The sequence below is a fragment of the Nicotiana sylvestris genome, chromosome 11 (assembly GCF_000393655.2).
Source record: "Nicotiana sylvestris chromosome 11, ASM39365v2, whole genome shotgun sequence".
Classification (NCBI taxonomy): Eukaryota; Viridiplantae; Streptophyta; class Magnoliopsida; order Solanales; family Solanaceae; genus Nicotiana; species Nicotiana sylvestris.
In genome coordinates, this window is record NC_091067.1 from 20,909,128 (window position 1) to 20,981,216 (window position 72,089).

The 72,089-nt window shown below is 39.5% G+C and overlaps 2 protein-coding genes and 1 long non-coding RNA gene across 3 annotated transcripts; 2 read left to right on the plus strand and 1 right to left on the minus strand.

The window, feature by feature from the left end:
* Positions 1-24,587: 24,587 nt before the first annotated feature.
* LOC138880800 (uncharacterized) lies at positions 24,588-30,217 on the minus strand. Its single transcript, XM_070160978.1, has 8 exons — positions 29,991-30,217; positions 29,328-29,808; positions 28,719-28,928; positions 28,396-28,637; positions 27,376-27,754; positions 27,098-27,255; positions 24,667-24,769; positions 24,588-24,602 (listed from the first exon to the last, which is right to left on the minus strand). The coding sequence occupies exons 1-8, from the start codon at positions 30,215-30,217 to the stop codon at positions 24,588-24,590; spliced, it is 1,815 nt and encodes a 604-aa protein (XP_070017079.1).
* An 11,258-nt stretch (positions 30,218-41,475) lies between these two features.
* LOC104233871 (36.4 kDa proline-rich protein-like) lies at positions 41,476-41,901 on the plus strand. Its single transcript, XM_009787332.2, has one exon. The coding sequence runs from the start codon at positions 41,476-41,478 to the stop codon at positions 41,899-41,901; it is 426 nt and encodes a 141-aa protein (XP_009785634.1).
* Positions 41,902-41,912: 11 nt separating this feature from the next.
* LOC138882231 (uncharacterized) lies at positions 41,913-42,881 on the plus strand. The gene is made up of 2 exons (XR_011403701.1): positions 41,913-42,425; positions 42,556-42,881. It is a non-coding gene; the product is annotated as an uncharacterized lncRNA (long non-coding RNA).
* Positions 42,882-72,089: the final 29,208 nt, after the last annotated feature.

Consider the following 72,089-nt stretch of genomic DNA (forward strand, 5'->3'; position numbering starts at 1 on the left):
GTGGATGAAAACCCTTACACGAACCGGCGATAATAACCCGCCAAACCTAGGAAACTCCAATTTTTTGTAGCTGAAGTAGGTTTAGGCTAGTTCTGAACTGTCTTAATCTTCTTAGGATCCATACTTATGCCCTCTGCCAATACAACATTCCCCAAAAGGCGACTAAGTCCAACCAAAACTCACACTTTGAGAACTTGACATATAACTACCTATCTCAGAGTCTGAAGTACAATCTGAAGATGCTGTTTGTGCTCATCTCGGCTGTGGGAGTAGATCAATATATCATCAATGAACACAATCACAAAGAAATCCAAATAGGGCTTAAACACCCGGTTCATCAAATTCATAAATTCTACTGGGGCATTTGTCAACCCAAATGACATCACTAGGAACTTATAATGCCCATACCAAGTTCGAAAAGCCGTCTTAGGGACATCAGATGCCCTAATCTTCAACTAATGGTAGCCAGACCTCAAATCAATCTTCGAAAACACCTTGCTAATCTGAAACTGATCAAATAAGTCATCAATCCTCGCAATGGATACTTGTTCTTGATAGTGACCTTGTTCAACTGTCGATAGTCTATACACATCCTCATCGAACCATCTTTCTTCTTCACAAACAACACAGGCGCACCCCAGGGCGAGACACTAGGTCTAATGAACCCCTTATCAAGAAAATCTTGCAACTGATCCTTCAATTCCTTCAACTCTGGCGGGTCCATACGGTATGGTGGAATAGATATGGGCTGAGTGCCCGGAGCCAAATCAATGCATAAGTTAATATCTCTATCGCATGGCATCCCCGGTAGATTTGCAGGAAATACCTATGAAAACTCACGCACAACTGGTACTAAATCAATGGAAGGAACATCCACACTTAAATCCACCAAATAATCTAGACATCCCTTCTCGGCTATATGTCGAGCCTTCACGTAAGAAATAACTCTGCTAGTAGAATGGCCAGAAGTCCCTCTCCACTCTAATCGAGGCAACCCCGACATGGCTAAGGTCACCGTCTTGGTGTGACAATCCAATATAGCATGATAAGGTAACAAACAATTTATACCCAAGATAATATCAAAATCTACCATATCAAGAAGCAAGAGATTTACACTAGTCTCAATACTCCTAATAGTAATCATACATGAGCGATAGACACGATCTAAAACAATAAAATCTCCCACAAGCGTGGACACATACATAGAAGCACTCAAAGAATCACAAGGCACAACCATATATGAAGCAAAATAGGATGACACGTAGGAATAAGTAGAGTCCTGATCAAATAGAACTGAAGCATCTCTATGACGACTGGAAGCAATTAGATTTGATTTGGCTGGATTTTCATATTAAAATTCGAAGAAGAAGCAGAAGAATATACCACATACAAAATATTTACAAATCATATACAAAATATATACAAAAGGTATATTGTATAAAAATTTTATGAAAATTGTATTTAAATTGTATGATGTTGTGGTTGTATTTAACTGGGTAAGAATGATGTATGAAAGTTATGATAAATATTAAATAAGTTGTATACTTTATAATTAGATGTATGAAATTTATTTTTAGTATATATATTGCTGTAGATGAATCAAATTTTGTATTAAATTTATATAAAATTTATTTTTAATATTTATGTTGCTGTACCATAAATTATTCTTTTCTTTAAATCGGTAGTTATGGCAAAAGGAGAGAAGAGTTGCACTAATTATGACTTAAAATAGGTAACACACAACTGGAAGGAGTCTTATTTAGATGGAAGGACAATTTGGACTTCGTTTCCTTCCGTTACACCCTTTTCAAGCAAAGAATCCCTTAATTTAAGCCACTAATAATGGATTGCATATAAATCATAAGAGAAACTTATTTAGGGCAGGTAATGTATAAAATTGAATAATTTTGATAAATAAATTTTAAATATTGTATAGGAAGGAAAAAATCCCTACTATTTTCCATAAGGGATTTTTTCATTCCTATACACTATTGGAAACTTTATTATCCTAAATGTCCATGTTTACTAAATTACCCTACCTACACAAGTTTTGTTTACAAAATATATACATTCCACCTTAAAAGGCTCCCAATCCATTATTAGTGCCTTCAATTAAGAGATTTAGTTACACTCTTTACCTTTTTTTTTTTTTTTCTCTTCTTCTCTTTTAGTATCTTTATTAGTAATAGAAATTATATTGTCACTCGTTCATCTTATGACTAGCTATTCACACTAGCTGTGAATTTGCACTAACTCATACAATTTGATATCACTTGATTAGCCAATGTTAGTTTTAGTTGAAATCTCTATACTATTTTAGACCTATATTATTCTTATTTCTTAGTTTTATTTTCAACGTTTTTTCTTCTTATAGTTTACACCAAAATTATTCCTTAGTTTTACTTTTTTTTCTTACTTTCTTTCCTTCTTATTTACGGGGGAACGTGTAAGTTTATTTTTCGCACACAAAATAACTATAACAACCATGATTATAAGAAAGGTAATTTCTATATATCTTAAAATATGATACCAATAAAAATATTTCTTTTATTACAATTTTGTTTGTTATACTTAGGGTCTATCTATTGTTAATAATAAAGAAATTAATTAGTTCCTAAATAAAATGTGAGATTATTTTATTTAGTGTATGGTTGGATTTTATGGTTTCATGATATCACAACGTATATATATTCAGTGATGAAAATTTCAAATAACAATTTGAAAACTTTATCCTAAAGTTACATCACACAAGAGAAAATATATAGAGGAAGAACATAATCTATTTTCATTTTTTTACAGCACAACTACAATACCAAAGGACTTGGGAATTTCCTAAACTTAAACAAAAATCAATCCCATCACTGTTAACAAAATTTTGACATGGGTCCATTATTTGGAAGACTTTCCTCCACGGGACAAAGTTTGAGCAAAACGATTGACATTGAATTTGGGATTAGAGGAAAAATTTGGATACACAAAATCTAAAATTAAAGAGTACGTACTATTCTGTTTGCTTACAAGCTGAGCATATTTTTAGGATTCAAACGAACTAATCTACAATTTATCTACAACTTTTACACATTATTTCTATACAGTTAAATACAACTACAATATCACACAACTTAAATACAATTGTTATACAAGTTTTATACAATATGTCTTTTGTATATTTTGTATCTGATTTATACATAACAAAAATAAATTTCATACAACTAATTATATATTATACAACTTATCTACAATTTTCATACATTATTTCTATTCAGTTATATATACCTATAATATCATACAACTTAAATATAATTTTTATACAATGTTGGTCAACTTTCATACAATAGTTAAATAAATAAAAGAAAAATATATAAACAACATAATACAATTTTTCTATAATTTTACTACAATTTTACTACAATTTCGTAAATATAATGTATATCACGTCTTCTTCTTCTTCTTCTTCTTCTTCTTCTTCTTCTTCTTCTTCTTCTTCTTCTTCTTCTTCTTCTTCTTCTTCTTCTTCTTCTTCTTCTTCTTCTTCTTCTTCGAGTTTCAATCTGAAATTCAGCCAAAACCAAGTCTAATCTTCACCAAAACCCCTCAAAATTGAGATATAAACTCCAAACCATATTCTTAATTATTTGCAACAATACCCAATTCAAACAAATAATGATTTTTGAAAACCCAAATTCGAATTCAAAGCATCAAAGCTTTTTAATGGCTGTCAATGGTGGAATTACTGTTCTCTTTTTCTTTGCTTTACATTACTGAAATTAGGGATTGAGAGATAGAGAGAGACGTAGAGAGAATTCCCAATTTTTTGCAACAACATCCAATTCAAACATTTTTTTTTTGAAAACCCAAATTCGAATTCAAAGCTTCAAAAGCTTTTTAATAGTTGTCAATGGTGGAATCGTGGGTGGGTGCAAGATACGTGGGGGAGGGGGTGGGATGTGGAGAGAGAAATGTGGGGGAGTGAAAGACATGTTAGAGTAATTTTAGGACACTAATTATTATCATTAATTCCCTTAAATGTACATAAATGATAATTGAGTATATAAAATGTAATTATAGTAAAACTTGAGTAGGGAGGGTAATATAGTTTCCTAAATGTAAAAATTCCTTTCCAATATTTTATTAAAAGGCCCAACTATAACGACCCAAAGTGGATCACTAAGATCCATTAATAGACGCTCTTCTCTTTATTTGTGGGGATAAAAAGAAGTGTTATTACCACCAAAGGATGTGGTGCAGCGGATGAGACTGCTTCTACCTTAACCAGAGGTCTCGAGATCGAGCCCTGTGTATGAAAAAATCCTTGGTAGGGAGCTCTTTCCCCCGAATGGGGTCCTACGCGGCGCGAATCTAGATATAGTCGGGTTCCAATGTGGGTACCGGGCACCGAATAGGAAAGAAAAAGTGTTATTTAGTGGTTTTCCCTTTTCTTTTTATTTTTGGATAAAGAGAGAGAAAATAGACACCGGTGTTTTCGTGCAATGGTTTTATATATATATATATATATATATATATATATATATATATATATATATATATATATATATATATATATATATGCTATTTGTTAATTAACCAATCTTCCAATAGAGGCCTTTAGAAAACTAAAATTTCATAACACATCGGGTTCTCAGACCAACTGAGCTTATAGACTATGCCGCTTAGGTAATTACAAGATAGATCTAGGGGCGGCTCGAGGAGAGACTAGTAAAGATTTTTCTTTAAACTCCCAAAATTTTGTCGTCCCAAATTATTTAATAGTGCATAGATAAGGGTAGAGTCTGCGTACACCTACCCTTCCAAGATCTCACATGTGGGATCATACTAGGTATGTTATTGTTATTGATATTATTTTTTATATAAGTTTGTAGAAAAAAGGAAAGAAAGAAATGATGTTTACTTTTAACATTAGAAATATTTTAGAACTTTGAATGGAACTACTCGAATCTTCATATTAGTAAATAAATTTTTTTACAACAACATCCAAGGTAATATATACAAGACATGATTACTATCTTATTAACTTAAATTAACCTTTATCAATATAAATATTAATATTATTATGTGAAATTAAAAATTTAATGTCCTTTAAGAATAAAACATTATACACAAAAAATACAAATAAAAGAAAAATTAATTGTTTGTGTGTGTGGGTGTGTGCGTGCGTGCATATATAAAAATTAATTATGACTAATCTTGTTTAATATCATTGCTTATAAAAATGGTAACGAAGTTGCGATTAAATTATATTAATATTGTCACTATATGTAACTTAAATCTGTTTTACTGCTTTATATAAGAATGTTTTAATGTATAACATTTATTTTTTTAGTTGTTACTAGTAGTGAGCTAAAGAGTGAAGTGTGTAAGTAATCCTCTAATAGGCCACCCCAGAAAGCAAAAGGACAAGGATTACCTTAAATTGCAGTGGTAATAAATAGTCAGAGTTGGCTTATAGGTTTGTTTCTTGTGTTTTTGGAATTTTTCATAATCACAACGTGGCATACCTTGAGCTGTTTATGTCACGATCCGGAATTCTCACCCTCGGGAGTCGTAATGATGCCTACTCATGGAAGTTAGGCAAGCCGCGCAACAAAGAAACACTAACTCTTTCAACTTTTAGTTCTTTTTAACAATTTAGATTAAAAGGTAATCAACATTGAATATTAACGATAAATAGATCAAGCGGAAGACTTAAACAGATAAAAATAACTAAAGCCAGTACTACAATGCCAATATACGCCTCTACCCGAAATCTGAAGTCACAGTATCACGGACTGTCTATGAGTACTACATACAAGAGTCTGAAAAGGAAATACAATCTGTCTTGAATACAAGTGAAAACAGAACACATAATGAAATAGAAGAGAACACCGGGCATGCGGACGCCTGCACGACTACCTCAGGATCTCTAGCTGGACTGAAGGCAGCCACCCATATGCTATGGTCCAAGAGCTGCTCCGGGATCTGCACATAGTGCAGAGTGTAGCATCAGCACAACCGACCCCATGTGCTGGTAAGTGCCTGGCCTAACCCGGGTAAAGTAGTGACGAGGCTAGGATCAGACCCCAGATAAACCTGTGCAGTTATGTAATATACAACGGAAAATAAACAGGAATAAACAATTAAATATGGGAGGGGATGCATGTTGCGGGGGAAATATCAAATCCAGTAGAAAATTTAGAGAAATATAAGAGAACAATTCAAGATCTACAACAAAACAATAATAACACTATTGCGGCGCGCAACCCGATCCCTATCATTTAAAACTGTTGCGGCGTGCAACCCGATCCAACTGTATCATTGTTGCGGCGTGCAACCCGATCCATTCATATCATTCTTGTGGCGTGCAACCCGATCCATTTATATCATTGTTGCGGCGTGCAACCCGATCCAATATAACATTGTTGCGGCGTGCAACCCAATCCATTTATATCATTGTTGCGGCATGCAACCCGATCCAATATAATATTGTTGCGGCGTGCAACCCGACCCATATCTATACATTTAACAACAACCATACCAAGAGTCCCGGCAAGGGATCAACAAAGAACTATACTATTCCGGCAAGGGATTCGACCGTAAAAATAAATACGTCCCGACAAGGGAGAAACAACTATAACCAATCTGATTCCAACATCTAACCATCTCAACTAACACCAATACTCAATCATGAGTAATTTCCACGAGAACAATTTTAATCCTTGCTCAATACCGAGAATCATCAATTAAAGCATCTGTAGTATTATTTAAAAACACATTAAATTGCAATTCAAGACTCACGGTCATGCTCGACACCAACATATAGATACTCGTCACCATGCCTATACGTCGTACTCAACAGGAAACAAGTAGCAAATAGGACACAACTCCTAATCCCTCAAGCTAAAGTTAGACCAAACACTTACCTCGAACTTCCACGGCCAACTCAAACCTCAAACACCGCTTTTCCTTTTGAATTTGGCTCCAAATCAATTGTATCTAGACATAATCGACGTAATAACATCAATAAACACTAAACAATCCAATTCCAATGCTTAATTATAGCTTTCTAATCATTCTTCCCAAAAAGTCAAAAATCGACGCCGGGCCTGCTTGGTCAAAGCACGAGGTTCGGACCAAAACACGATCACACATTCACCCACAAGCCCGGATATATAATTTATTTTGAAATCCGATCCCAAAACAAGGTCAAATTCCCAAATAATCAAAAAGCCCTAACTCAACCCAAATTCCTAATTTTCTACCCTTTATCTCATGTTTTAGGCCTAGAAATCTAGTGGGTGTTGATAAAAATGAAAGAAAACGAGCTTAGGAGGAAACCTTTTATACTTTCTGACCCAGGCTTTTCGCACCTGCGGTCCTTTTCCCGCTTCTGCTTCCCACTTTGTGGTCCCGCTTCTGCGGCCTAATCCACCACATCTGTGGTTTTCACTTAAATGGCCATTTCCGCATCTGCAATTAAATACTCGCACCTGCGCTACCGCAGGTACGCCCACTTCATCGCTTTTGTGGTTCCTGAAGAACTACTTCTTGGTCGCATCTGCGACTACCTTCCTTTTCTGCGATCATCGCACCTGCGGCCTCCCAACCGCAGGTGTGGTTATGATAGCAACAATATGCTTCAGCTGTCCCAACTCAACTTTAAACCTTCCGCCAACCATCCGAAATCACCCCAAGGCCCCCGAGACCTCAACCAAAAGCACAACCCAGTCATATACCACTACCCAAACTTATACCAACCTTCGAAATACCTCAAACAATATCGAATCCATCAAATCACATCAAATTCAAGCTTAAGATTCTAAAATCTTCCGAATCTCGCTTTTGATAAAAAAGTCTACCAAACCACGTCCGAATGACCTGAAATTTTGCACACACATCTTAAATGACACAACAGACCTACCTATGAAGCTATGGTGAAGTTCTTCTTCAAAAATCGTCCAAGAGGTTTGGAGAAGATGAAGTTTATGAAAAATGGTGAAATTCCCGTAATGCATTCTATTTTTGAACTTAAAAATAACTGCGCGAATTTGGCTATGCGTTTGCGATAGGCTCATCGCATTCGCGATGAGCTAGGCCTGAGAGACCTTCGCGTTCGCGGAAATGGGCTCGCGTTCGCGGAGCACTAACTCCTCGAGCCTTCGCGTTCGCGTCCAGGTGGTCACGTTCGCGTAGGTATAGTACCCCTCCCCCTGCCCAGGCTCATAAGCCTTCCCGTTCGCGATACCAGGCCTGCGTTCGCGAAGGGAAGACTCCCCAAAGCTTCGCGTTCGCGACCTTGGTCTCGCGTTCACGTAGAAGGAAATTTCCTTCGGCATGAATAACTCATCGCGTTCGTGAGGGTCTGATAAGTTAGGATTTTAACATATTTTATGCTCCTACTTGCCTATGCTTTGATCATATATTGTTACAAAATAGTCCTAAAAGGCTCATAAGTTGTGCTTGATTGCAGGTTTGATCGACAAAGTGACAAAATGTCAAGGATCGACTCAAGAAGGAGTGAAACCTTCTCAAGTATCAAAGACCAAGAAATCTAAGGAAAAAAGGCCCATTGCGGACCGCGCAAACAGGAGTGCGGACGCACTGGGTGGTTCAAAGAGTTGGCAAACCAGGCTAGAAGAAGCGCGGCCGTAGTACATATCTCACGGTCCGCGGTGGAGGCTCCGCGGCCGCGCTACTCTTTTGTGCGGTCCGCGGTCATGAGAGTCAGAGATATGAACGTTTACAAAGCTAATGCCATGTGGTCCACGGTCGTGATTGCGCGGACCGCGTCTGCTCCCTCCGCGGCCGCGGTCTATTCTACGCGGTCCACGAAGTCCAAGTTCTGAAAAGCAGAAGTGAGCCCAGTGCGGCCACGGTCCATTTAATGCGGCCCGCACTGACCCCGCAGGGGTATTTTTGTAAAGTTTTTTCAGCCTAGTATAAATAGAATATTTTACCATTTTTTAGGTAATCAGATATATCAAAGTTGAGTTGCGCTCGTGGGAACATCATTTGTAGCCATTTTTGGCATCTTAGCTTCAAATTAACAATAGATTCTCTGTATTTACATTAGCATTTAATTAATATGCCTTGTTCTTCATCTATTTCTTTATTTTCTTCTTCAAGTATGAGTAGCTAAACCTATCAGCTAGGGTTGTGGCCCAACCCTAGTATGGGTAATTGATGAGTGTTGCCATCTAATGTTAGATTGACTATGGGTGTTTGCTATTTGGGTTAATTTTATGTTTTAATCTAGAATTGGTGGTTGCAAACACTGATTCAAGCTTTGTGGGTTTAACTCTTCTTGAGAAAGAGAGTCTATGACCCCAAAATTGACCCAACAAGGAATTGGGATGGACTCATGAGAAATGATAGTTCCAATTAACGGGTTAAACCTCGAGAGAGTAATTACCCTACTTGAACCCTAGTTGCTTGGTCTAATTTACCTACCCATTTGGTCTCGAGAGAGGCAATTGGGCAAAATCACTTTCTCTACCGAGAGGTGTGAGAGTGGGTAAAATTGTGCAACGGTTATAGCATAAGCCCCAATTATGTCAATCGAACCTTAGTAACATCTACCCGTCAATTAGCCACCTAGGTAGTGTCACGACCCTAGTGCCCTTCTTCCCATTAGATACAACTTAGCAATATTCTCGTAGCATAATTTAGTGTTAATCAATAGTTTTATAAAAATAGTTATAATTCGAAAACCCAAAAATGTTTGAAGTGAAATTAGGAGTACAAACACATCTCTAGGCTAGACAAACAATCCAACTCCACTACTAGCTCCCTGAGGAAATCGACCCCGACCCTCATATCGGGTAAAAGCTATTGCGACTTGCTCTTCCTACCTTAGTGTAGAGTCGGAAGGACCATGATCCTCCCGCGAACGCGAAGAAGAAAATACCAGAACACCAGAACTGAAATACCTGCAACTTTTTATGAGTTCAAAACCTTCCGAAACACATCCGAAACTCACCCGAGCCCTCGGGGCTCCAAACCAAACATACGTACTAACTCAATAACACCATGTGAACTTATTCGGGCGATAAAATCGCCAAAATAACATCATGAACATCGAAATAAACCTCAAAATCAATGGAATTTCTCAAAACTTCTTTGAACATCAAATTTTGCATTTAAGGTCCGAATCACGTCAAATGGATCCCGTTTCTTATCAAACTTTACCAACAACACATATAAATCATATTGAACCTGTACTGGACTTCGGAACCATAATACGGGTATGATACCATAGATTTCATGTAGCATTTCACTTTTAAAAACCTTTATATTTTTCTGAAAATAATTTCTTTTGAAAATTCATTTCTCGGACTTGGGACTTCAGAATTCGATTCCAGGCATATGCCCAAGTTCTATATTTTTCCACGGACCCTCCGGGACCGTTTACCCAAAATATTGACCGAAGTCAACTTAAATGCATTTTAAGTCAAAATTTTAACATTTTTCACAGATTTTCACATGATAGTTTTTCCGGCTACATGCCCGGACTGTGCACACAAATCGAGGTGATGCTGAAAGAGGTTTTTAAGGCCTCGAAATGCAGAATTCATTTTGAAAACAAGTGATGACCTTTTGGGTCATCACATTCTCCACCTCTAAAACAACCGTTCGTCCTCGAACGGACATAAGAAGGTAGTACCTGAGTCGGTGAAAAGATGGGGATAACGGCTCCGCATATCGGAATCGGACTCCCTGGTCGATGCCTCAACAGGCTGACCTCTCCATTGAACACGAACAGAAGGAAAACTCTTCGATCTCAACTGAAGAACCTGCCGGTCTAGAATATCTACCGGCTCCTCCTCGTAAGACAAGTACTTGTCCAATTGGACAGTGCTGAAATCTAACACGTGGGATGGATCGCTATGATATTTCCAAAGCATGGACACATGAAACACTGGATGCACGACTGATAAAATCGGCGGCAATGCAAGTCTATAAGCCACCTCTCCCACTCGATCAAGAATCTCAAACGGGCCAATGAATCTAGGGCTAAGCTTGCCCTTCTTCCCAAATCTCGTCACGCCCTTCATAGGCGACACTCGAAGCAATACCCGCTCACCGACCATGGAAGCCAAATCTCAAACCTTGCGGTCGGCATAGCTCTTTTGCCTGGACTGAGCTGTACGAAGCCTATCCTGAATAATCCTGACCTTGTCCTAGGCATCCTGAACCAGATCCGTACCCAATAACCGAGCGCCTACCATATAAAGCCTGATAAGGAGCCATCTGAAAACTCGACTGGTAGCTGTTGTTGTAGGCAAACTCTGCTAAAGGCAAAAATTGATCCCATGAGCCTCCAAAGTCAATAACGCAAGCTCAGAGCATATTCTCCAAAATCTGAATAGTCTGCTCGGACTGCCCATCTGTCTGAGGATGAAACATTGTGCTTAACTCAACCCGTGTTCCCAACTCTCGCTGAACTGCTCTCCAGAAATGTGAGGTAAACTACATACCTCGGTCCGAAATAATAGACTTGGGCACACCATGAAGACGAACAATCTCCCGAATATAGATGTCAGCTAACCTCTCAGAAGAATAAGAGACTGCCATAGGGATGAAATGCGCTGACTTGGTCAGCCTATCAACAATGACCCACACTGCATCGAACTTTCTCTGAGTCCGTGGGAGTCCAACAACGAAGTCCATAGTGATCCGTTCCCACTTCCACTCAGGAATCTCAATCTTCTGGAACAAACCACCAGGCCTCTGATGCTCATACTTAACCTGCTAACAATTCAAACACTGAGCCACATATGCAACGATATCCTTCTTCATTCTCTGCCACCAATAATACTGCCGTAAATTCTGATACATCATCGCGGCGCCCGGATGAATAGAGTACCGGGAGCTATGGGCCTCCTCTAAAATCAACTCTCGGAGTCCATCCATATTAGGCACACAAACTCGACACTGCAATCTTAAAACTCTATCATCACTTAAGGTAACCTGCTTGGCACCTCCGTGCTACACCGTGTCTCTAAGGACACACAAATGGGGATCATCATACTACCAATCACGGATACGCTCCAATAAAGAAGAACGAGCGACTGTGCAAGATAATACCCGATTGGGCTCAGAAACATCCAACCTCACGAACTGATTGGCCAAAGCCTGAACATCCAAAGCAAGCAGCCTCTCACCGACCGGAATATAAGCAAGACTGCCCATACTGGCTGACTTCCTACTCAAGGCATCGACCACCACATTGGCCTTTCCCGGATGATATAAGATGGTGATATCATAGTCCTTTAATAGCTGCAACCACCTTCTCTGCCTCAAATTCAACTCCTTTTTCTTCAACAGATACTGTAGACTCTTGTGATCCGTAAACACCTCATATGCCACACCATATAGATAATGCCTCCAAATCTTCAACGCGTGAACAATGGTTGCCAACTCCAAATCATGAACTGGATAGTTCTTCTCATGAAAATCTTCAACTACCGTGAAACATAGGCAATGACCTTGCCATCCTACATCAACACAGCACTAAGTCCAATACGAGATGCATCACAATAAACTGTATATGGCCCTGAACCTGTGGGCAAAACCAACACCGGTGCCATTGTCAGAGCTGTCTTGAGCTTCTGAAAGCTCGCCTCACACTCGTCCGACCATCTGAACTGGGCACCCTTCTGGGTCAACCTGGTCATAGGGGTTGCGATAGATGAAAACCCCTCCACGAACCGACGATAGTAGCCTGCCAATCCTAAGAAACTCCGAATCTCTGTAGCTAATGCTAGTCTAGGCCAGTTCTTGACTGCCTTAATCTTTTTTAGATCAACCTGAATACCCTCTGCTGATACAACATGACCCAGGAATGCAACTAAACTCAACCAGAACTCACACTTCGAAAACTTTGCATACAATTCACTATCCCTCAGAGTCTAAAGAACCACACTAAGGTGCTGCTCGCGTTTCTCCCAGCTGCGGGAGTATATCAAGATATCATCAATGAAGACTATCATGAACGAATCCAAGTAAGGCCTGAACACTCAGTTCGTCAAATCCATAAAAGCTACTGGGGCATTTGTCAACCCGAATGACATCACCAAGAACTCATAATGCCTGTACCGAGTGCGGAAAGCTGTCTTAGGGACATCAGATGCCCTAATCCTCAACTGATGGTAGCCAGATCTCAAGTCAATCTTCGAAAATACCTTGGCACCCTGAAGCGGATCAAACAAATCATCAATCCTCGGCAACGGATACTTATTCTTGATTGTAACCTTGTTTAACTGCCGGTAATCAATACACATTCTCATCGATCCATCCTTTTTCTTAACAAACAACACCGGTGCACCCCAAGGCAAAACACTGGGCCTAATGAAACCCTTCTCAAGCAAGTCTTGCAAATGCTCCTTCAACTCTTTCAACTCAGGCGGGGCCATACGATACGTCGGGATAGAAATGGGCTGAGTGCCCGAAGTCAAATCAATGCAGAAGTCAATATCCCTGTCGGGTGGCATACCTAACAGTTTCAAAGGGAATACATCAGGAAACTCACGAGCAATGGGCACAGAATCAATAGATGGAACCTCAGCACTAGAATCACGAACATATGCCAAATAGGCTAGACACCCCTTCTTGACCATACACCGAGCCTTCATATAACAGATAACACTACGGGTAGAATGACCAGAATTCCTCCTCCACTCTAAACGAGGCAAATCCGGTAAGGCTAAAGTCACAATCTTGGCATGACAGTCCAAGATAGCATGGTAAGATAATAACCAGTCCATCCGTAATATAACATCGAAATCAACCATGTCCAGAAGCAACAAATCTATGCGGGTCTCAAGATCCCCAATCACAACTATACAAGAGCAATGGACTCGATTTATCATAATAGAATCACCCACCAATGTAGACATATATACGGGGGCACTCAAGGAATCACTAGGCATGACCACATACGGTGCAAAATAAGATGGCACATAGGAGTATGTAGACCCTGGATAAAATAAAACGGAAACATCTCTTCCACAAACCAGAACAATACCTGTGATGACTGCATCGGAAGCCTCAGCCTCAGGCCTAGCTGGAAGAGCATAACATCGGAGCTGGGTTTCACCACCCTAGACTACATCTCTGGGACGGCCTGCACCTGGCTGGCCTCCACCTCTAGCGGTCTGAGCTCTACCTCTAGCACCTCTACCTCCACCTCTAGCACCTCTATCCCCACCTCAGCGGGCTGGGCGGGCTGTGAAACACCTGGTGCCTGAACCATAGCACGGGAATCCAGCTGCTGTGACTAAGTACCCACAAATATCAGACAAGCCCTCCAGATATGACCATACTTACCACACTCAAAGCATCCACCTGAGTGCTGCGGCTGAGGAAACTGAGACTGATCCTGGCGACCTGAATGACCACCCCGAAAACTCTGGAGTGGCGGTGCACTGATAGGAGCTGGTGGTGCACTATAGGGCTGCTGATCAGAATACTGTATGTGAGAACCACAACCACCTGAAGCACCGTGAGAAACCTGAAATGCTGACTGAAAGGGCCTAGGAGGATGGCCTCTACCATACGAATCTCTGCCTTCAGATGAGGCACCACAAAACCTTCCTGAATGACGAGGCCTCTTGTCTGACCCATGACCACCTCCCTGCGATAAAACCATCTCCACTCTCCTGGCCACATTGACCGCCTCGTGGAAAGTAATCTCACTCACTGTCTCCCTAGCCATCTGAAGACGAATCGGTTGAATAAGTCCATCAATGAACCTCCTCACCCTCTCTCTCTCTCTCGGTGGGAAGTATGACAAGAGCATGACGATCCAAGTCGATAAATGTGGTTTCATACTGGGTAACAGCCATAGAACCCTACTGGAGATGCTCAAACTGCCTCCGATAGGCCTCTCTCTGAATGATAGGGAGAAACTTCTCCAGAAATAACTGAGTAAACTGCTCCCAAGTCAAAGCTGGCAATCCAGCTGGTCTAGCCAAGCAATAATCTCTCCACTAAGTCTTGGCGGATCCAGACAAGCGAAAAGCAGCAAAATCGACCCCATTGGTCTCAACTATCCCCATGTTCCTAAGAACCTCATGACAACTGTCTAGATAATCCTGGGGATCCTTAGAAGATGCACCGCTAAATGTAGTAGTGAAGAGCTTGGTGAACCTGTCCAATCTTCACAAAGCATCGACAAACATGGCTGCTTCATCACCGGCCTAAGCTACCACACCCGGCTGAACTGCTCCAACTGGCTGAGCTGCTGGAGTCTGAAACTGGGGAGCCATCTGCTCCGGAGTGCGAGTAACAAGAGTCTAGGCTCCACCTCCAGCCTGAGAGATGGCTAGTGCTACAGAAAACAAGCTTGCCCGGGTGACACTCTCTGTAATTCCCACTAGACGGACCAGAGCATCCTCGAGTACTAGGGTAGCAATAAACCATTCTGGGACATGAGCTGGGCCCACCGAAACTGTCTAGGCCGGAACCTCATCATCACAGTCAACCTGAGGCTTCGCCTCTAGTGCTGCTGCTCTAGGCTGAGCTCTGCCCCCGCCTCGGCTGCTAACACGATCTCTGCCTCGCCCTCTGCCCCTCGTGGGAGCTGCTACTGGGGGCTCGGGCTACTGATCGGTGGATGAGGAAGTGTGTGTTCTCTCCATTTGTGAAAGAACATAGTAGAAATTCAATTAGCATTGAGAAACCAAACCACACGACAAGAAAGAACACATGTGAAGTTTTTCCTAACTCTGTAGCCTATGGGGGATAAATACAGACGTCTCGTATCGATCCCTCAGACTCTACTAAGCCTGTCCGTGAATTGTGAGACCTATGTAACCTAGAGCTCTGATACTAACTTGTCACGACCCGGAATTCTCACCCTCGGGAGTCGTGATGGCGCCTACTCGTGGAAGATAGGCAAGTCACGCAACAAAGAATCACTAACTCTTTCAACTTTTAGTCCTTTTTAACAATTTATATTAACAGGTAATCAACATTGAATATTAGTGATAAATAGAACAAGCGGAAGACTTAAACAGATAAAAATAACCAAAGCCAGTACTACAATGCCAATATACGCCTCTACCCGGAATTTAGAGTCACAATATCATGGACTGTCTACGAGTATTACAAACAAGAGTTGAAAAGGAAATACAATCTGTCTCGAATACAAGTGAAAACAGAACACATAATGAAATAGAAGAGAACGCCGGGCCTGCAGACGCCTACAAGACTACCTCGGGATCTCTAGCTGGACTGAAGGCAACCACCCGTATGCTATGGTCCAAGAGCTGCTCTGGGATGTGTAGCATCAGCACAACCTACCCCATGTGCTGGTAAGTGTCTGGCCTAACCCCGGCGAAGTAATGACGAGGCTAAGACCAGACCCCAGATAAACCTGTGCAGTTATGTAATATACAGCAGAAAATAAAACAGGAATAAACAATTAAAGATGGGAGGGGGTGCATGCTGCGGGGGAAATATCAAATCCAACAGAAAATTTAGAGAAATATAAGAGAACAATTCAAGATCTACAACAAAATAATAATAACACTGTTGCGGCGCGCAACCCGATCCCGATCATTTAACACTGTTGCGTCGTGCAACCCGATCCAACTATATCATTGTTGCGGCGTGCAACCCGATCCACTATAACATTGTTGCGGCGTGCAACCCGATCCATTCATATCATTGTTGCGGCATGCAACCCGATCCATTTATATTATTGTTGCGGCGTGCAACCCGATCCAATATGACATTGTTGCGGCGTGCAACCCGATCCATTTATATCATTGTTGCGGCGTGCAACCAGATCCAATATAACACTGTTGCGGCGTGCAACCCGAGCCATATCTATACATTTAACAACAATCATACCAAGAGTCCCGGCAAGGGAGAAACAACTATAACCAATCTTATTCCAACATCTAACCATCTCAGCTAACACCAATACTCAATCATGAGTAATTTCCACGAGAACAATCTTAATCCTTGCTCAATACCGAGAATCATCAATTAAAGCATCCGTAGTATTATTTAAGAACACATTAAATTGCAATTCAAAACTCACGGTCATGCTCGACACCAACATATAGATACTCGTCACCATGCCTATACGTCGTACTCAACAAGAAACAAGTAGCAAATAGGACACAACTCCTACTCCCTCAAGCTAAGGTTAGACCAAACACTTACCTCGAACTTCCATGGCCAACTCAAACCTCAAACACCGCTTTTCCTTTTGAATTTGGCTCCAAATCAATTGTATCTAGACATACTCGACTTAATAACATCAATAAATGCTAAACAATCCAATTCCAATGCTTAATTATAGCTTTCTAATCATTCTTCCCAAAAAGTCAAAAATCGACCCCGGGTCCGCTTGGTCAAAACATGAGGTTCAGACTAAAACCCGATCACCCATTCACCCACGAGCCTGAATAGATAATTTGTTTTGAAATCCGATCCCAAAACGAGGTCAAATTCCCAAATAATCAAAAAGCCCTAACTCTACCCAAATCCCTAATTTTCTACCCTTAATCTCATGTTTTAGGCCTAGAAATCTAGTGAGTGTTGATAAAAATGAAAGAAAACGAGCTTAGGATTACATACCTATGAAGCTATGGTGAAGTTCCTCTTCAAAAATAGCCCAAGAGGTGTGGAGAAGATGAAGTTTATGAAAAATGGTGAAATTCCCGTAATGCATTCTGTTTTTGAACTTAAAAATAACTGGGCGAATTTGGTCTATGAGTTCGCGACAAGCTCATCGCGTTCGGGATGAGCTAGGCCTGAGAGACCTTCGCGTTCGCGGAAATGGGCTCGCATTCGCAGAGCACTAACTCCTCGAGCCTTCGCGTTCGCATCCAGGTGGTCGGTTTCGCGTAGGTATAATACCCCTCCCCCGCCCAGGCTCATAAGCCTTCGCGTTCGCGAAGGGAAGACTTGCCAAAGCTTCGCGTTCGAGACCTTGGTCTCGCGTTCGCGTAGAAGGAAATTTCCTTTAGCATAAATAACTGTTCGCGATCGCGAACGCGAAGAAGAAAATACCAGAACACCAGAACTGAAAAACCTGCAACTTTTTATAAGTTCAAAACCTTTCGGAACACATCCGAAACTCACCCGTGCCTTCGGGGCTCCAAACCAAACATACGCACTAACTCAATAACACCATATGAACTTATCTGGGTGATCAAATTGCCAAAATAACATCATGAACATCGAATTAAACCTCAAAATCAATGGAATTTCTCAAAACTTCTTTGAACATCAAATTTTGCATTTAAGGTCCGAATCACGTTAAATGGATCCCGTTTCTTACCAAACTTTACTGACAATACATATAAATCATATTGAACCTGTACCGAGCTCCAGAACCATAATACGGGCCCGATACCACATATTTCACATAGCATTTCACTTTCAAAAACCTTTATATTTTTCAGAAAATAATTTCTTTTAAAAATTCATTTCTCGGACTTGGGACCTCGGAATTCGATTCCGGGCATACGCTCAAGTCCCATATTTTGAACGGACCCTCAAGGACCGTTAAATCACGGGTCCGGGTCCATTTACCCAAAATGTTGACCGAAGTCAACTTAAATGCATTTTAAGTCAAAATTTTAACATTTTTCACAGATTTTCACATAATGGCTTTTCTGGCTACACGTCCGGGCTGCGCATGCAAATCGAGGCGATGCTGAAGAGGTTTTTAAGTCCTCGAAACGCAGAATTCATTTTGAAAACAAGTGATGAAAGGTCATCACAGTTTATTTGATTGATTTATATAGATATATTATTGCTATAATGTTATCTTATTTAGGAGAGTGGAGCTGGTGGAGCAATTGGTAATCACATTAGGCTTGAATGTGGTTGCCAATGACGATTTGCCCCCTCCAGCTCCGAATGATGCGGGTTCAGGTGCGAGTTGAAATGCTGGGAAAGTTGCTGGGGACGAGGAGGGAGATGCTTCCTCCAGTGGGAGCGGGGGGATCACCCTAGTGACCCTACCTACAATCCTCCATTAGGAGAACTTTCGGATGAGCATGGTGTTCATCTATAATACTTTATATCTATAGTACTTTTGATTAGCTAGATGTCATACCCCTTTTTAACCAAACTTCACTAAACCCTCTTAAACAAATAAAAAGATTTAGTAAAGCTCAAAAGGTTTTTTAATTAAAAAGTGACAAAATTGTGTTCTAAAGAAAATAACTCAGAGTCGCCACCTGACTTTGATTTCGGTGTGCCAGGTCACCATTTTTCTTTTAAAATGACTTTTCCTTTTAAAATATTTTAGACTCTAAAACTAAGTCCGCACCAGAGATTAGGGTAAGGGGATTCATTTGACTCGGGGAGAAGGTGTTAAGCACTCCCCGAGTCCCGTAGCTAGTACGGTTGCGTACATGATCAAGTTGGCTTTTAAAATATTCGAATTGAGCTAAAACAAACACAGAAAAGAAAAACAAACACACAAGAGGCTCGAGGTCGTTCCCATATAATAAAAGAAAGATAAAAACAAAAGTGAAATAGAAATAAAAGTACTATGAGTTCGCCTTCGGCCTCCAGTTACAGAATACTACGGGGCATTCCCCGTAATAAAATATGTACAAATCCTTCAGGGCATTCCCCGGATAAATTTAACTAAGGGAATGACCTCTCACCTCGAAACCAATACAAATCCTAAAGCTTGCCTACCCAAATGATGACAGCCTAACATGCTCCTAGCGGGCAATATAATAAAATCAAAACAAATAGAAACTAAATATATAAAGTTAAGTTCATGTTCATTCCCTTTTTAACTTTTCGTTTTTATTAGACTGAGCACGACACTTAAAGCATGGAGACAAATTAATCGTTAATGGGCTTCGGTCTTTCCATACTCCCACGGCCCTACAATCATCCAAACAATTTCATATCCAACAACCAATTAGTGAAATAACAAATAACATCCAATGCTCATGGAGAGGAAAAATATAGTAAAGAAAATGAATTGAAGCATGACAAGAACAGTCATGTCCACCTCACCATCCCTTTGGAGACCAAATAATTGCATACTTCCCTTTCTTCACAAACAATTACCCGTTACCAATAAAATCACATAAGCACATGTTTACCCATTTAATTACTATTCTAATTCCCACTGTAAACTCAAAAATGCATTCGACACTGGAAAACAATGCCCTTTTTCATTGCATAAGAAAACAATCATACAGTAAATACCCAACGCCTATTAGATCAAGCCCGTTATTATGAAAAGTTCATGTATACTAGCACACATTTGAGCAAATAAACTGAATAATTATGCAAACTGTTGATGCAGACACAAACTACAGTTCTGGTAATCGAACACTTAACATGCCAAGATTGACCATGATGAAAGTAAACTAATCCAAACTTAGTTTGCAACACAGGAGATTGAGCGCAATCAGTAGTCTAATACCAGTTGATTAATGCCACACCCTTCTCCAAAATGCACACTATTTAATTTACTAACTCATGATCGAACTGACTATATGGGAAAACAACTCACAAATCCAAGAGAACTGAACTATTTTGTCTAGTCATGGAAACAACAGAGAAATTCTAGTTCAACACATGTGAGAAAGTGTGATTCCGTTTCAGATATGGATAGCTGGAAGGCATGGTTTTATTTGTAAGCATGTTTCAAAGAGTATGAAAATCCAAACTCGGAACTCCAAACCTTAAACAGAGATGAAGTCAAAGAACATACTACTCTAATGGCTGAAGGCCTTCGACTACTTAATCATAAGCAAAAACAATGACAAATCAACTTCCGCTTGACACGATGAATACACAGTTTCATCGGGATTGGTTCTAACACTTCAAATATCAATCTGACTGAACCAAACAGGGATCCGAACAGTTCATGCTCGTTTATCATCTAGGAGGTTTCACCAGAAAAATTCAACGCACATACAATCGACACAGAACGTAGACTCAAATCAAAGGGAAGTTAAACACACTCTTCGAAATCACTGCTTATTTAATCCATTTTAATGATTTTTATACATTTCAATCCATTCCAAACAAATTCAAATAAAGAAGAGGGACGCGGGAATGAACCTGCAAAGTTGAACTCCTCTTTAAGTAACAATATATGATTCAACGGAAGCTCGACTTCAATTCCCCGAATTCCAACGAAGAAACAAGCAAATGAATCGGACAGGAGCTCGGACGGAACTTTAGATTGGCGACTGATATCGAACCTCGAACCTCAGCTAAACTCCATTTCGAACAAGAATCCAGAAGAAGAAACTGACTCTTTTTTTTGTATTTTTCTGACTTTGATGTAAAATCCGAATAAGAAGAAACTAATTTTTGTTCTTTTTTATATATGAAAAACGAAACAAAACAGAATCAAAGAACACTAAAAGAAAACTCTAATTTTCGAATGAATTGAAATTTACGGAACAACCAAAAATCCGAAAAACCCTAGCTCTTTTTGTCAAGAAATTCTCCAAATTTTTCTCTCCCTTTTCTGTCCGAAAAACATCAAATATATAGCTCCCTCTCGAAGCTTCCTCCTCCTTCTTCTCCAAGAAAGCATGTGGGACCACCAGATAAAATCCGAAAATCCCTTTCACAAATAAAAATAGGAAAAATGGAGATTTTTGGCCAAAAAATTCATCCAACGATTCCCATTCTTCCCCGATTTATTCAAGGGTCCGGATTTTTGTTTAAACAAAAGAAATAAAAGAAGGAATCCGCATGAATCGGAATAAAATGACGAGATTTTGTACGGAAGGGATGACGTGGAAGAAGGAGAAGACGAGAGGGGGGACCATGGCACTCGACTGAGTGAACTCGCCGGTTTTTTTTTTGAGTTTCCCGGCGAGTTTGGCACGAGCTGGAAATGGTAAGAGCATGGGAGGGGGGCGCCGCTTGGTGTTGTGTATTTTAGATTTAGGGTTTGGTAAAAGTAAGATTTTATATGGATGTGGGGATTAATTGGGTCTGTTGGATCAAAGTTAATGGAAGCCAAGATTAGAGGGGGAAAATGGGGCGGATAGGCAGACGGGTCGCGGGTCAAAATGTTGGGTCGGTGGATATGGGGCTACATTGCAAGGGGGAATTGGGTTGCCCAGATTTGGGCCTTGTCTTGGCCGAAATTGGGCCAAAATTTGGGACTTCTTCAATTCCTATGGTTCATTGACTAACAAGCCCAATTTCTTAACTATATATAAAAAATAAAACTAATTCCCATTAATTAAATAAATATATATCATACTATGAAACCATTTTTTTTAAAATATCAATTTTATATAAATTATTATATTCAAAATAAAAGTGAAAAATCATGGTAAAAACAAAAGATATGGCTATAAAATATTAATAACCTAAACTAAATAGAAATAAGGTAAAACATAAAACTATATATATATATATATATATTTTAGTTTTTGTGCCTTAAAAATAGAATTAAAATTAGTAATAAAGTAAAATCCTATAGAAATAAACCCAAATAAATATCCTAATTATTTCTTTAAAAATACTACTTTTTAAAAGTTGCTCGGGTCAAAAATTACGTGCTTACAACTGTCCCTCTTTGCTTGGAAACACGAAGAGTTTCGGAGCAAAGAACAATAAGCGACATAATTGATTTATGACCCGACGCTTATTCAGAAGAAAATAAAGATCGCTATAAATACTATGACCGAGCCTTGGTATTTGAGCTGCCTACATATCCTTGGCTATAAAGGAATCAGTCCACGTGTAGTTCAGAAATGCGTAAAATGATGGAGTATACCGAGGTGGAGAGTCGAGTGAAATGCCGTCGAGGTTCCGGACCACGGTTCCTGCCATTACATCGAAAATAAAATGGAAAAATTATAGCAAAAGTAAAAGAAAAATACAAGATCCTGATGCTTCTTGAATTTACGAATTGAAAGTAACTCTGAAATGAATTCCCTCGTTATCCAGGTGGGCGCCTGATTACCAAAACTCGAAACTGTATTCCCTCGTTATCCAGGTGGGCGCCTGATTACCAAAACTCGAAACTGTATTCCCTCGTTATCCAGGTGGGGTGCCTGATTACTAAAACTTGAATTGTATTCCCTCATTATCCAGGTGGGCGCCTGATATTGCAACAAAACAGACAAAACAAAAGAAACTTTTTTGCCCCAATTTGGGATCTGGGCATATTTGTGAGTGTTAATCGGATCATGTTACCTATAGAGCTCTAGGAATTCAAAAGCTAAATCCCATTATCCAGGAGGTCCCTGAAAACTTCGAATTAAATCTCATCATCCAGGAGGGTCCTGAAAATTTTAAATTAAATCCCATTATCCAGGAGGGTCCTGAAATTTAAAACTAAATCCCATTATCCAGGAGGGTCCTGAAAATTTTAAATTAAATCCCATTATCCAGGAGGGTCCTGAAAATTTAAAAACTAAATCCCATTATCCAGGAGGGTCCTGAAAATTTAAAAACTAAATCCCATTATCCAGGAGGGTCCTGAAAATTTAAAACTAAATCACATTATCCATGAGGGTTCTGAAAATTTTAAATTAAATCCCATTATCCAGGAGGGTCCTGAAAATTTAAAAACCAAATCCCATTATCCAGGAGGATCCTGAAAATTTAAAAACTAAATCACATTATCCAGGAGGGTCCTGAAAATTTTAAATTAAATCCCATTATCCAGGAGGGTCCTGAAAATTTTAAAAATTAAATCCCATTATCCAAGAGGATCCTGAAAATTTTAAATTAAATTTTATTATCCAAGAGGGTCCTGAAAATTTAAAAACTAAATACCATTATCCAGGAGGGTCCTAAAAATTTTTAAAATTAATTCCCATTATCCAGGAAGGTCCTGAAAATTTAAAACTAAATCCCATTATCCAGGAGGGTCCTGAAAATGTTAAAAACTAAATCCCATTATCCAGGAGGGTCATAAAATTTTTAAATTAAATCCTATTATCCAGGAGGGTCCTGAAAATTAAAAACTAAATCCCATTATCTAGGAGGGTCCTGAAATTTTTTAAAATTAAATCCCATTATCCGGGAGGGTCCTGAAAATTTTAAATTAAATTCAATTATCCATGAGGGTCCTGAAAAATTTAAATTAAATCCCATTATCCAGGAGGGTCCTGAGAATTTTAAAAACTAAATCCCATTATCCAGGAGGGTCATGAAAATTTTAAAACTAAATCCCATTATCCAGGAGGGTCCTGAAAATTTAAAAACTAAATCCCATTATCCAGGAGGGTCCTGAGAATTTAAAACTAAATCCCATTATCCAGGAGGGTCCTGAAAATTTAAAAACTAAATCTCATTATCCAGGAGGGTCCTGAAAATTTAAAAGCTAAATCCCATTATCCAGGGGGGTCCTGGAAATTTTAAATTAAATCCTATTATCTAGGAGGGTCCTGAAAATTTTAAATTAAATCCAATTATCCAGGAGGGTCCTGAGAATTTTAAAAACTAAATCCCATTATCTAGGAGGGTTCTGAAAATTTAAAAACTAAATCACATTATCCAGGAGGGTACTGAAAATTTAAAAACTAAATCTCATTATCTAGTAGGGTCCTGAGAATTTAAAAACTAAATCCCCTTATCTAGGAGGGTCCTGAAAATTTAAAAACTAAATCCCATTATCCAGGAGGGTCCTGAAAATTTAAAAACTAAATTCCATTATCCAAGAGGGTCCTGAAAATTTTAAAACGAACTTACCTGAGTCATGCTCTCATCTTTGAGGATTCTGAATAGAATTTCTTGCTCCCTGAACCATGCTTTTCCATGGGAGGCCCCTGTGGATTTAAATATTTTCTTGCCCCTGTTTCAGACAAATAGAATTTTGTTAGTTTGAAAATGTGCTGGTTAGTTTATGGCATCCTTGCTGAGTGTCTGCTTCCGCCACTGTCATGCTTCATTCTGATTAGCTGCTTCGGGCTAGCAAGAAGTTGTTTGACCTTTTGATTAGAACTGAACCACAAAACCTCTGCATGACATGAATCTCTCACACTCACTTGTTGTATTGTGTTTTCATTTTGAAAGTTGTTGAATCCTTGTATTTACTCAAAATTCAAGATTCACTTGATTGCCTGAACCTCAGTTATCACCATACTGCTTATTCTAAATCAAGTCAATTGTGGTGTGCCTGGCCGGACTCCGCTTTATGCAATTTAGAAGTTGGTAGTAGGCTTTGAAATCCGTTCCTGCTTGTTCAACAAGGCTGACTCAAAAGAGACCCATAAAGATAGACTCAAAGAGCAAAGTGAAATGATTTTTGACAAAAAGGAACAAAGGAAAATTTTGAGCACAAATGACTATATGAAGAAGAATGAGAAAAGAAGACTTATCTGAGGGAAGCAACCAGCTCCAATGATCATGACATGCATTTCAGATCGATCAGCCTAATCCGTCCAACCAATCATATTTTCAGTTCATGTCCTGTCTTCATACTTCAAAACCGGGCTTTCACTGATCCAAATTCTCTGTAAAGTCATGAGCCTCATTCGATTTGTAGTGCCCCAAAGGGTTTTCACCAACAAGCCTCTCTTATTTGTTCATCTCTCAACTCACCATCGCCTTATAGTGCCCGCAAGGGGTTTTACCAATAAGACTCTCTCATTTTAAATTTTCTCTCAGCTCACCATCGCCTTACGGTGCCCATGAGGGTTTTCACCAATAAGACTCTCTCATTTCTTCAATTTTCCTTTGTGCCCATGATCAAAGTGTTACCCATGATGTAAATCATACCTCTGTCTCGCTTGACCTGTCATCCTCAAAGATTGATCAGAAGGTCTTTCTTTGGATCGTAATGTAGACTTTTGGACAGGGTTAGAAAGAAAGGGTGACATGAAGGCTCAAACTAATTTAAGATGAGAAGGGGTTAAAATACAACTTTTGGAATCAGATCTTTACTTAAACCAAAACTTCTGCCCCAGTTTCTTTGGGTCTGGGGAATTTTAGTTTTTATTTTGATGGGACCGAACCGTAAGGCTGCTTACGTATCCTTAAAAGGAATCAGGTCGAACGTAGTTCAAAAGGACGTTGTTTGTTTTTGTTGCTTTTCTTTTCTTTTCTTTTTTCTTTCTTTTTTTCTTTTTTCTTTCTTTTTCTTTTTTTCTTTTCTCTTTTTTTCTTTCTTTTTTCTTTCTTATTTTCTTTTTCTTTCTTTTTCATTCTTCTTATTTTCATTCATTCATTCATCATTTATTTTTCGTTCTCTAATTCTGTTACTGATTCCAAAAGAGGGGTATAAAAGAAAATAAATAAAGCTCAAAAGGGATAACAAAGGATGAAAGTGTTTGGGTAGAGGAACAAAATGCCCTCGTCATTTCAATTTTGAACATGCCAAGTACCAAATACAACTGAAGGTAAGCAAAGAAATCATACATAGTACCTCTTAACTACATCAGAATTGATAGCCGTATATACACATTTGCCATCTATGTCTATTAAATACAAAGCGCCATTGAGCAACACTCTTGTCACTATGAACGGCCCCTGCCAGTTTGGGGCGAACTTGACTTTAGCTTCAGCCTGATGAGGAAGGATGCGTTTCAATACCATCTGGCCCACTTCAAATTTTCGAGGACGCACCTTTTTGTTGTAGTCTCTTGCCATTCTCTTCTGATACAATTGACCATGACATACTGCAGCTAACCTTTTCTTATCAATCAAACTCAACTACTCTAGCCGGGTTTTGACCAACTCATCATCATCATCAATTTTAGCTTCTGCAACGATCCGAAGGGATGGAATCTCAACTTCCGCAGGTATAACTGCCTCAGTTCCATATACCAGCAGATAAGGAGTTGCACCTACTGAAGTGCGAACAGTAGTGCAATAACCCAGTAAGGCAAAAGGCAACCTTTCATGCCACTGTCTAGAACCTTGAACCATCTTACGAAGTATCTTCTTTATGTTCTTGTTAGCAGCCTCAACAACTCCATTTGCCTTGGGGCGATACGGAGTGGAGTTCTGATGCATGATCTTGAATTGTTGGCATACCTCTTTCATCAAATGACTGTTGAGATTAGCAGCATTGTCTGTGATGATCACCTTGGGAATTCCGAACCGATAAATGATATTTGAATGAACAAAATCCACCACCACCTTCTTGGTCACGGACTTGAAAGTTACAGCTTCGACCCACTTGGTAAAGTAATCAATGGCCACCAGAATAAACCCATGCCCGTTTGACGCTGCCGGCTCAACTGGTCCAATGATATCCATGACCCAAGCAACAAAGGGCCAAGGTGCAGACATTGTCTGTAACTCAGATGGGGGAGAATGAATCAAATCACCATGTACCTGGCATTGATGACACTTGCGAACAAAACTGATACAGTCCCGTTTCATGGTGAGCCAATAATAACCCGCTCAAAGTATCTTCTTTGCCAAGACATACCCGTTCATATGTGGCCCGCAAACTCCAGAATGCACTTCGGCCATGATAATTGAAGCTTCTTTAGCGTCTATGCACCTCAGCAGTCCTAAATCCGGAGTCCTCTTGTACAAGATTCCTCCACTCAAGAAAAATCCACTACCCAGACATCGAATGGTTCTCTTTTGGTCACCTGTAGCATGTACTGGATATACCCCTGACCTGATGTATTCTTTGACATAGTGGAACCAAGGTTCGCCATCGATTTCCTCTTCCACCACATTACAATAAGCATGTTGATCATGAACTTGGATGTGCACGAGGTCGACATAAGCCTTGTTCGGATGATGTAACATTGACGTCAGAGTGGCTAAGGCATCAGCAATTTCATTATAAATCCTGGGAATATGTCTAAATTCAACCGACCTGAACCGTTGACAAAGATCATGCAAACACTATCGGTACAGTATGAGCTTCAAATCTCGAGTCTCCCATTCTCCTTGAATCTGATGAACCAACAAATCTGAATCTCGCAGAACTAGTATTTCCTGGACTCCCATGTCTACAGCTAACCTCAAACCTAGAATGCATGCTCGTACTCGGCCATATTGTTGGTGCAATAAAATCGAAGCTGGGCTGTTACAGGGTAGTGTTGCCCTGTTTTAGATATAAGTACAGCCCCTACTCCGACACCCTTCATGTTAGCAGCTCCATCAAAGAAGAATTTCCAACCCGGCTTTTCATCTCAGTCAACCTCGTCAACACACATGACCTCTTCATCAGGAAAATAAGTCTTCAGTGGCTCATATTCATCATCCACCAGATTCTCGGCCAAGTGGTCGGCCAAGGCTTGGGCCTTCATCGCGGTCCGAGTCACATAGATGATGTCAAACTCAGTAAGTAAAATCTGCCACTTCGCCAGTCTTCCCGTGGGCATAGGCTTCTGAAAGATATACTTTAGAGGATCCACGCGGGAAATGAGGTAAGTAGTGTAGGACGATAGATAATGCTTCAACTTTTGTGCCACCCAAGTCAGGGCGCAACATGTCCTCTCAAGCAGAGTGTACTTAACCTCATAGGGAGTGAACTTCTTACTGATATAATAGATTTCTTGCTCCTTCTTTCCCGTGATGTCATGTTGACCCAATACACATCCAAAGGAATTATCCAAGACTGTCAAATAGAGAATTAAAGGTCTTCCAGGCTCTGGTGGGACCAACACAGGTGGATTCGACAGGTACCACTTAATCTTATCAAATGCTTCTTGACATTCGTCAGTCCACTTGACCGCATCATTCTTCTTTAGCAGCTTAAAGATGGGCTCAAAGGTTGTCGTGAGCTGAGCAATGAACCTTCTGATGTAATTTAACCTCCCAAGCAAACTCATCACCTCTGTTTTGTTCTTTGGCGGCGGTAACTCTTGAATGGCTTTGATCTTCGATGGATCTAACTCAATGTCGCGTCTGCTAACCACGAATCCCAGCAGCTTCCCCGACGGGACACCAAATACACATTTTGCTGGATTGAGCTTGAGGTTATACCTGCGGAGTCTTTGGAAAAACTTCCTCAAATCCTTAACATGGTCAGACTGCTTCTTTGACTTTATGATCACATCATATGTATAAACCTCAATCTCCCTGTGTATCATGTCATGAAATATGATGGTCATCGCCCTCATGTAAGTTGCCCCAACATTCTTCAAACCAAATGGCATTACCCGATAACAATATGTTCCCCATGGCGTGATGAACACTGTCTTTTCTGCATCTTCCTCATCCATCAAGATTTGGTGATATCCCGCGTAACAGTCCACAAAAGACCCAATCTCATGTTTGACACAATTATCGATCAGAATGTGAATGTTCGACAATGGAAAATCATCCTTTGGGATTGCTTTGTTAAGATCACGGTAATCAACACAGACCCTGGTCTTACCATCCTTCTTCGGTACTGGCACAACATTGGCTAACCAAGTGGGATATCGAGTGACTCGAATGACCTTTGCAGTAAGCTGCTTTGTGATTTCTTCTTTGATCTTCACACTCATATCGGTCTTGAACTTTCGCAACTTTTGCTTGACATGAGGGGATGCTGGATCAGTTGGCAATTTATGAACTACCAGATCAGTGCTCAAGCCCGGCATATCGTCATATGAGCATGCAAAAACATCTTTGTACTCAAACAATGTTTTGATTATTTCCTCCTTAACTCGCGATTCTAAATGCACACTTATCTTTGTTTCCCTAACATCATCCTGGTCCCCTAAATTAATTGCTTCAGTCTCACTCAAATTAGGCTTTGTTTTTTCTTCAAATTGTTTTAGCTCTTTACTGATTTCCTCAAATGCTGCTTCTTCATCATATTCTATTTTATCATCATATTCTACTTCTTGGATTGTTATTTCAGAATTAGATTGGTTTTTAAGACTCGGCTGAAAACTCTTCATGCATGTCATGTCACTGCAACCAGCATAAAAAGAACTATACAAGAGAAGAAAAAAAACAAAATAAAACACTATTAAGAATAACGGAAAACGGAAAATTGCATTTCATTGAAAATAAAAGGATAGCAGGGTTTGAACATCAAAACAAGCAAAAACTAAAAATCTGGATTACAACCCTGGAATAACCCAGATAACAGAAAGGAAAGCAAAGCAAACTACCAAAACTCCTTCCTTGTGGGGAGAGAAGTAGCTTCCCAATTGCTAAGCTTCACTTTTGGGCCAACGAGATGCACATCTGCTTTACTAAAGCCTTCACCAACTTCTACCATATTGACCTCTTTGAACAGACTTTGGAACCTCTTGATCAGCTCTTCATCAACATCGACCACAGGTTTTGGGATTGAGGAGGTTGGAGGCTTTTCGGCCCCTCGCTTGACAAAAGACATAGAGATGTGCGGGACGGGCTTGGGGAGAGACCATACCTTCTGTTTCAGATTTTAACCTTTTTTACGTCCTTCTCTGTGGGAATAAATCCCAAACCAAATGTACCAGGATTCCCACTGGGGCGCACTGGATGCACAATACCCTGCAGAGATGAGCCCAGGCCCTTGCCCGGTACAAAACCATTCTTCAATATTTCATTCGCAACCATGACGGACGCGGAGGATAGATTAGGACCCGAAATGCATTTTCCTTCAGGAATTTTCTCAACAGACACTGTTTCAAAAGTCTGATAGACCCAAGGTCCCCTATCATCTTCAGCTTCGATGAACAAAACAATTGTATCATTACAGGCTGACAAGTCCTCATCACCGTGCACAATTATTTCCTGCGTGTCCTATTCAAACTTCACCATTTGGTGTAGAGAAGACGGGACTGCCTTAGCAGCATGTATCCAGGGCCTGCCCAACAACAAATTGTAGGAGACAGCCACATCTAACACTTGGAATTCCATGGTAAACTCAACAAGCCCTATTGACAATTCGAGCATTATATCTCCAACAGAATCTTTACCTCCCCCATCAAAGCCTCGGACACACACACTGTTCAAGTGGATTCTTTCGGTGCCAATCTTTAGTTTTTGTAGACTAGACAGGGGACAAATATTCGCACTAGAACCATTATCAACCAAAACCCTTGAGACAACAGAATCTTCACACTTCACCGTGAGATAAAGAGCTTGGTTGTGTTCTGTACCCTCCATAGGAAGTTCATCGTCCGAGAAAGTGATCCTATTTGCTTCGAAGATCCTGCCAGCAATCTTTTCCAGGTGGTTCACTGTGATCTTATAAGGAACATGTGCCTCATTCAAAATCTTCATCAAGACCCTGCGATGTTCATCTGAATGTATCAACAAAGATAAAAGAGAAATCTGAGCTGGTGTTTTCCTTAACTGCTCCACAATGGAATAATCCTGCGCTTTCATCTTTTTCAGTAACTCCTCAGCCTCTTCCTTAGTGACCGATTTCTTTACTGGCATTGGGCTATCCTTGAATAGCTTGGCTTTCCTTAATTCTTCTGGGATGAAACATCTCCCAGAACGAGTCAATCCTCCTGTTTCATTGACTTCTTCCTCTATTTCGTTTCCTTTGTATGTCACTATCACTTATTTATAATTCCACGGAACAGCCTTGGCATCCACCACTGGAAGCTAGGTTACTGGTTTAATGATGATAGGGGTAGTAGGAACCCCCTTCACAACTATGACAGGCTTACTTGAAATCCCTGGTACTACCACTTTTGAACTTTCCGGACTTGCCCCGATATCTTTCGACAGCCCTTTCACGACCAACACTGGTGGTTTTGAATTGAGTGAGCTAGGCTTTTTTGTCATCCCTTCAACTGTCAAGGGCGTTGCTTTGGTAGAGTCTGGAGCTTTAACCAAATTGCTTTCACTGGCCCGAATCATCATGACGGACTTAGAAGACATTTTGGGCTCCCCATCCTTGTGAACTATTTCAATCATGTGCATCTCTGCATGGTCTAGCAAAGGGTTTTGGTTGATGTTTGGCACATCTGGGCTTTGGACTACAATTTAGTTTGTATCAATGAGCTCTTGGATTGCCCGTTTCGAATGCCAACACTTCTCTATGTCATGCCCTAGAGCATCAGAACAATAAGCGCATCTTAGGGAATAATCGAGGTTTTTTTGGAGGGGGATTTGGTATCTTTGACTCAATCGGCCTCAAGATGTCCAACTGCCTTAATCTTTGAAACAGACTAGCATAGCACTCTCCAAGCGGGGTAAAAGTTTGTTTCCGCTGCTGCCTCTCTCTCGTATACTCTGGCCTTGATCGAAAATTTGAACCAATGGGGTTTTGATAGGGTTGTGGGGGTGGATAGGTATTTTGTGGAGCTGGGTAGATATTCTGCGAAGCTGGAGCACGCCATTGCGGGTAAGGAGGGGGTTGAGCATATGACTGTGCGTGGTGAACAAGGTATTGGGATGACCTGGCTGAGTATTGGGGGTTTTGCGGGGAAAGTAATATTGAGGTGGATTATATGGAGCTTGGGCGTAGGCTTGGGGTCGGGGTCGAGGATGGATGTACTGATGAGGTGAACCCCTCTGGCCATGCCATGATCCGGAGACAAACATAGCAACATCTTCCTTCTTCTTCTTGCCTAGCAAACTTCCGGTACCACTCTGGATTGCCTGGGTGGTTGCTTTTATAGCAGAATAGCTCATGATCTTACTCGATTTGAGCCCCTCTTCCACCATTTCTCCCATCTTCACCACATCATTGAAAGACTTACCAATGGCTGAGATCAAGTGGCCATAGTAAGTGGGCTCTAGGGCTTGAAGAAAGTATTTAACCATCTCGTCCTCTTCCATCGGAGGATTGCCTCGTGCAGCTTGCTCCCTCCATAGGAGCCCATATTCTCTAAAGCTTTCACTGGGTTTCTTTTCCATCTTGGTCAGAGATAGGCGGTCTGGAACAATGTCTATATTGTACTGAAAGTGCTGGGCGAAGGCCTGAGCCATACCGTCCCAGGAGTACCACCTACTGGCGTCCTGGCGGGTGTACCATTCTAAAGTTGCCCCACTCAGACTTTGGCTGAAGTATGCCATCAGTAATTCATCTTTTCCCCCGGCGTCTCTCATTTTACTACAATAACCTCTCAGATGAGCTACAGGATCCCCATGTCCGTCATACAAGTCAAACTTGGGCATCTTGAACCCGGCAGACAATTGGACGTCGGGGAACAAACACAAATCCTTATAGGCTACACTCACTTGGTTTCCCAACCCTTGCATATTTCTCAATGATTGCTCCAGACTCTTTACCTTCCTAAACATCTCTTCTTGCTCTGCGTTCTTGGGCAGTTTGTCAGTTTCAACATGAGGTTCAAATTGGGGATTGTAAGAGTAAGGATCTGGGACTTTGAAGGTGGGCTCCGGTGCATAGTAGTGGGCATCTGTAGCGGGGAACACAGGCTTACTGGAGGATCGGTGGAGGGTAGCTTGTGGAGGGGGTACAAAAATAGGAACAGATGTCGGAGCAGGGTATGAGGTTGTTTTGGTTGGCGGAGCATGAACAGTTTGGGCTGAAGTGTCGGGGTAGTTGTGGTAAGGGGTAAAGACAGGTGCGTGTTGTGGGGAAAGATCAATGGTATTGGGCATCTGGGATTGAGAGAGTGGTGGAATGGAAGCAGGGTTTTCTGTGTAGTTGGTAGGGAACGAGGGTGGAGGATGTCCCTTAATCCAGGCTTGATACATTTCTGCCATCTGACGCTTCAACCTCCGGACCTCCTCTTGCAGTTCCGATTCCGACTCAACAATCTCCCTTGGTGGGTCTACAACTCCAGTGTCTGTTTCCTTGCTAACCATGATTGTTTGACGCTTTGATCGGGTGTTGTATGGATGACTTGCCAGGATGCCAACAAACTAACCACCTTCTTGAAACTTAATAGAGATAACAAAGGACAACAACACAAAACCACCATGTTAGCATTAGAGCATTTATCAAATAATAATATCACATTACGTGCAATGCACCTAGCAACAATCAACGGTTCTAAAATGGCTTTGAGGGTCGCAGGGTCATATGGCATCATCCCAATTTGCTCATTTCAATCCTTTCTTCTCTTTCTTCCCAACACCTCTTATCACTCTTTTCTTTTTCTTTCTCCTTTTATTTTGAACCAAAAATGATTTGATCGAACCCGATGTAGGTTGCCTACGTATCATGTCCCTCATGAATCAGACCAAGCGTAGTTCAGGAGAAGTGGTGGAAAATAAATTGAAAACAAAATCTTTTTGGGATTTTTCATTTAAAACTTTTCGATATTAAAATACAAAGGGAAATATGATAATAAAAGACATGACAGACTCAACTACACTACGACAGACTCTGACATTACCTAAAGGACTCGGTACTTCTAGACAAGACACGAAAGTAAAAACAACATAAGACAATCTCAAAACACCTAAATAGAATGACTCCTCAAGCTGCTCCTGAATGCGACTGTCCTGACCGGGATGGTCCTGGGCTGTCCATCATGCTCAAACTCTGTAACATGCCTAGTAAAGAAACACCGATGCTGGGAATAAAGGCCCTGGCGTGTGCCCCCGCATCCTGAAGGCCGACCCTAAACAAATACTGGCTATGCTGCTCCACGTTTGCTGCCAATCCCGCTAACTGAGACTTTATCAACTCAAGCTTATCCCAAGGATCTTGGTCCGATGCCTCCCCAAAATCATTTGTCTGAACTGCCCGACCCCTGAGTTGGGCTGGCAATGAGATGCTGACCCCTGGCGGGACGGACTGTAACCAAATCAAGTACTCCTGAATACACTCGGGCTTGCCAACGTCCTCTACTAATGTATTTTTCTTCATCCTCTTTGCATTATTCCAGTATTGCACATACTTGATTTTATCAGCCGCCTTTTTGCTAAAATTTATGATGTGCCTTCGAAGGTTCAAAGTTGGAGGCTCCTCTTGTCTTCTGCCCAATTGCCGCATTACCCTAACGGGAGTGTACGACCTGACACACTTGAGTCTTATCAGCATCAGGAAAGGCTGCATGAGGCACCCTACCAAGATATCATCCAAAGGTAGCCAAAGGTAAGCCCAAAAAACATTCCCATTTGTCCTCAAACCAAGGAACTCAATCCAAGCCGTGACGCCTACTGGGTACGTAAACTTAGGAGATTTCATCCTGCGTTCGATGTATACCACCCGATCCCTCAAGGCACGGTCGATGGGACAAAGTAAGGAAGCGGTGTGCAAATGCTCCATCATCCACAACTGTAGCAAAAGGTTACTTCCCTCAAAATATCTGACACCTCCCCTAACCTTACTCAGGGCTCGGTACAACTCTGCTAAGATCATCGGCACAACGGTAACGGTTTTGCGTTGCTTCTCATGAAATAGTACCATTACCACTGACTATAGACGGGTACTAATGTGCCTCTCATCTAATGGAAAAACCAATAATCCCAACAAAGTAAGGCTGAAAGCTTCGAGGCGACGTCTTTGCCACTTTGCCTTGGTTGTGCAGAACTCATCCCAAAAGATATCAAAACTATCCTGTGGTCCAAATCTAGCAAACAAATAATCCAAGGATATCCAGAACTGCTCGAGACATTTTAAATGCTTATTATCTTTCAGGCCTAGGTCGCTGAGGAATCTTGTCCTAGAGTGGTCTCGGGGAAGTATCATGTCCTTGCCTATATAGCTTAAACGAGTGAGACCAGAGATTTCCGCCAAGGTAGGAGTCATCTCACACTCTCCAAATCTGAAAATCAACTTTTGCGGATCCCAATAAGTCAGCATCGCCTCCACTAAGTCTGGGTGGGGTGTGATATCAAGAAGGGAAGTTAGGGTGCCCAATCTCTGCATTAACTCATGCTGCTCTAACGATGAAAACATTTTCCACCACTTGATCAACTTCCTAGGAATCTTTACTACCATCAACACTTTGGATCGAATCAGTGGGTCCATACCTGAATGAAGCAAACATGGTTAGCACCTCGGTACACTACGTGACCCCACCACATTTCCTAGTCGACAAATGCAGGACACAACTTGTCTATATTTGCAAAATGGCCTAAGTGGCTGAAAGTGGCTATTAGCGCAAACTTGACAAAGTTGACCCCTAATGCATGAGAAATACTCCATTTAAAGCTTACATGACTCTAATATCCCGACAATCGTGGTCTTAAAAATTACTTTGCAGAAATAGACCTTTTTTTTGCAAAAATGGCCGATGTGGCCAAATGTGGCTAGGGACGCAAACACGACGTGGATGGACCTTAAAGTGATATGACACTGAGTTATAAATTTAAGATCCTAAGACATGGGTAATTGAGCCACTCTTGCGAAGATAACCTTATTTTGCAAGAATGGCCGACATGGCCAAAAGTGGCTAGACAAGCAAATTTGACAGGAATGAACCTTTAGAATTAAGAGGACACTTTATTGTAGACTCAAGATCCTAAGATAAGAAATAACAAACTACTTTGAGAAAACACTTCTATTTTTGCAAAAACGGCCAATGTGGCCAAATATGGCTATACATGCAAGATTTGGCTATGACCTCGGAAGCCAAGAACCTAGGACCTAATAGGAAGACCGGACCCTATGTGGGTTGCCTACGTATCCCGCTCCAGAAGACGAGAATCAGGTTCGCGTAGTTCGGGAAGATTGGTCATGGGAGAAAGCCTTTTTTAAAAAAATGCAACTAATTTGAAAAAACCATATTTTTTTGTCTTTTTAAGAAATGATGGAAAATGTAAACTCTTTTTGGATTTTATTTACTCCTTTTTTTTGAATTTTTGGAAAATGATGGAAAATGTAAAATCTTTTGGATTTTCTTTTTTTTTCTTTTCTTTTTTTTTGAATTTTTTGGAAAATAATGGGAAAATGTAAAATCTTTTTTGGATTTTTCATTTTCATTTTTTTTAAAAAAAAAAGTAGTGAAAGAAAAATATAACTGGACCCTACTTGCTTCGTCTTTCACCCTTCTTTCCCAAGCATCGGTCCGCCAAATGACCTTTTTACCCTTAAAGATGCAACATGTATCACATAGGGATGATTGAATGTCTTTTTGGGCCACGGGCCCATTTTGACAAAATTTGGATAGGCTTCCTACAAAGGGACATGGTACCTGAGACCGAGCCCTGTTAGGTCTAAATGACATGATGCAAATAAAAATGACCTAAAGGCTGACCTAAGTCTGGGGTTCACTAACAAGGCAATTCGGGGGAGCGTATGGTCGATAGTGGCTGCTCAAGCTTTCCACTCACTCCATACGTTTGACGGCCCCCCCTCCTAAATTGAGGGTGACTCAACAAAGAGTTCGTGCACGCGACGCGTACTCCGAGATTTGTTGCAGAAAGAAGACCCATGGTTATGCACATGATGACAGTTTATAAAGCAGTAACACATTAAGGAAAAACTGTAAACAAATAAGCAACTAGCAAATAAAAACGATATAAACAAAATAAAAAAGCAAACAAAACACATAAAAACCTCAACTGAATATCCTAAAAACCAACAAGATCAAATACTAGCTCGAATCTGCAGTTCCCCAGCAGAGTCGCCAGAGATGTCACACCCCTTTTTAACCAAACTTCACTAAACCATCTTAAATAAATAAAAAGATTTAGTAAAGCTCAAAAGAGTTTTTAATTAAAAAGTGACAAAATTGTGTTCAAAAGGAAATAACTCAGAGTCACTACCTGACTTTGATTTCGGTGTGCCAGGTTACCGTTTTTCTTTTAAAATGACTTTTCCTTTTAAAACATTTCAGACTCTAAAACTAAGTCCGCACCAGAGATTAGGGTAAGGGGATTCATTTGACTCGGGGAGAAGGTGTTAAGCACTCCCCGAGTCCCGTAGCTAGTACGGTTGTGTACATGATCAAGTTGGCTTTTAAAATATTCGAATTGAGCTTAAACAAACACAGAAAAGAAAAACAAACACACAAGAGGCTCGAGGTCGTTCCCATATAATAAAAGAAAGATAAAAACAAAAGTGAAATAGAAATAAAAGTACTATGAGTTCGCCTTCGGCCTCCAGTTACAGAATACTACGGGGTATTCCCCGTAATAAAATATGTACAAATCCTTCAGGGCATTCCCCGGATAAATTTAACTAAGGGAATGACCTCTCACCTCGAAACCAATACAAATCCTAAAGCTTGCCTACCCAAATGATGACAGCCTAACATGCTCCTAGCGGGCAATATAATAAAATCAAAACAAATAGAAACTAAATATATAAAGTTAAGTTCATGTTCATTCCCTTTTTAACTTTTCGTTTTTATTAGACTGAGCACGACACTTAAAGCATGGAGACAAATTAATCGTTAATGGGCTTCGGTCTTTCCATACTCCCACGGCCCAACAATCATCCAAACAATTTCATATCCAACAACCAATCAGTGAAATAACAAATAACATCCAATGCTCATGGAGAGGAAAAATATAGTAAGGAAAATGAATTGAAGCATGACAAGAACAGTCATGTCCACCTCACCATCCCTTTGGAGACCAAATAATTGCATATTTCCCTCTCTTCACAAACAATTACCCGTTACCAATAAAATCACATAAGCACATGTTTACCTATTTAATTACTATTCTAATTCCCACTATAAACTCAAAAATGCATTCGACACTGGAAAACAATGCCCTTTTTCATTGCATAAGAAAACAATCATACAATAAATACCTAACGCCCATTAGATCAAGCCCGTTATTATGAAAAGTTCATGTATACTAGCACACATTTGAGCAGATAAACTGAATAATTATGCAAACTGTTGATGCGGACACAAACTATAGTTCTGGTAATCAAACACTTAACATGCCAAGATTGACCATGATGAAAGTAAACTAATCCAAACTTAGTTTGCAACACAGGAGATTAAGAGCAATCAGCAGTCTAATACCAGTTGATTAATGCCACACCCTTCTCCAAAATGCACACTATTTGATTTACTAACTCATGATCGAACTGACTATATGGGAAAACAACTCACAAATCCAAGCGAACTGAACTATTCTGTCTAGTCATGGAAACAACAGAGAAATTCTAGTTCAACACATGTGAGAAAGTGTGATTCCGTTTCAGATAAGGATAGCTGGAAGGCATGGTTTTATTTGTAAGCATGTTTCAAAGAGTATGAAAATCCAAACTCGGAACTCCAAACCTTAAACAGAGATGAAGTCAAAGAACATACTACTCTAATGGCTGAAGGCCTTCAACTACTTAATCATAAGCAAAAACAATGACAAATCAACTTCCGCTCGACACGATGAATACACAGTTTCATCGGGATTGGTTCTAACACTTCAAATATCAATCTGACTGAACCAAACAGGGATCCGAACAGTTCATGCTCGTTTATCATCTAGGAGGTTTCACCAGAAAAATTCAACGCACATACAATCGACACAGAACGTAGACTCGAATCAAAGGGAAGTTAAATACAATCTTCGAAATCACTGCTTATTTAATCCATTTGTTATGATTCTTAAACATTTCAATCTATTCCAAACAAATTCAAATAAAGAAGAGGGACGCGGGAATGAACCTGTAAAGTTGAACTCCTCTTTAAGTAACAATATATGATTCAACGGAAGCTCGACTTCAATTCCCATAATTCCAACGAAGAAACAAGCAAATGAATCGGACAGGAGCTCAGACGGAACTTCAGATTGGTGACTGATATCGAACCTCGAACCTCAGCTAAACTCCATTTCGAACAAGAATCCAAAAGAAGAAACTGACTCTTTTTTTGTATTTTTCTCACTTTGATGTAAAATCCGAATCAGAAGAAACTAATTTTTGTTCTTTTTTATATATGAAAAACGAAACAAAACAGAATCAAAGAACACTAAAAGAAAACTCCAATTTTTGAATGAATTGAAATTTACGGAACAACCAAAAATTCGAAAAACCCTAGCTCTTTTTGTCAAGAAATTCTCCAAATTTTTCTCTCCCTTTTCTGTCCGAAAAACATCAAATATATAGCTCCCTCTCGAAGCTTCCTCCTCCGTTTTCTCCAAGAAAGCATGTGGGACCACCAGATAAAATCCGAAAATCCCTTTCACAAATAAAAATAGGAAAAATGGAGATTTTTGGACAAAAATTTCATCCAACGATTCCCATTCTTCCCCGATTTATTCAAGGGTCCGGATTTTTGTTTAAACAAAAGAAATAAAAGAAGGAATCCGCATGAATCAGATTAAAATGATGAGATTTGGTGCGGAAGGGATGACGTGGAAGAAGGAGAAGACGAGAGGGGGGACCATGGCACTCGGCTGAGTGAACTCGCCGGTTTTTTTTTGAGTTTCCCGGCGAGTTTGGCACGAGCTGGAAACGGTAAGAGCATGGGAGGGGGGCGCCGCTTGGTGTTGTGTATTTTAGGTTTAGGGTTTGGTTAAAAGTAAGATTTTATATGGATGTGGGGATTAATTGGGTCTATTGGATCAAAGTTAATGGAAGGCCAAGATTAGAGGGGGAAAATGGGGCGAATAGGCAGACGGGTTGGGGGTCAAAATGTTGGGTCGGTGGATATGGGGCTACATTGCAAGGGGGAATTGGGTTGCCCAGATTTGGGCCTTGTCTTGGCCGAAATTGGGCCAAAATTTGGGACTTCTTTAATTCATAAGGTTCATTGACTAACAAACCCAATTTCTTAACTATATATAAAAAATAAAACTAATTCCCATTAATTAAATAAAATATATATCATACTATGAAACCATTTTTTTTAAAATATCAATTTTATATAAATTATTATATTCAAAATAAAAGTAAAAAATCATGGTAAAAACAAAAGATATGGCTATAAAATATTAATAACCTAAATTAAATAGAAATAAGGTAAAACATGAAACTATATATATATATATATATACATATATATATTTTTAGTTTTTGTGCCTTAAAAATAGAATTAAAATTAATAATAAAGTAAATTCCTATAGAAATAAACCCAAATAAATATCCTAATATTTCTTTAAAAATACTACTTTTTAAAAGTTGCTCGGATCAAAAATTACGTACTTACACTAGATATGCTCTAAAATTACTGTTGTTAAGCATATAGAGGAGTAACTTTACTCCTTCTTATCTTCTATTTTTGCCTTCAAAGTTTATTTACTCTACTTTCCATGCGGGTCGAACTATTGATACAATGCAAAGGTTAAACTCATACCCATGTCACATATATCAGCAAATAAAATAAAATAAGGCAGTTCAGTGCATTAAGCTCCCCTAAGCGCTCTTAGTATAAGAAGATAGTGTATTTAAACTCCACAAAATTAATAATGATTCTTTACAATGAGTGATGGTATGGATTATCATGATTGATGCATAAAAAGGACTAAAATTAAATGTAATTTAGATTCCTATATATATATATATATATATATATATATATATATATATATATATATATATATAAAGAAAAGATAAAACTAAATTAGTATAATAATAATATCATCTCGACCGATTGACTATGAATTCGGCTATGAGTGGAAGTAATTGTAATATTGATAGAAGCATATTATATTTGCCATGTAGTAGACAAAACTTGGCATGACCATATTAGACCCCCTTGTTCACGTGCAAAGTTTTAGGAGTTTTGTTTGTTTTCACCACTTATCTCAAATCATTTCATTCTATATAACATCTAACATTTGTACCAATATCTCAACCCTATCCCCTTTCCTCACTTGAAAAAAAAAATGGATTTCTCCAAAAAAACATCTCTTCTTTTCATCTCTATACTTCTCATAATTTCTTCAATCACTCCCATTCTTGGTTGTAACCATTGCAAAAAACACAAGAAACCCAAAACTACTCCCAATATTCCACCTATTAATAATATTCCATCACCACCAAAAGAGACTACTACTTGCCCTATTGATACACTTAAACTTGGAGCTTGTGTTGATCTTCTTGGTGGGCTAGTTCATATTGGGATTGGTAATCCTGTTATTAATGAATGTTGTCCAATTATTCAAGGGCTTGTGGAAATTGAAGCTGCAGTTTGTCTTTGTACAACTCTTAAGCTTAAGCTTCTAAATCTTAATCTTTATGTCCCTTTGGCACTTCAACTCCTTCTAACTTGTGGCAAGACTCCACCTCCTGGCTACACTTGCTCTTTGTAGACTTTTTGAGTTAAGTATGCAATTTCTTGTACTACCCCTTTAACCTTTATATATCTCTAGCTCGCATTTTTTTTTTTATATTAGTGGTATTGGGGCCGGTTTACGTGTACTGACTTTTTCAGTGGATATCTGCTACCTCTTACTAGTATGATATCAGAAACTTTGCTCACCAAGAATTAGATCTTGAGGCCTCCTGATTTTTCTCCCGCTTCATTGACTATTAAGACGCACACTAGCTTGCATCATAAATACGTTTTGGTTTATGTAGAAACATTTAGTATGGATTGATAGTGTTGTACCTCGATTTGATGCAACACATGAAGAGGTGTAGCTACATGGTCCAAAGAAAGTTCAATTAAATATCTTTTATCAGAAAAATCTACTGTGACATGGGTAAATGAATTTATTTTAATTATTTATGTCTAAATCGTTGAATCCTCTTGACAGAAGAGTATTGTAGTTTTGAAACTCAAGGCTCTGGGAGATTAGCTAGGACAAATATTTTGATTGTATTTTCTAGCAATGTGAGTTATTGTTTTAGCTGTTGTTGACTAGTAAACGAAAATAATTCATATTTAATTTAGGTTTATTTATTATATATATTTAGAAAGGCGGTTAAGCTCATTTTAGTCATAAATTATTCTGAAATTGCAGGTTACAAGCTAAGGTTTGCACTTTGGAGTATTGTATGGACTATGTTCGACATGAGATGATGTTTTAGTTTCTGATTAAAATTGTTTTCACTTTCCAACAACCCCCACACCAAATTGTATCTCGTGATCGGTACTACTGTCCCCCCCCCCCCCCCCCGGCCCCAACCCTTTTTTACCCAAGAGTGGTACTACTGTTGATTTTTGTCTTTTGTAGAATTAGTAATTAGTTTATGAAAACTATTTATAAATTAATGTTTTTATTTGATTTTTGCAAAGATGAAAAAGTGTATTGATAACTTTTTTTCTATGTATTGTTTTTTTTCCTGCTTATAGTTCTATTACTGCTAATTTTTGTCTTTTAATTTGTTCACTTAATGTTTAAATTAATTTTTCACTGCCCCACCCTCACGTCCCATAAAAGGAAGAAGAAGAGGATAAACGTTCTTTTCCCCCCAAAGAAGTAAGAAATTATCGAATTTTTGTATAGTTTAAGCTCGTGAATCAGCGACGGACCTACGTTACGATTACGAATGCTCGAGTATTACTTTGGAGTCATACATTATTATTTAGATAAAAAAACTTAGTAAATTTATACAGATATATTAATCGTCCGCCCCTTTTGTGAATAGCAAATGAGGAGAAAATAGTGAACGGAGTTATGATTATTAGCCTAGAACGTGAGTGCAATCACAAAATGTTAAGATTAATTATTTAATTTATTTAAACAAGGACGGCTCTAGGGTAAGGCAAGTAAAACTCTTGCATTAGGCTCCCAAATATTTAAGGCCCGAAAATAGAAAATATTATTGTATCATTATAATATATATATTATACAATTATGAATAAAATATTTTAAATTTTAATATTTTTTAAAAATTTAGTAGAGATAGGATTGAACGAGTTAATAGGATAAAACTTTTCTCTCGGTAAATTAAATAATATATTTAACTTCTCATCAATTCTATTTTTCTTTCTTTATTTATAATCTTTTTCATATTTTTTTAATATTTTACTTTCTAATTTCAACCCAAATCTCTAAATTAGTTATTCTTTTTCGTCACATTTGATTGATCCACATATCAGAAAATAAGTTCTTTTGTCTCATCATTTTTAACTAAGAAATCCTCGAGACAAGTGTCGTAAGGTTTAAAACACGATGGATAATAGGCTCGACCCTTTTATCATTTTTACTAATGCTATATTTTTATACACGGAAGGGGAGCCTTGGCGTAATTGGTAAAGTTGTTGCCATGTGACCAGGAGGTCACGGGTTCGAGCGCATGGAAACAGCCTCTTGCAGAAATGCAGGGTAATGTTGCGTACAATAGACCCTTATGGTCCGACCCTTCCCCGGACCCTGCATATAGCATGAGCTTAGTGCACCGAACTACTATATTTTTATATATGGGAGAATTCAATACCACATGTGAATACCTAATTTTTGTACTACTTTAACATCTCCTAAATTTATAAGTGTTTCGTTGCTTTATTCATTTCTTTTTCTTTCTCAATTTTTACTTATTTTTTTATTGCAATTTTTCTTATCACAAAAATACCAAAAAAATATATTGTATTTTTGTGTGTGTGCTCTTTTAATTGACTAATTATATGGTAAGTTAATCAAATTAATTTCTCATATAATTAATTCAATTGTTAGCTAATAAATTTTATTAGATTTTATTAGTTGGTATTTAGGTTAATTAGATTATAGTTTAATAAGATAGAATTAAAGGGAAATAGTTAAAATTGAAATGTTTAGGTGGCTAAGAGTTCAATTTTAATGCCAATTAAGTGGCTGCTAGGAGAGGGATAAAACGACGTAGTTTTGTTGTTTCATTAAGTGAAGCTAAGACCAAATCTCAGCCCTCAATTATACTCTGATCCAATGGCCTTTATTCAATATCCTTAAAGGTATTAAAGGTCCTAAATTCAGATTTTTGGCCCTCATTTACACACCCAACCCAAACCCTAAACTCCTCTCCTCACTCTCTCCATTCCTCTCCGCAGGCCATCCATGGCGGCGGCGCCCGCTGGAATTCGCCACCGGCGGCGGCCAACCTCCAAACCATGCCAAAATTTTACCATTTCTTCTTCTCAACCTCCTCTCCATAAATCCAAGCCTCATATCCTCCAAATCTCCATAAATCTACCAAAATCCGAAAAACTTCCTAGCCTCTTTTTCCCCAAATTGATGAAGTTCCACGACCCATTTTCACATAAGACTTTCATATATATATATATATATATATATATATATATATATATATATATATATGTATGTCTTGCTTGGTTCTATCTCTTTGTGTTAGTTTCAAGTCCAAACTCCGGCGACTGGAATTCTACCATCCACCACTGCCCGCCACCTCTTCCAACGCTACTGCTTCTCCATTTAATTTTATTTTTCGACCCAAAGGTATTTGTTTCCTTTTGGCAAGACGCCAGAATATATTGATTTAGCGTCTGCCAAAAAGAAACATACGCTCCAAGGTCGGACAGCCACCATTTGGTATCTCCGACATTTTCTCATGGCTCGAATAGTGTCAAATACCCTCGATTGAACTTCTATTTTGTCTTTTCTGATTTTTCACTTTTGCAATTAGTATTAGTTTTAAAGGTGTAATCTTTATTAATGTTTCTGTTATTTATGTGCAATGAGTATTAATTTTTAATTACATTTTACTTTATAAATGTGAATTTCAGTTCTTCAACCTAGCCGGTCGAGTAGTTCGTTATTGTCTGTTAGTTCTGATTTTTGGTTCTTTGACCTAGCCGGTCGACTATTTTGTGTGGATTTGTTAATTTTGAACTTTCAGTTCTTTGGCCTAGCCGGTCGACTATTTTTTGTTTGTCTGTTAGTTCTGATTTTTGGTTCTTCGACCTAGTCGGTCGACTATTTTGTATAGAGTTGTTAAGTCTGAATTTTCAGTTCTTCGACCTAGTCGGTCGAATAGTTAAGTCTTTATGTTAATTTCATGAAAAATCAAAAGATTAGTTGAATTGTTTATATAGTTAGTCGTATATTTAGTTGTTATTAATCGTGATAGTTTAGCGATATTCGTTTAATTTCTGTTTCAAAGCATTAGCTTGTGAAATTCAGTTGTTGCTCCATGTTAGTTTGCACAAATCGAATTCATTCTAATCTAGTTTGTTTGAATACTTAGTTCGATTGCATTTTGAGTCTTGTTTCTACTTTGCTAGTTCATATTTGGTTGGAGTTTGAGTGTATAAGCTGAATTCCAGTCATGTATAGATAAAAGCTAAATACTTGAGTTTAAAGTACGTGTTTGTTGGGTATTTTACTATTTAAACATGCTGGAAATGCAAATGCTCTGCTGTGTGTCAGAATTTGGTGAAAAGATGACTGTTTTGGCACACAAAAGTTAGTCCTTTTGGACAGATTTTTGATAAATCAAAATCTGTCCAAAAGGACTTATTTTTCCTAATTAAAGAGGTCATTCTTTCACACTAAGGACACACACTATATACATGAGAAAGACTTTGAGCACAAAAAAAAGAGAGAGAGTTTAAGAGCTTTTTAAGTCTATATACATGAGAAGGACTTTGAGCACAAAAAAAGAGAGAGTTTAAGAGCTTTTTAAGTCTATATACATGAGAAAGACTTTGAGCATTAAAAAAGAGAGAGTTTAAGAGCTTTTTGAGGGAGTTTTCTGAAACTAAAATACTGGAAAGAACAAAGGTCCTTGAAGTTTAGTTTTTGGGTTTTCCTTCCCTGAAAGTTTGTTGAGCTTCAAGGTCTATTCGGGTTGGTTTATCTGGTTCTTTTTTCGTTTGTTTGTTGTTGTCCCTCTCGCTGTTTGTTGCTGTCACCGCTACTGATTTTTAGTTCATCCATTGCTGATATTTTTCTGCTATCCAGGTAATTCCTTTAATATACTGAAATCTTTGATCAAGAATGAATGCAAGTGAAGCAATTTGAGTTCTTCAGTGTATTTTGAGCTTTTGAAAATATTCTGTACGGACTGCTTTAAATATCCCTCAAGTTAACTGGAATAAGTGTTCAAGTGTTCGAATCCATCAGAATGTCGGCTTATGAATTTGTTTTCTTTCATGTATCAATAATAGACATGTAGAAGATCTTGTGATTATTTTCGGTAACTTTATCTATATTAGATTATGGAGTTGAGGATTGCTTTGTTGTTAAACTCTTGATGGCCTTTATGTTTAATAAGTAGTTTGTGTATGAAAACCCTAAAAGATTCTATCTTTGCGTTAAGGTTTAAGTTCTGGAGTCTCATTTGCCACTGTTTGGATATGAACGTAGCCATAGAGTTATTTTGAATGCCTATTAGGTTCATTATTGAGCTTTGTCCGACTCTCATTAGAAATATTCCTCTTGATACCTGGATTAGAAAACTTTAGTAATATTAAAGATTACATGGAAGTTATTTTTCAAGGTTATTGTTTTGGAGTTTGTAAAGAGGTTTAGAATTGGTAACGGTTAGTTCTCCATGATTTAGTATTTATTAGTTTATTAAGATCAAAGGTATTGAGTTATGGAATTAGCTTGTGTTAGTAATGTGAGCACGTGATTTTTGCCTGTATGAATTACTCCCATAAATTCAAAACAAAATAATTTTTCCATTTGTTTGCAATTTCGTAGATTTTTGTTTGTTATTGTTTGCATTTGTCTGTGCGTGTTTATTTTATTTAATTAATAAAAAAATTTAGGATTTAATTTTATATTTTAGGATTAAGTGACAAATTAGTTATTTTATAAAAATGGAAAAAAATCACAAAAAATAGTTTATTTTGCACTTTTAATTTTAAGTTTGAATTTTTGTAGTTCTTCCTTTAATTTGGTTTTTAATTATTTGTAGTAATAACTATTAGGGTTAATTAATTTAATTTGGTAGGATAATTAGTTTTAGGATTTAATTTTGAAAAAAGAAAAAGAATTTCGAAGAAAAATGAATTGAAAAAAAAGAAGAAAAAGAAAGGAGAAAAGAAAAGGAATTTTGGATAATTTGTCTTAAAATGAAAATGGGAAATAAGATAGAATTGGGCTACTCTTTAAGTCCAAACACTCAGGCCCAACGTTATTTCCTCCTATACCCGTTCCAAAAACTGAGCCCAAACCCGCCTCTACCCGGTCCGCCCATACTGTGACCAAACGACCCCGTTTTGGTTAATTCTAATCTGGACCGTTGATCTCAGTTGATCAAACGGTCCAGAACTAGTTTATTCTCTATATTTAAGTGTCCGAACCAGCCCCCCTCCCTCATTTCTCGTCTCTCTCACACACCTCATTCCAGAGACCCGGAAACCCTAGCTAGCCGCCCCCAAACCCTCCACCGCCGGTGGCGGAGCCACCACAAACTGCCACCAGACATACACCAAATGTTCCCCTCCACCACCTCATCCCAAATCTCCGTTCAATTTCTCTCAAATATACCTAGAACCTCTCGAATCTCAGTTTACAGGTGGAAACCCTAGCGCCGCCACAGTTTCTCCAGTGGCGGCTCTGCCTCCGTTCAACCCCAAAATAACACCCTACAACCCCCTTTACCCCATCACTCCAAATCCTCACCCTGTTTCCTTCGAAACTTGCCTGAAATCTTCGAATCTTAAATCTAAGATTAACCTAAGCCTATGCATGCAAGGTCGTTTCTCTGAGTCGTGATGAGTTCTCAAGACTGATTTCACCACAAATAATGTTGTTCGCCTGTTCTTGATAAAGAACAGGCGTTTGAAATTATTTGAGGTTTAAATCAGTATCAGTTTCGATTTCAGGTTGATGGGTGAGTTTTTCTTTCTTTCTCTGTCCATTATTGTCCGTCCCTTCTCTTGTTCTTCTCCTTCTCTCCTATGTCGGTTTGAATGGCATGTCCTCCGTCTGAATTTGTTGAAAAGTTTCGAACCATGCCTTTCCCTTTAGCTTAATTTAGGGTTCATTTTGTTAGTTTTTCAGTTTCTCTTTTCAAGTTTTTAATTGTTGTTCTCCGTGTTCTTAATTTTATTTTAGGTTATGACATGTTCTGTTAATTAGCTTAAGTTGGATTTTGTTAATTTGTTAGTTTAGTTTAATTCTGGTTTGGTATTTAGCTTAAAATAAAATCAATGGTTAGTTTAGTTTTTGGGCTTTTGTAGTTATTCATTTGTTTTCCTTTCTGCTTCTCGTTCGAGTTAGTCAATGGGAGTTCTGATTTTTGGTTTGGGCTTTGGGTCATTTCTAACCCATTTTCAAGAGGAGCCCGCTCAGTTGGGTTTAATTCACTGGGTAGACTTGACCCGTGAGGTAAGCTAGGGTAATTGACAGGGGTTTTAAGAGTAGTTTAGGGAGATTAGGTAGGGGAATTTCTTGTAACTGATTGAAGGAAGCTTCCTAGAAGCTGGCTTTGGGACTTCACTGAAAATACTGATTTTAAGCTAGGGATTGAATAACAAAAATTAAAATATCAAAAGGTTTAAAGTGCAAATAAGAATCCCTTTTATGCTGCCCTAATAACTTGCCTATAAAGGCAACTTTTCTTGCCTTTCAAGGGAGACCCAAGACCTAAGAGATAGAGAGAGACTTAAAAAAAAGAGTGGAGAGCTAAGAATCCAAAGCAGAAAAAATCTGCAACGGCTGAAACCTCTAGGAAAAATACTGTTCCATTGAATTGTAGCTTGAGAATCTGAAATCCTTCTCCTTTTAAATCAATTTCCTGAAGGTTTGGACTTCAAAATGGCTTGAGATTTAGTCATTAAGGCTAGGTTTTGGTGTTTGCTTGTTTGAAAGTGTATTTGACACTGCAATCTGGTCTGCTGAAGTGCATTTTCTGGGGTTTGAGATGTTTTTGGTACACTGTTCCATTGGATTTGAGTTCCACTCTGTTGTTTGTTACTGATGCTGGATCTCTGATTATCTCGCTGTTGTTTTCTTCACATTTTCCGGTATGTAAAGACATTTGATCCCTGAGTAAATGTAGACCAGAAGTTTTATGAAATCAAGCTGAAATGGCTATTTTGTTCCTTCGAACAGAGGCTATTGGTCTTCTTGCGATTCCTGCACATTTTTCTTGTTAATCATTATGAGTAGTTAGTTATATATAGTTTGTAGCATGTTTCCTTTTTAGACTTTGGGTTTGCACCTATGTATTATAAGTAATGTTGGATTATTGGACTGTTACAGTGCTGTAAGTCAGTGCTCAGTTTAGCCACATTTATGTCTTGTTCACAAATGTCACTCATGTCTTTGGGGAACTGTCAAAATGTGTAAAGTAGTTTGACCTTCCCTTTATCATGTTCTTTTAATTGTTTAGCTGTAAACCTGCCTTATAGCACTAGCTGACTCTTTGATGTTTTTGGCTGTGAGGTATGGATCTTAGTTAGTTTCTTGGTTGTGAGTTACTGGGGCTCTTTGATGTTGATGTACGTTTGAGTCTACTGTGAAATGGTCAATTGTTAGTTGGATTTTACTTAAGCGAGACTGGTTTGATTTGTTTTTAAATCTTCAGGCCTTTAATTAATCTGGAGGTCTGACAGTAAGCTGCCTACTGCTAGTTATTTTAATCAGACTCTCAACTACTTGCAAACTAAATTATTGTTAAACTGCACATAATCATGCATTGAGTAGTCGGAGGCTGATTTTTAAGGTCGAGTGAATATATATGGGTATTCCGTTGTTAGCCAATTGGACTCATGTTGTATCCAGTAATGTTTTTTAGACGCTACTGGTGGTCCACCGGGATTCGATCAGGAATCCCTCTTTCCGCTGATGCCCTGTCTCCCAAAGTCTTGGGCTCACGCTTGGGCCCAAAGTGTGCGGCCCCTTGTTCATTAAGCTATCAGCTCATTTGGAGTTGGGTTAAACCCCTTGGCTTAAATAACCGACCCTATCTTGTAAGCCTTTAGAGAAACCTTTGATTGCACTTGGCATTTTGATTAATTAGGCCCTTATCAATAACTGAGGCGAATCATCTCTTATAACACAAGTAGTATGTGGCCCTTCATGGATTAATTTTTTTTTAAAAAAAACGTTTGGCTAGAAAATTCAAAGTGTATCGTGCCAAACAAAAATCTTAAATGTACAGCCCTCGCTCAATTAATCTTGAAATTCCTAGAATTCAAGGCGTGCCATTTAGCAAATTTCCATAGCCCTCACAGAATTAACAACGCTTTAGTTGCTTTTAGGCACATTACTTAATAATTTTACCTTCTTAAACTCGGGTGCGCATTTCATGTGACCCAAATCCAAATCCTAAAATGTTGGATAAATGTGTTCCGTATTGCGGGTGCATTTCATGTGGCGCGATCCAAAGACATGTTTTAAATGACGTTCAATCTTCTTTAAAATTGAATAAAAGCGATGGAAAGTTAAAATTTTCACATAGGTTTAAAAATGTCTTAAAATCAGATAATTAGGCCAAATATAACAGTTGAGCGACCGTGCTAGAACCACAGAACTCGGGAATGCCTAACACCTTCTCCCAGGTTAACAGAATTCCTTACCCGGATTTTTGTTTCACGGACTGTTAAACAGAGTCATATTTTCCTCGGTTCGGGATTCAACCGGTGACTTGGGACACCATAAATCTCCCAAGTGGTGACTCTGAATCTTTAATTGCAATAATCCCGTTTCGATTGTCACTTTAAGTTGGAAAAAACTCCCTTGTATACCCTTTCCGGGGGTGTAGGTAAAAAGGAGGTGTGACAGCTCTGGCGACTCTGCTGGGGATCGAACCCAGAATCTCTGGTTCAGGGTTCAAGAATTCGAGCTTAGAATAATTGTTATAGTTGGCTTTATCCATTGTCTGAATTTGTTACATGACTTGGGCCTAATGTGCTAATTGATTGTTTTTACCACTTTGATATTCCGTGAACTGTATATAAACTGTTGCGAAATCCCTCTTCTCTCTGAGTCTTCTAAATCATGAATAAGTGTGCACTTCGTGTGACTTCTTTTCTATTAGAGCCATATTCCAAATTTAGGACGAGGTTCGGACAAGTTGCAAAGCTGGTGAAGCTTCTGTATTCCCGGTACGCTGCCCCCCTCGGCTCGAGCTGTCTGCTCGGGTAAGCCAAGTCTAGAACAATAAACCTAGGTTTTGAACCTAGTATAACAAGACCTAACGCCGGATCCCTAGTAGGAATGTTTGTTTGCATCATGTGCATTTTGGTTTTGGAGGCTCAACACAGGGGTTGGGTCTGTCTAGGACAGGTGCACCCGAAATAAAACGACCATCCTGATGCATCCTACTTGCTATTTGTGCATTTATTTGCTTCGGACTTGCATGCTGACCGGCTTATGAATATTGGGAAAAGTTGAGGAAAGAGAAATAGCAGTTTGAGGGTTAAAGAGAGTTAATCACCTCTTCTGGAAAAAAAAACCAATGTCCAAATAGTGTCGAAACTCTGCTGAATTTTTGAGAAAATAAAAAACAAAAAAAGAGTGGTCCAAACAGTCTTGTTTTCAAATAAAAATAGTTTGTTTTATTTGCTCGAACTATGCCAGTTTGATTCCCACAAGGTGTGAGATACGTAGACAACTCCCATCGGGTCCAACTTCCTTTTTGCGAAAGTAGCCAAAAGAACAAAAAAATTTACTTTAATTTGAAAATAACTAGGGTGATGCCATTCTTGTCAGAAATAGCCGAATGTCCCTAAAAGGGCGCCGGAAGGCTGTTTTTGCAAGAACATCCACTTTTTGCCACTTTCAAAAGTTTTGGTCGGTTAGCTGACACAGCCTTAAAATTTTCGTTTTGAAGTGCTGAAAGGCCGTGTTGGCAAGGCCGGATGTTTTGTGGAGATTTTGAAAAATGGTCATTTCTCTTAAGTCAAAACGAGTCATGGTTCTTTTAATTAAAATCACCTTAATAAATGTGCAGGATGAGCACAAATCAGAATGAACCTTTCTCAGTCCGTAAAGAGATCCCTTTGGAGCTACATATGTGGTGGCATGATCTAGGAGGCGATAGTAGAAAAGTTGTGACAAAAGCATTGGGCGGTCTTATTGGGATTTTGAAGGTCAAGCCCAGAAAAGATGTGATTGAGGCCTTGATACCGTTTTGGGACCCAGCCCATAATGTGTTCCACTTTGCAGATTTCGAGTTAACTCCTACGCTAGAAGAGATAGCAGGCTATGCCGGTTTCGAAGGGAATCTCAGTAGTCAATACCCGGTAGCACCAAGAACAGTGACCCCCCACAAATTTCTGGACTTGTTAAGCATCAGTGGGGACACCCGAGACGGAAATCTGGCCAAAGGATTTTGTACCTTCTACTTTCTGTATCGACGTTACGGGAATCCCCGTGGCTTCGAAACACCAGATATCGGTCTTACTCACGCTGGAAATCAAGACAAGTGGGAAGCTCGGAGAGGATTAGCTTTCATAGTGGCGTTCTTGGGTATCCTGGTTTGCCCGAGAAAAGACGGGAACATAGAGATGGGGCTAGTAGGGATAGCCGACTTTATGATGAAAAAGGGAAATGGGACTATAGTGCCGCTGATCTTGGCAGAAATTTACCGAGCTCTCACTCTCTGTCGAGAAGGAGAGAAATGCTTTGAAGGGTGCAAGATATTGTTACAAATATGGATGGAGGAACACCTTTGCCACCGTCCTAGCTACTTGAATTGCGGTATGACCGGCCTTGAGTGCATTGAAAAACATGAAAAATGAGTAGAGGGTTATGAGTTTCCGGATGGTGCGGAAGTATGGCATGCTCATTTGAGATCCTTGACCGCAAATAAGATCGAATGGACATTCGGGTGGCTCTCGATCAACGAAGTAATCTATATGTCAGCTAGGGTGTGTTTCTTGTTGTTGATGGGTCTTCGGAGTATCCAGCCTTATGCTCCGCACAGAGTCTTGCTTCAGTTAGGCCGATACCAGACCATCCCATATGATGAAGATTTGAGTCAGCAAGTCATTGAGTTAGATCCAAAAGTTGCCTTCCCAGAAGAGAAAGTGCGCTGGATTTGGCATCAATGCAGATTCTTAGGGCCTAATACTCAAGTATGAGACCTACCCAGAGGCGAGGTGGAGCCTAGTTATACTGCTTGGTATGGTATAAGATCCCGAGCGCAACATAAACCTGACAGGCCCGCAAAGAGACCCCATGTCCAGCAATTCACCGACGGAGCTCAGGTGCAATGGGATTGGCTAACCAAAGAAAACGAGTACAGGGCTACCATAAGCAAGTTGGAAAAGCAAGTTAGAGAACTTCAATTCGAGAATAGCTTGCAAGTGGCGGAGGATGAAGGAGAAAAGAAAAAGCTAGCCAAAGAAAATGAGGCCCTTCGAGCTCAAATTCAAAAATTGAAAGTAGCGGCAGAAAATCCAGTCCGAAGTGATAGAGATGAAAAGCTCAGAGCTGACCTGAGGCAGAAAGTGAGTGACTATAGTTTCGATTTGAACAAAGCAGAAAGTGAACTAGCCAAGGCTCAAAAACAATTAGCTAAGAACGCAAACGAACGGTACGCCTGGTTAAGCAGTTGAGAGAAAGGTACGACGATGAGGTTGCAGGGTTAAAGAAAAGGGTCATCGCCACGGAAAACAAAATGATCAAACATGCAAAAGACTTCAAAGTTGAAAGGGAACATTGTTATACAGCATTGGCGCAATTAGAAATAGATTTGCAACAACTTTAGGAGCAAAATCATGCAGCTGAGCAAACTTTGGAAGCCAGGGCCCAGCAGATTAGGCATTTGTTACAAGAAAAAGGCGTCATAAGAGAGAGACATAGAAACATTGCTGACTACATCATTATGAAGTGCCAGATCTGTGAGGATATGACACGCACTACCTTCTTTGCAGCAGTAATGACATTTGTCAAACAGATAATGAGCGACTTGGATCGACTTCAAAGGGAGCTTGCATATAGGCCCGCGGCGAGACCGAATGATGTCCCGCGGGCACCAGGAGCATTGATGTATTCATGATTTGTCCGTTTGAGTCTGCATTTCCCTTTTATTAGCGTCTGTCAGTCATGTTGAGTTTGTATCTTCTTTCTGCTAGAGTTTGGCAAATTGTTTTCGAGTCTGTATTTTCTGTTGTTGATGTCTATTTTCGGAGTCTGTATTTCATCTTTGCGTCGAAATCTGTTAGTCTTTTGGAAGTTATTAATTTTGAGTTTGTAATGGAAGCATTTGTTGTTTTTATTTTATTTTATGAAAACTAAAAATCCCAAAAATGTTTTATTTCGCACTTATCTACAAGAACTACGCTTGGTCTGATTCATGCGGGGTCATGATACGTAGGCAGTCTCCATAGGATTCGACCGCAACAAAATAAAAAAAAATGAAAAGAAAAGAGGGAAAGAAAATAAGAGGAAAAACAAGAGAGTAAAGAAAAGGAAAGAGCGGAAAAACAAGAAAGGAAAAAGAGAAAATAAGAGAGAGTAAAAACAAAGAGTGAACAGAGGCAAGAATGAAAAGAAGGAAACGAAAAAGAAAGAAAAGGGGGAAGTTTTCAATTGAAAGTAAGAAAAGGCAGGGATGACGCATGCAACCGATCAAATACATAATGGAGATGGTTAGCTGCTTAGGTGCATTCATGCCCAATGTGCGGTTTCTAATCTGTTAAAGCCTAACCGCTAACAAGATTGTTGTTTGATGTATTGAGTCCAGGCAGGAGGTTAGTTGACTGACATTCTGGCAACTCACTCCTACAACACTTGATCGAAAGACAGGCTGAATATGGCTAACTAGGAACCGGAAACAAGTATTGTCGACCCATCAAAAGAGGTGGAGGAAATGGACGTTAATGTGATGAGGGAAGAAATGTATAAGCTAAAGCAGCAGATGGCTGAAATGTGCCAAGCCTGGGCAAAGGGGCATCCACCACCAGTTTATCCCGCTAATCCTACTTACATCCCACCATCAACCCAACTTCCGGAGCCTCCCACTGTGAACTCATCTCCAGCCTTTCCCCTCTACTAACAATGCCACGGTGCCACTTCCCATACTTCTCAAGCTCCACCACCCAAATAAGTCCCATACCCTCCCCCACCAATTTCACCTATTTTTGTGGCACCTCCACCTGCTACATTACACCGATCTTCCAGTGAACCCTTGTTCCAAACTCACGACAACCAGTACTATCCCCCTGAACCCACCTTCAAAGTTCCACAACCATTTCCTTACACCCCTCATCTTGATATCCCGATAGAGACCGAGAAACCACCCAAAAATCCCGAGCATGAAGAGATGATCAGAAAGGTCAAAAGCTTAGAACAGTCATTCCGAGATATGAGGGGACTGGGAGGTCAAGTGAGTGTGGCCTATAAGGATTTATGTCTATTCCCAGATGTTCAGTTGCCAGCAGGGTTCAAAATGCCCAAGTTTGATCTGTACGATAGGCATGGTGACTCGGTATCACACTTAAGAGGATTTTGTAGCAAAATGAGAGGAGCATGTGGAAGGGATGAATTGCTGATGGCATATTTCAGCCAAAGTTTAAGTGGATCGGCCTTAGAATGGTACACCAGACAAGATCACAACAGGTGGTACACATAGGACGATTTGGCCCAAGCCTTCGCCTGCCATTTTCAGTACAACCTTGAAATTATCCCAGATCGTCTGTCGTTGACAAAGCTGGAAAATAAGCCCGGTGAGAGCTTCAGGGAATATGGATTCCGCTGGAGAAAGCAAGAGACGAGGGTTGACCCTCCGATGAAAGAAAGCGAGATGGTTGATTATTTCTTGCAGGCCTTGGAACCCACTTATTTCGGTCACTTGGTGTCAGCAGTAGGTAAGTCCTTTAATGAAGTCGTGAAAATGGGAGGCATGGTTGAAGAGGGACTCAAGTCCAATAAGATCATGAGTTATTCAGCAATCAAGGAAACCACTCAGGCCATTCAAAACAGTACTGGAGGTGTGCTCGGGAAGAAGAAGGAGGAGGATGTTGCGACAATTGAGTCGGGAGCTTGGGTTGGATCCAGGAACCTTCCCCGTTACTACAATCAGCCGCGACCCTATCTCCAAACTTACCCCCACACTCCATATAACCACCACAACACTATTACCCACCGCCAGATCCCCATTTTTCTGTCCATCACGCACAAACCTATACCCAGTCGCCCGCTCACTCGCAATGGCGTGCGCCAGCTCCATAAAACCCATACCAAGCTCCACAAAATAACTACCCACCCCCAAAAGTTCACAGAAATCCTCCTGGAATAGGTTTTTGACCCAACCAAGCCTTTAAGAATGAAAGATTGTAGAAGCAAAAGACTTTCACTCCATTGGGAGAATCGTATGCTAGCTTATTCCACAGACTAAGACAGTTGGGTATGTTGAATCCGATCGAGGCTAAATTGTCGAATCCCCCTCCCAGAAATCTTGACCGCTCGGTGAGTTGTGAGTATTGTTCAGGGACCCCGGGACATGACACAGAGAAATGCTGGAAATTGAAAACAGCCATTCAAGAACTCATTTACACCAATCGGATTGAGGTCCAAGCTCCGGAGGCGCCCAATATCAATCAGAATCCCTTGTCAGCCCATCATGAAACAAATATGATTAAGATAGTGCATAGGGAAGGGGAGCTTAAGAAGCCTTCGCAAACCGTCTTGATGATTCGGGCTAGTGAAGCCAGGCCATTTGAAAAGTCAACAAGTGAGAAGTCTGTGATCAAGTTGAACAGGGCAAATACTGAACCATCTGTGGAGGTCAAGAAGGGGTCCTCAAGTGATGTTGCAGGAAAACATGAAAAAGCAAAAGTGGTTGTTCTAGGAGTGACGAATAAACTTGTGGTAATTTTGAAGGGCGCCCCCACAGATCCTATCGTTATCAAACTGGTAACTCAATTACCAATAGTTAACAGCAAGGCAGTCCCATGGAATTATGAACGAGTGACAGTAACTTACAAGGGGAAAGAGGTTAGAGAAGAAGTGTGTGAGACTCAAGGTTTTACTCGATCGGGGAGATGCTTCGCCCCTGAAGAGTTGAGAAAATCTAAGATCTCAAAAGATAATCCAGTGTTGGTGAAGAAAGCGGTGACTGAGGAGGAAGCAGAAGAATTTCTGAGAAAAATGAAAGTGCAAGACTATTCCATTGTGGAGCAGTTAAGGAAGACACCAGTTCAGATCTCGCTCTTGTCATTATTGATCCATTCAGATGAGCACCTCCGGGCTTTGATGAAGATCTTGAACGAGGCTCACGTTCCCGACAAAATCTCAGTAAACCACTTGGAAAAGATAGCTAACAAGATATTTGAGGTAAACGGAGTCACTTTTTCTGATGATGAGTTGCCCATGGAGGGTACCGAGCACAATAAAGCCCTCTATCTGACGGTGAAATGCGAAGATTCCGTGGTTACTCGGGTACTGGTTGACAACGGGTCTAGCGTGAACATTTGTCCTCTCTCCACATTGAACAAGCTGCAAGTGGAGGATGAAAGAATTCACAAGAACAGTATTTGTGTTCAGGGATTCGACGGTGGAGGGAAAGATTCAGTCGGGGACATAATGCTTGAACTCACAATAGGGCCAGTTGAATTTACCATGGAATTCCAGGTGCTCGATATGGCTGTTTCGTACAATCTGCTATTGGGACGACCCTGGATCCATGCGGCCAAAGCAGTCCCGTCTACTCTGCATCAAATGGTCAAGTTTGAATGGGATCGACAGGAAATTGTTGTACACGACGAAGATAATTTGTGTGTGCCCAACGATGCCATTGTTTCGTTCATAGAGGTTGACGATGACAAGGGACCATGGGCTTATCAGGTTTTCGACACAGTATCGGTAGAGAAAATTCCGGAAGGAAAGAGCGTTCAAACTCCAAAGATGGCTGCTGCATTAGTCATGGTAGCCATTGAAATGTTGAAAAATGATTTTGTACCGGGCAAGGGTTTGGGTGCATCTTTGCAAGGTAGTGTGCAACCAGTTTCTCTTCCAAGGAATTTGGATATTTTTGGTCTGGGGTTCAAGCCTACAGTTGCAGATGTGAGACGAGCCAGGAAAATGAAACAAAAAGCATGGGCATTGCCAAAGCCAATCCCGCGTCTGTCCAGATTATTCGTCAGGCCGGGTGTCAGAAAGCAGCTATTGTCAAAGGTTCCTGGATCACTGATTAGTGTTGATGGAGACTTAGAGAAGGGACTCGAAAGGTTGTTCACCGAGGTTAACATGGTTGAGGCTGGGTAAGGGTCAAGCAAATTCGTGGGATCACGTGCAAAAATCAACAACTGGGAAGCTACTTCTCTTCCTATCCGGAGGGAGTCTTGGTAGTGGGTTTTGATTTTCTTTTAGTTGTCTGTAATTCAGATATTATGTTCCGTCCAGTTGGATGTGTTAAAACCCTGTTATCTTTAAATTCAATGAAATGCAATTGTTCCTTTCCCTTCATTTCTTCTAATTTTATTTTTGTTTTCTTCTTTTGTACAGTTCTTTTTATGCTGATATCAATGACATGACATGCATGAGGAATCTTTGGCCCAGTTTTAAAGGCCAATCTAACTCTAAAATAATAATACAAGAAATTTAGTGTGATGACGAGTTGGAATTTGAGGATGATGCGGCCTATGAAGAAATTAGTAAGGAACTAAGTCATTTTGAGGAAAAGACCAAACCTAATTTGAATGACACATAAGCAGTTAATCTAGGGGACCAAGAAAATGTCCGTGAAACTAAAATAAGTGTCCATCTGGAAACTCAACTTAGGGAGAAGATAATTAAAGCACTGTTCGAATACAAAGACGTTTTTGCATGGTCCTATGACGACATGCCGGGCCTAAGCACTAATTTAGTGGTTCACAAGTTGCCCACTGACCCGGCATTCCCTCCTGTCAAACAGAAGCTGAGGAAGTTCAAAACAAATATGAGTGTAAAGATCAAAGAAGAGGTCACCAAGCAGTTCGATGCCAAAGTCATTCGGGTCACCTGGTATCCCACCTGGTTAGCCAATGTTGTGCCTGTGCCGAAGAAGGATGGCAAGACCAGGGTGTGTGTCGATTATCGAGATCTCAACAAGGCGAGTCCAAAAGACAATTTCCCCTTGCCGAATATCTATATAATTGCGCCAAACATGAGATTGGTTCTTTTGTGGATTGTTACGTGGGTTATCATCAGATCTTAATGGACGAAGAAGATGCAGAAAAGACGGCATTCATCACGCCGTGGGGAACGTACTGCTATCGGGTCATGCCATTTGGCTTGAAGAATGCTGGGCAACCTACATGAGGGCGATGACAACAATATTCCATGATATGATACACCAGGAAATCGAGGTGTACGTGGATGATGTGATCGTGAAGTCTAGAAAGCAGTCTGACCATGTCAGGGATCCGAAGAAGTTCTTCCGAAGGCTTCGCAGGTACAATCTCAAGCTTAATCCTGCAAAGTGTGCTTTTGAGGTGCCATCTGGAAAGTTGTTAGGGTTTGTAGTCAGCCGCCAGGGCATTGAACTGGATCCATCAAAAGTCAAGGCTATCCAGGAATTGCCACCTTCGAGGAACAAGACCGAGGTGATGAGTTTGTTGGGGAGATTGAATTATATCAGCAGGTTCATCTCTCAGCTCACGACAACCTATGAGCCAATCTTCAAACTGTTAAAGAAAAACGCTGCAGTCAAGTGGACAGATGAATGTCAGGAGGCATTTGATAAGATAAAGGGGTATTTGTCAAATCCACCCGTGTTGGTCCCGCCAGAGCCAGGGCGACCTTTGATTCTATATTTGATGGTTTTGGACAATTCATTCGGATGTGTATTGGGTCAACATGATATCACTGGCAGGAAGGAGCAGGACATCTATTACCTCAGCAAGAAATTCATGCCGTACGAGGTTAAGTATACTCATCTTGAGAGGACATGTTGCGCCCTAACTTGGGTGGCACAGAAGCTGAAACATTATTTGTCATCTTACACTACCTATCTCATATCTCGCTTGGATCCATTAAAGTATATCTTTCAGAAGCCTATGCCCACAGGGAGGCTTACAAAGTGGCAGATCCTGCTCACAGAGTTTGACATTGTCTACGTGACTCGAACTGCAAAGAAAGCACAGGCCTTGGCGGACCATTTGGCTGAGAACCTGGTTGATGAAGATTATGAACCTTTGAAAACTTATTTCCCTGATGAAGAGGTGATGCACATTGATGAGTTGGAACAAGTCGAGAAGCCTGGATGGAAACTTTTCTTTGATGGAGCCGCAAACATGAAGGGCATGGGGATAGGAGCAATACTTATTTCTGAAACAGGGCAGCACTACCCTGTTACGGCTCAGCTTCGTTTTTACTATACCAACAACATGGCTGAGTACGAGGCATGTATTTTGGGTTTAAGGTTAGTTGTGGATATGGGTGTCCAGGAAGTCTTAGTCTTGGGTGACTCGGACCTCCTGGTGCACCAAATTCAGGGAAAATGGGAAACACGGAATTTGAAACTCATACCATACAGACAATGTTTGCATGATCTTTGTCAATGGTTTCAGTCGATAGAATTCAGGCATATCCCAAGGATCCATAATGAAGTCATCGATGCTTTGGCTACTCTGGCGTCAATGTTACATTATCCAGATAAGGCCTATGTGGACCCTTTGCAGATTCAGGTTCGTGATCAGCATGCTTACTGCAATATGGTATAAGGAGAACTTGATGGGGAGCCATGGTTCCATGATATCAAAGAATACATCCAGATGGGGGTATATCCGGTACAGGCTACAGGTGATCAGAAAAGAATAATTCGGTGATTGGCAAGTGAATTTTTCTTCAGTGGAGGGGTATTGTACAAAAGAACTCCACATCTGGGATTGCTAAGATGCATAGATGCTAGACAGGCCACAGCTCTCATGACTGAGGTACACCCGGAGTTTGTGGACCGCATATGAGTGGATACGTTCTGGCAAAGAAGATTCTCCGAGCAGGTTATTACTGGCTCACTATGGAGAGAGATTGCATAAGTTTTGTGCGCAAGTGTCATCAATGCCAGGTGCACAGAGATTTGATTCATTCCTCACCATCTGAATTACATACAATGTCAGCACCATGGACCTTTGTTGCTTGGGGCATGGATGTCATTAGATCAATTGAGCCAGCAGCATCAAACAAACACAGGTTTATTCTAGTAGCCATTGATTATTTTACCAAGTGGGTTAAAGCGAAAACTTTCAAATCTGTGACCAAGAAAGCAGTGGCTGATTTTGTGCATTCAAATATCATCTGTTGGTTTGGGATTCCGAAGGTAATCATCACGGACAATGGCGCTAATCTCAACAGTTATTTGATGACAGAGACATGTCAGCAGTTTAAGATTATACATCGCAATTCCACCCCATACCGCCCTAAGGTGAATGGAGCAGTCGAGGCGGCCAATAAGAATATAAAGAAGATACTTCGAAAAATGGTGGAAGGTTTTAGACAGTGGCATGAGAAGTTACCTTTCGCATTGTTGGGTTATCGCACTATTATTCATACTCCAGTAGGGCCACTCCTTATTTGTTGGTGTATGGTACGGAGGCAATGATACCCGCAGAAATTGAAATCCCATCCCTTCGGATTGTCGCTGAGGCAGAAACTAATGACGTTGAATGGGTCAAAACCCGCTTGGAGAAATTATGTCTGATTGATGAAAAGAGATTGGCAGCAGTATATCACGGCCAATTGTACCAACAGAGAATGGCGAGAGCATATAACAAGAAGGTACGTCCATGGAAGTTCGAAGTGGGTCAGTTAGTGTTAAGACGTATCTTGCCTCATCAGGCTGAAGCAAAAGGAAAGTTCGCCCCAAACTGGCAGGGGCCATTTGTCGTAACTAGACTGTTGTCCAATGGCACGTAATATTTGCCAGATGTAGAAAGGAAATGAGTGTAAATGACTATCAATTCCGATGCAGTCAAGAGATACTATGTATGATTTCTTTGTTTGATTGTACTTGTTTATATTTGGCATCAGTAGTGAATGGAAATGGTATATTTTGAAGATTGAAATGACGAAGGCGTTTTGTTCTGCTATCTAAACACTTGATCCCTCGTCACCCCTTTTGAGCCTTATTTATTTTCTTTCTTACCCCTCTTTTGGAATCAGTAGTGAATATCAGAAACACAAGTGTGAAAGATAAGAAAAGGAAGAAAAGAAAAAGAGAAAGAAAGGAGAGAGAAATAAAAGAGAAAAAAAGAAGGAAAAGAAAGAGGAAAAGAGAAAAGAAGAAGAAAAACAATAAAAAGAAAAAAAAAAGAAAAGCAAAAGAGAAAAAAAAAGAAGAGAAGAAGAAAGAGAAAAGAAAAGCACAACAACAAAGTAATATATGACATGAACTACGTTCGACCTCACGGTTCGGTCTCACCAAAACAAAAATCCAAAAATCCCCATGCAAAAATCTGGGGCAGAAGTTGTGGTTATTGTGAAAAACCTGATTCCGAAAGTTGTAATTTTAACCCATTTGTATTGTTTTGAGCCTTTTATACCCTTTCTTTCTAACCCTGTTCAGAAGCCTACATTACGGTCCAAAGAAATACCTTCTGATCAGTCTTTGAGAAATGCCAAGTCGAGCAGGTAAATGTAATTCATGTCAGGGGCAACACTCTGGTTCAAGCAGGAAAAATAAAAATGAGAGTCTTATTGGTGAAAACCTTCACAGGCATCGTAAGGCAATGAGAGTTGAGATAAATAAAAATGAGAGAGTCTTATTGGTGAAAACCTTCACAGGCACCGTAAGGCGACGGGAGTTGAGAGAAAAAAAATGAGAGAGTCTTATTGGTGAAAACTCTCACGAGCACCGTAAGGCGAAAATGAGTTGAGAGATGAACGAATGAAAGAGGTCTGCTGGTGAAAACCTTTCAAGGCACCGCAGGATGAACAAGGTCAAGGTTTGGGTAAAGTAATCAAGTCATGGAAATTCTGGGGCAACAAAGTACGGCAACTAAAAGTTGATTGGTTAGACAGATTGGGCCGATTAATCTGAAATGCATGTCATGATCATTGGTACTAGCTGTTTCACTCAGATAAGTTTCATTTTCTTTTTCCTTTTGTAGCAGTCATCTGGTTTTAGATTCTTCTTATCCTTAACCCGCAAAGTCATTTCATTTCATTTTCTTTTGGGTATTTATCTAAAGATGTTTCAATGTCAGTCTTGTTCAAAGCAAGTCGAAGCTCACTATCAACTTCCAAAATTGCAAAGCACATCGTGGTCGGAGCATACTAAGGATAACATGATGTAAGAGGGGGATACAAGGAATCACCAAAAGTTTCACCGGTGGAATGGTTTGGTAATGTCATGGGAGATGTAAAGGTTCAGATAAAGGGGTCAGAGGTAAAACAACAGTGGGGGTTATAGAACACTCGGCTCGTCAAAGCTCATGGGGTTTGAAAGTCAGTCAGAAAGTCAAAGCGGTTCAGGGCCAGTTCGGAGAAGCCAGTCAGAACAAAACATTACAGCAGAAAGATCTTCAGCAAGAATGCCATCAGCTAACCACCACTTTAAACTGACAAAATTTTCTTTGATTGAAACAGGGACAGAAAATTTGTTTGATTCGGAGAATATCTCCGTAGGGGAAAAGAGCAAGCACCAAAACAGGTTTGACCGTAAACTTTCAGGACCCTCCTAGAAAATGAGACCTAGTTTAAAGTTCGGAAATAGCATAATCTAGCATAAATGTATCCCAAAAGAATATAAGTTAGCTTAGAAGTTTGCATGTTCGAGATAGGATTCAATTAGGAGTTTCCAGGACCCCCTGAATAATGGGACTTAGCGTTAAGATTTTTGATTAGATAACAACATTTAGCGTAAACTCTGTTGTAGGGTAGTATAATTCAGACATGAAAGTTTTCACCCTTAAGATAAAATTTGACCTTTGATTTTCAAGACCCTCCTGGATAATGGGGAGTAGTTTAAAGATTCTCTTAGATAGCAAGATTTAGCAGAAGTCACATATGTAGAAGATATAATTTAAAATTGTCGTTTAGTTTAGAGTTGTCAGGACCCCCTGCATAATAGGACCTAGCTTTCAAATTCTTAGTAATATTTGGTAATATGATTCAGTTTAACACTCACATATGTGCCCAGTTACCAAACTGGGGCAGAAAAATTTTCTTTGTTTTTGTCTATTTTGTTGAAATCAGGTACCCGTTGGAGAACAGGGAGAAGACATTCAAGTTCAGCAATCAGGAGCCCGCCTGGAGAACAAATGAGTACAATTTAAATTTAGCTTTCAAATTCTTTGTTCTGTCTATTTTAAAGTCAGGAGCCCGCCTGGAGAGCAGGGAATACATTCAAGTTTAGCAGTCAGGAGCCCGCCTGGAGAGCAGGGAATACATTTCAAGTTGAAGTCAGGATCCCTCCTGGAGAGCAGGGAATACTTTCAAATGCAGCAGTCAGGAGCCCGCTTGGAGAGTAGGGAATACTTTCAAGCGCAACAGTCAGGAGCCCTCCTGGAGAACAAGGGAGTACAATTTAAATTTAGCTTTCAAATTCTTTGTTTTGTCTATTTTGAAGTCAGGAGCCCGCCTGGAGAGCAGGGAATACTTTCAAATGCAGCAGTCAGGAGCCCGCCTGGAGAGCAGGGAATACTTTCAAGCGCAACAGTCAGGATCCCGCCTGGAGAACAAGGGAGTACAATTTAAATTTAGCTTTTAAATTCTTTGTTTTGTCTATTTTGAAGTCAGGAGCCCGCCTGGATAGCAGGGAATACATTCAAGTTTAGCAGTCAGGAGCCCGCCTGGAGAGCAGGGAATACATTTCAAGTCAGCAGTCAGGAGCCCGCCTGGAGAGCAGGGAATACATTCAAGTTCAGCAGTTAGGAGCCCGCCTGGAGAGCAGGGAACACATTTCCAGTCAGCAATCAGGAGCCCACCTGGAGAACAAGGGGGTACAGTTCAAGTTTTTGCTTTCAAGTTCTTGTTGATCTTCGGTAACGTGATTTGTTTTACACTTACACATGGGCCCACATACCCAAACTGCGGCAGAAAATTTTTTTTGTTTTGTCTATTTTTGTTGAAGTCAGGATCCCGCCTGGATAGCATGGGAATACATTCACATTTTGAAGTCAGGAGCCCGCTGGATAGCATGGGAATATGTATCAAGTTCAACGGTCAGGCACCCACCTGAAGAAGGGGAAGACATCTCAGCTTACAATTCAAGGGGACAACAAATGGATATCACCAAGAGAATAGAGGACAACAAGGCAACAAGAAACACAAGAGCAAGTTGGAAGATCTAGATAGGATTTTGTAAAACATAGATCATAGTCTAGTCTAGCTTCTTTTATTTTTGACATGGTATAATAAGGGGTTCAGTAAGCAGTAGCAGCAGCATCAGCAACAGTAAAAGCCCAGCTTCATGGCAGTCCCAGCTACCAAACATTCCGGAACTACACTGATCTGATTCCTTTTTAGCCAAGGATATGTAGGCAACCTCAGAAGCAGGGTGCGGTCAAATCTTAAAGATGCTTCCCACGGAGTATTCAGAGGGGCAAAAATCGCTCGTATCCGCTCACTTTATCTTTGCACGAAAACTTTTCGCGTTTCCGGACAAAGAGGGGCAGCTGTGAGCACGTGATTTTTGCCCTGTATGAATTACTCCCATAAATTCAAAACAAAATAATTTTTCCATTTGTTTGCAATTTCGTAGATTTTTGTTTGTTATTGTTTGCATTTGTCTGTGCATGTTTATTTAATTTAATTAATGAAAAATACAAAATATGTTGCATTTGCATTTAGGATTTAATTTTACATTTTAGGATTAAGTGACAAATTATTTATTTTATAAAAATGGAAAAAATCACAAAAAATAGTTTATTTTGCACTTTTAATTTTAATTTTGAATTTTGGTAGTTCTTCCTTTAATTTGGTTTTTAATTATTTGTAGTAACAATTATTAGGGTTAATTAATTTAATTTGGTAGGATAATTAGTTTTAGGATTTAATTTAGGTTTTAATTTTGAAAAAAGAAAAAGAATTTCGAAGAAAAATGAATTGAAAAAAAAAGAAGAAAAAGAAAGGAGAAAAAAAAAGGAATTTTGGATAATTTGTCTTAAAATGAAAATGGGAAATAAGAATAGAATTGGGCTACTCTTTAAGTCCAAACACTCAGGCCCAACATTATTTCCTCCTATACCCGTTCCAAAAACTGAGCCCAAACCCGCCTCTACCCGGTCCGCCCATACTGTGACCAAACGACCCCGTATTGGTTAATTCTAATATGGACCGTTGATCTCAGTTGATCAAACGGTCCAAAACTGGTTTATTCTCTATATTTAAGTGTCTGAACCAGCCCCCCCCCCCTCATTTCTCGTCTCTCTCACACACCCCACTCCAGAGACCCGAAAACCCTAGCTATCCGCCCCAAACCCTCCACCGCCGGTGGCGGCGCTACCACAAACCGCCACCAGACATACACCAAATGTTCCCCTCCACCACCTCATCCCAAATCTCCGTTCAATTTCTCTCAAATATACCCAGAACCTCTCGAATCTCAATTTACAGGTGGAAACCCTAGCGCCGCCACAGTTTCTCCAGTGGCGGTGCCGCCTCCGTTCAACCCCAAAATGACACCCTACAACCCCCTTTACCCCATCACTCCAAATCCTTACCCCGTTTCCTTCGAAACTTGCCCAAAATCTTCGAATCTTAAATCTAAGATTAACCTAAGCCTATGCATGCAAGGTCGTTTCTCTGAGTCGTGATGAGTTCTCAAGACTGATTTCACCACAAATAATGTTGTTCGCCTGTTCTTGATAAAGAACAGGCGTTTGAAATTATTTGAGGTTTAAATCAGTATCAGTTTCAATTTCAGGTTGATGAGTGAGTTTTTCTTTCTTTCTCTGTCCATTATTGTTCGTCCCTTCTCTTGTTCTTCTCCTTCTCTCCTATGTCGGTTTGAATGGCATGTCCTCCGTCTGAATTTGTTGAAAAGTTTCGAACCAAGCCTTTCCTTTTAGCTTAATTTAGGGTTCATTTTGTTAGTTTTTCAGTTTCTCTTTTCAAGTTTTTAATTGCTGTTCTCCGTGTTCTTAATTTTATTTTAGGTTATGGCATGTTCTGTTAATTAGCTTAAGTTGGATTTTGTTAATTTGTTAGTTTAGTTTAATTCTCGTTTGGTATTTAGCTTAAAAGAAAATCAATGGTTAGTTTAGATTTTGGGCTTTTGTAGTTGTTCATTTGTTTTCCTTTCTGCTTCTCGTTTGAGTTAGTCAATGGGAGTTCTGATTTTTGGTTTGGGCTTTGGGTCATTTCTAACCCATTTTCAAGAGGAGCTCGCTCAGTTGGGTTTAATTCACTGGGTAGACTTGACCCATGAGGTAAACTAAGGTAATTGACCGGGGTTTTAAGGGTAGTTTAAGGAGATTAGGTAGGGGAATCTCTTGTAACTGATTGAAGGAAGCTTCCTGGAAGCTGGCTTTGGGACTTCACTGAAAATACTGATTTTAAGTTAGGGATTGAATAGCAAAAATTAAAATATCAAAAGGTTTAAATTGCAAATAAGAATCCATTTTATGTTGCCCTAATAACTTGCCTATAAAGGCAGCTTTTCTTGCCTTTCAAGGGAGACCCAAGACCTAAGAGATAGAGAGAGACTTAAAAAAAAAGAGTGGGGAGCTAAGAATCCAAAGAAGAAAAAATCTGCAACGCCTGAAACCTCTAGGAAAAACACTGTTCCATTGAATTGTAGCTTGAGAATCTGAAATCCTTCTCCTTTTAAATCAATTTCCTGAAGGTTTGGACTTCGAAATGGCTTGAGATTTAGTCATTAAGGCTAGGTTTTGGTGTTTGCTTGTTTGAAAGTGTATTTGACACTGCAATCTGGTCTGTTGAAGTGCATTTTCTGGGGTTTGATCTGTTTTTGGTACACTGTTCCATTGGATTTGAGTTCCACTCTGTTGTTTGTTACTGATGCTGGATCTCTGATTATCTCGCTGTTGTTTTCTTCATATTTTCAGGTATGTAAAGACATTTGATCCCTGAGTAAATGTAGACCAGAAGTTTTATGAAATCAAGCTGAAATGGCTATTTTGTTCCTTCGAACAGAGGCTATTGGTTTTCTTGCGATTCCTGCACATTTTTCTCGTTAATTATTATGAGTAGTTAGTTATATATAGTTTGTAGCCTGTTTCCTTTTCAGACTTTGGGTTTGCACCTATGTGTTATAAGAAATGTTGGATTATTGGACTGTTGCAGTGCTGTAAGTCAGTGCTAAGTTTAGCCACGTTTATGTCTTGTTCACAAATCTCACTCATGTCTTTGGGGAACTGTCAGAATGTGTAGAGTAGTTTGACCTTCCCTTTATCATGTTCTTTTAATTGTTTAGTTGTAAACATGCCATGTAGCACTAGCTGACTCTTTGATGTTTTTGGTTGTGAGGTATGGATCTCAGTCAGTTTCTTGGCTATGAGTTACTGGGGTTCTTTGATGTTGATGTACGTTTGAGTCCACTGTGAAATGGTCAATTGTTAGTTGGATTTTACTTAAGCGAGACTGGTTTGATTTGTTTTTAAATCTTCAGGCCTTTAAGTTAATATGGAGGTTTGACAGTAAGCTGCCTACTGCTAGTTATTTTAATCAGACTCTCAGCTACTTGCAAACTAAATTATTGTTAAACTGCACATAATCATGCATTGAGTAGTCGGAGGCTGATTTTTAAGGTCGATTGAATATATATGGGTATTCCGTTGTTAGCCAATTGGACTCATGTTGTATCCAGTGACGTTTTTTAGACGCTACTGGTGGGCCTCCGGGATTCGATCAGGAATCCCTCTTTCGCTGATGCCCTGTCTCCCCAAAGTCTTGGGCTCACGCTTGGGCCCAAAGTGTGCGGCCCCTTGTTCACTAAGCTATCAGCTCATTTGGAGTTGAGTTAAACCCCTTGGCTTAAATAACCGACCCTATCTTGTAAGCCTTTAGAGAAACCTTTGATTGCACTTGGCATTTTGATTAATTAGGCCCTTATCAATAACTGAGGCGAATCATCTCTTATAACACAAGTAGTATATGGTCCTTCATGGATTATTTTTTTTTTTACAAAAAAACGTTTGGCTAGAAAATTCGAAGTGTACCGTGCCAAACAAAAATCTTAAATGTACGACCCTCGCTCAATTAATCTTGAAATCCCTAGAATTCGAGGCGTGCCATTTAGCAAATTTCCATGGCCCTCGTAGAATTAACAACGCGTTAGTTGTTTTTAGGCACGTTACTTAATAATTTTACCTTCTTAAACTCGGGTGCGTATTTCGTGTGACCCAAATCCAAATCCTAAAACGTTGGATAAATGTGTTCCGGATTGCGGGTGCATTTCATGTGGTGCGATCCAATGACATGTTTTAAATGACGTTCAATCTTCTTTAAAATTGAATAAAAGCGGTGGAAAGTTAAAATTTGCACGTAGGTTTAAAAATCTCTTAAAATCAGATAATTAGGCCAAATATAATAGTTGAGCGACCGTGCTAGAACCACGGAACTCGGGAATGACTAACACCTTCTTCCGGGTTAACAGAATTCCTTACCCGGATTTCTGGTTCGCGGACTGTTAAACAAAGTCATATTTTCCTCGGTTCGAGATTCAACCGGTGACTTGGGACACCATAAATCTCCCAAGTGACGACTCTGAATCTTTAATTGCAATAATCCTGTTTCGATTGTCACTTTAAATTGGAAAAATCTTTTTTGTATACCCTTTTTGGGGGTGTAGGTAAAAAGGAGGTGTGACAAGTAATTTACTTACTGTCAAGAAGGTTTAAAGAATTAAAATAATGAGCCTTAGACATCATGTTTGTTATGGTATTAAAAATTAGAAATCATTGTTATTTGGTCAAGGTGAATAGATTTTACATGTCTACGAGTGGATCATTTTATTGAGTCATGGGGTCATTTATTTGGAATTAAAAGGAATATGATACATTAATTTTATTTTACTTTATTTGTATTTCTTTTCTTTTTCTTTTAATTACTTGTAGTATTATGCTCTATTATTAAAATGCAAATGGATACAAATAGGATCGGGCAATGAGTTTACAAACTAGCAGAAAGGAAAAGATTTTGGGATGAAAGTTTAGTTTTTTACTAGGCTCAACGTAAGTGACATCTGTTCTTACATCCTAATTTATTGAAGTAGTTTTAAAAAAACAATCAGTTCTTTTTTAAATTATTATTAAAATGACTTAATAATTCTCTTTCTTATTAATTTAAACACTAGGTAAATTTTAGGTATAAACATAATTCTTTTAAAATATTTAGTTTATATTAGTTTCATCATTTTAATTAATAAAGCAATAATAAAAATAAGGTTATAAATTAGTTCAACATCTTTTAATTATTCATATGCGGACTCATTATCTTTAAGCTACAAAGAAGTTTATCTTTTTCACAATAAGGATGAACCAACTTTTTTCGTCTCAACCAATGTCGGGTAGACTAGCTTCAGTATAAAGACGTAAATAAAATGGCAAGGTCGTGAGAACATGTCTTGTTCTAATTTTTTGTCAATTAATTAAAAGTTGATATTTAATTACATTCAAGTAGGCTTCAGTTTTAGGTGCGACGCACGAACTAAGGTTGGGGATACTCATCTTGGTTAGTGCAAATTAGGGTCGGGGATACTCATCCTAGTTTGAAGTTAATAAAGTCATCAATAATAGAAGTAGATATAGGCAAACATAAAAATCAAATAAAGCACAGTTTATCCAAAAATTAATTCAAGCCAATTTTAGTCAATAAAAGCGACCGTGCTAGAATCATGGGACTCGGGGAATGCCTTACACCTTCTCCCCGGTCAACATAATTTCCTACCCGGACTTTATTTTTGTAGACCAATAATAATAGAGTCAAACCTTCCTTTGACTAGGGATTCAAACAAAGGGTGACTTGAAACACCCAAAAAATCAATTCCAAGTGGTGACTCTGAACAATAAAATAATTCCTACTCAAGTTTTGTCACTTTAATTGAAAAAACTCTTCAATCCACAATCCATAACACACATATCTTTCGGAGGTAGAAAAGGGGTGTGACACCACATGATGTGCGTCTAACCCACACAATAGACATTGCTCTTTCACCAATAGATCAAAGCCATGTAGTCTTTTTTTTTCATCTCAATATTATATGAATTTTATGAAAGAAATTTTAGGGTCTTTTAATATATTTTAATTTTAAGACACTAGTTCTGTTGAGCTGCCCTGATTAATGATCAAAAATTATTTATATATCACTACCTTATGAACGTGTTGTTCAACCAGCTTCATTCATATTTGGTAACTAAATAACACATTCACTGATTGTTGTCTTATCTTAATTGAAACTCTATAAAATTTGATTGAGAATGGCAGGGGTAGACATGTAGCTCAAGCCTCAAGTAGGAGACTAGTAAAGCTTTGATTTAGGTCCCCAAAAATTTTCAATAATGAATTTTGTGATTTTATTTCAAGTTAGACATTATTAAAGTTTGCAAAAAAAAAAAAAAAGTACAAAAACCTTGGGCAAAAGGTAACATAAATAAAGTTTCTTCCATCTCAAGTTGAATTAAATTACTTAAATGTTCATATTAATAAATCTTTTTTTATAACAATATCAAAGGTAACATATATAAAGTTTCTTCCATCTCTTCGATCTCATTCCTCGCTGAAAATTGTTGCTTGTAGCTGTGGGAGAAATCATCACTAGTATTCATTAC

Coding starts and splice junctions, on each gene's coding strand:
- LOC104233871 (XM_009787332.2), top strand. CDS start 41,476: ATGGATTTCTCCAAAAAAACATCTCTTCTTTTCATCTCTATACTTCTC.
- LOC138880800 (XM_070160978.1), bottom strand. CDS start 30,217: ATGTCTTTTGTCAAGCGAGGGGCCGAAAAGCCTCCAACCTCCTCAATC. Junction 29,809..29,990: donor CCCACAAGGAAGGAGTTTTG/GTAGTTTGCTTT, acceptor TCTCTTGTATAG/TTCTTTTTATGCTGGTTGCA. Junction 27,256..27,375: donor TGGCCGAAGTGCATTCTGGA/GTTTGCGGGCCA, acceptor CATCAATGCCAG/GTACATGGTGATTTGATTCA.